Source organism: Triturus cristatus, chromosome 12 (genome assembly GCF_964204655.1).
Source record: "Triturus cristatus chromosome 12, aTriCri1.1, whole genome shotgun sequence".
In the NCBI taxonomy this organism is placed as follows: Eukaryota; Metazoa; Chordata; class Amphibia; order Caudata; family Salamandridae; genus Triturus; species Triturus cristatus.
In genome coordinates, this window is record NC_140595.1 from 337,951,264 (window position 1) to 338,023,352 (window position 72,089).

At 45.0% G+C, this 72,089-nt stretch overlaps 1 protein-coding gene across 1 annotated transcript; it reads left to right on the forward strand.

Moving 5' to 3' along the window:
* The first annotated feature begins 18,686 nt into the window (after positions 1-18,686).
* Positions 18,687-41,396, forward strand: LOC146775977 (uncharacterized). The gene is made up of 2 exons (XM_085638319.1): positions 18,687-18,807; positions 35,746-41,396. Exon 2 carries the CDS (start codon positions 36,599-36,601, stop codon positions 37,826-37,828), a length of 1,230 nt encoding a protein of 409 aa, XP_085494445.1. The 5' UTR covers positions 18,687-18,807; positions 35,746-36,598; the 3' UTR covers positions 37,829-41,396.
* Positions 41,397-72,089: the final 30,693 nt, after the last annotated feature.

Below are 72,089 nucleotides of genomic sequence, written 5' to 3' on the forward strand. Positions count from 1 at the left end.
CTTGAAGGAGTGTAAAGCAGCTTAGTTTACCAGATTATAACCTCTTGAATTAATAAATGAAAGGAGAACCACACAAGGTATATATATAAAATATAAGCATTTATTTCTAAACACTCTCTACTAGCCTCTTTATGAAGTTAGAGAGCAAGGCACACAATAATACAGTTCTAAAACGACAGTACAGTAAATAGCACAATACACAATAGGCCCTAGGGGCGGACCAAACCATATATTAAGAAAGTGGTATAAGAACCACGACTTGACTAGACACAGTGCCTGGAGCACTTAGAATCACTGGGAACCCAAGGAACCACCCAAGGTAGTGACATAGGAGACCCACGGGGGACGTGTGCAGTGTAAGAACACAGGCGCGAGCCCCGTATTATTCTATGGGAAAGTCGCGGTTGGAATTTTAGAAGTTAAGGACACTTAGGCGAGGACTTTGAGCAAACCCCTTTAGACTTAGGGGGTTCTAGGGCCAGCACCCACAGGAGTACCGGAGTACTCGAGTTACCTCACCCAGGGAAGCTGGGTGCATAGGTGTCGAATGGTGTCGGGAATCGTCATTGATTTCATTGTCGATCTCCTGCAAAGTGCTGCTGCCGGTAAGGAGAGAAGTGTCCAGTGTGGTCCAAGCCTGGATCAAAGATCAAAAGAACCTGAAAGCAGAGGGGACAGATTCTGTGTCACTTGCCAGTGACCAGGGGCACGATAGACGAATGCCCACCAAAGTCGGGTGTTTCAGGTGCGAAGAGATGAAGCTTGACTCTGCAGCCACGAGGACCAGGAAGCGTAGACAACAACCAGGAGCTGGATTCGAGCTGTCCCACAAAGGATGTTGAGTGCTGCGGTGTCGGTGCCCGGATTGGACCCAACATACCTTGGCAACAGCAACCCACGCATTAAGAGAAAAGATGCTTCGGTGTGGACCAGCAAGGTCCTGGGTCTCCTCAAGTGATGGAGAGTCAGGGCACGTCTGGAGCAACCAGGTAAGCCCAATTAGAAGTACAGTTGCCTTCACAGAGACCCACCAGTTGACGGACTAGGGATCGCAAAGGGACCTCGAGAGAGAACACAAAGGGCCAGCTCATGGAACACTCATGGAGTGTAAGTGGGCAATCTTCAGTGCAAATGCTGCTCGGGGTCAGGGCTACAAGTAACCCAAAGCTCAGCTGCAGGAGTTGCTGGAAAGCTGATGCTTCTGCAAATGGTTGCAGTGTCCAGGGGTTCGAGTTGCACGGTCTTCCACAAGGGATACAGGCCTCCGAATTGCTAAGTTCACAGATCGACCTCAGAGACCACGGAAACCCACCTCCTGTGTTGCAAAATTCTTCAGAGTCCGGCGGGAGCTTCGGAGATGCAAACCGGACAGATGCGTCTTTGGTGCCTGCCTTGCAGGGGAGTAACTCCTTTACTCCAAGGGAGATTCTTCAGTCATCTAGTTCAATGTAGATCGTCGAAGTTCCAGGATTCAGTATCAGAGTTTCGTCCAGGTGTGATATAAAGTTCTGTAGTCAGGGGTCCCTTCTTTATACCCAAGGAAGGGGTTGGACATGCTCTGGGGACCCCCTATGGGAGGGTCAGGAAAGAGAGGTGGCTACACTCATTTCCTTTCTCAAGTTTCGTACCAGTGCAGGGGCTGGTAACCCCTGCAACCGGTTTGAACTGGACTATGCACAGGGACACCAAATGTGCCCCCCGTGCTGAACTTCAAAGCACTCTTGGAGTGCACCCACCCAGCCCCAATACACTAAAGACTGTCTGAGAGGTGGTGACACCTCCCTGTGACAGGAAACCTATTGTCCCGGCCTCCCCTGCCGGTGTTTCGTCCAGCAGCAGGTGGGCAGACTCATGACTGTGGCTGGCAGCATCCATTTTGTGATGCCAGGGCTCTGTTAGCTGGTACCGGGTATACCGGTGCGGTCATGTCTCTCCCTCTAGAAGGGTGGGATCATACTCCCACACTAGTTACTGGTGTGGGGGTATGATTCCAAAGTGTTTGACACCAAACACAACATATTTTCGTGCAGCCATCCCAAAGTTAGCATTTACCGTTTGTTTAAAATGCACTTAAGAGTATATGGTTTGGCTGCATCACAAACAACCCCGGAATAAAGGTTCAGAAGGCTGCAGAGGGGCTCTACTTATGCATGGGCACCCTCTCACATAAAACCCAGCACCCTGCCTTCAGGATTAGTAAGGCCTACCATAGGGCTGACTGATAGGTTTATATGTGCAGTGATATGGAGAGATATAGTGAACCTATATCTCAGTAAGGGGTGTATGCACCACCTTACCCAGGCTGCAGTAGCAGTCCTGTGGTGTCATTTTGGAAGGCTTCCCAGGGGTGGCATAATACATGCTGCAGCCCCTGGTAGGCCTCTGGGGTACCTATGCCCTGGGTACATAGTATACCATATACTAGGGACGTATAAGGGTACCTCAGAATCAAGTCTGGAGTGTACCTAAAGTACTGGTAATCCTTTTAGAGAGGAAGCAGCTAGGCTGGGGTCCTGGTTAGCAGAGCCCCAGCCAGACTAAAGTTGAAAAACAGTGAAACATCAGCAAAAAGTGGGGGTAACTATAAGAAGCAGATCCTTATCTCCTACACTACCCATGTGTTCACTTGGCTAGTGCCATTTTGTCCTAACCCCAACTTTTCAGCTGATACATTTGTTCACAGCTTTATTTAAAAAACTAGCTTGCTTGTGTTCAGATGCCATAATTCACTGAAGCCAAGGTTCTCAATACTGTCCTGCAGATACTTTTTGAAGCAACCTTTCCCTCTTCGTAAGTTTAAACAAAAACCTTTTTGACTCTCCATAATGTGCCAAGGAATCTTTAGGGGTATTCCTCATTTTGTGACAACATTTAAAGAAGGCCCCATGTCTGGCTAAAGATTGTTTTACTAGGTAGAATTTGAGTCTGACTTGTGCTGGCAAATCTGACCTCATCAGCCTGAAAGATCATTTGTAAGCCTGAGTTCTAAGCTTATCCAAGAGGTTTTCATCATGGTGAAGCGTTATTTCGCCTCCATACGAAAATGTCGGGATCAGCTTTCACTTGATCACCATAAAAAGAGCTTGAGACTATGACCCCAGAGGCATTTGTTGCTAAGGTTAAGAAGACAAAATTTAGGTCAATCACTTTCCCTCCAATAGCTTCCTTTAGTGGTATGTAGGAGGGCCTTGAATCCAGCTTAGCGCCCATACAGGTGTTTGTGATTATTTCTTCGATCGGTGACCATTTGAGTAGACATTTGCCCTGCTTGGAGATGTGCCGGTTTAAGGAGATCAATTTTGTTTTCTTGAAATTTATTTCTATCTGGTTTTCGTCAATATATCCTACAAGCTGGTTGATTAATCTTTGTAGCCCTACTCACGTGTTACTTAATAGGTGAAGGCCATCTGCATAGAAGGATGTTAGACAAGGTTGGGTCACCGAGGCTCGGGCATAGGACACCAACTCATTGAGAGCAGGTGAAAGGTCTGAGATATACAGGTTAAACAGAAGCTGCGCAAGCACGCACCCCTGTGTCAGGCCAATTGATGTGCCCACTTCCCTGGACAGATAACTCCCGCCCCTAACCTTGCTCCTAACTGGGGGGCATGGCCAAGCCGGCGGCGAACATGGCCGCCAGCTAGAGAAGCTCTCCTTATCAGTTGGGCCCAGAGGCGATTTCCCCCAGATTGTGCACACCATTCCGCACCAAAGCCAGCGTCGAGGACAGCGGAGGCGGAGCTGATTCCAATGAGTCGGGCGCAACTAGCCGATTCCCGCCTGTGACAATGAAACACCGTGTCGGAGGGAGCCCGGGTCTGCCGGCGCTATCACATCGGGCGCCTAGGCAGGCCCGCACAACGCGACGTCCCGAGAGTGCATGGCGGCGCAATGGCCTGTCGGCAGTGAGAGACCGGGTGAGTTGGGGCCACGCTGGTGAAGATCTCCCCTCCCTGCCGCCAGCTCCCGCTACCGGCTGCTGGACCGGTTGCTCTGCCCCGCGACCCCAGCACGCTACATTCTGGCACACGTGAGGACAGGGCTCATGTGACATTGCAGTCGGGGGCTGGGGCGCTGGTCTGGGGCTGTGGCGGTCCCGGTGGGAGGGGGACGCGTGCTTGCCTGGCGCCCGACACAACGGCACTACTGCACACCTGCAAGGACCCCCGCAGGAGTCACAGAGCCTCAAAGTGAAGCACGAGCTATTCTAGAGGCAAACTGCAGATGTCATATGGGTTCTCCTGCATTGCCTGCATATCGTCAGAACTAAGGGGAAAACAGGGCTACTCGGCAACCGGGTGCCTGTAGAGGTTCACACAGGGCCCGCTTGTACCGAGGCCCACAAGACTTGCTCAGGAATGCGCACAACACCCTTGATAACCATAGCCAGTTGATTTCCTCTACTGCCAGGTCACTTATCTATCCCAGGCTGCGTGCTGCGGTGGGCTCAGGGTCCTGGGTATCCACAGTGTTCGGAGGGGCGGAAAGCTGGCTTTTGAGCCACGTAGTCCTTAAAGCGCACGGACCTAGTCTGATCCTCTTCACACCATCTTTGCGGCATGGGACGTAAGGATCCCAGGCAAAGAACCCTACCTTTTGAGAAAGTAACTGAGGGAACAACATCGCACTCCTCTATAATGGCGGACAAGGCGCCCGCTGTGGAAACGCCTGAACCCTCAGGTGCCTCTGTCACTTCACTGCTACTTGAGATGAAGGCAGGATTTAAGGTGCTGGCCTCCCATTTCGACACTCTGGACCAGACCATTGCATCACTGGGCGCCAAAATACAGGTCCATGATCGACGCTTAGACGTGGTGGAGGCTCGTGTCTCGGACTTGGAGGACGGGACAGCCCAGTCCTTGAAAAGGCTGGAACGGACGGAACGCCTGCTCAAAGAGGTAGCCATCAAGAACAAGGACCTGGAAGCACGCGGGCGCCGCAACAACGTTTGTATTATGGGAGTCCCGGAGACGACATCTACAGGTCGGATGGACCTCTTTGTAGAGAAGCTCCTCATAGAACTGTTTGGCAGCGAAGCTTTCACGCCTGGCTTTGTTGTAGAGAGAGCCCACCGATCCCTCGGCCCCAGGCCTAACCCTGGCCTCCCCCCGTGACTCATCATAGTGAGACTCCTGAACTTTAGGGACCGCGACACCATGCTAAGACTAGCACGAGAACGTGGTGTAATTGAATGGCAGGGTTCAAAACTGTCCTTCTACTCAGATTTCACTCCAATGGTCCAGGAGGCACAATGAAAATTCCAGGGGGTGAAGGCAACACTGCGTAACCTAGGGCTCAAATACGGAATGTTATATCCAGCGAGACTTAAAGTTGACTTTGGCGGTAGGTCCAGAATATTCGACACTCCGGCAGAGGCCCAGGAATTCTGCCACACGCACAAGATGAGGAACACGCAAAACTTAGCGGAGGGTGCGCTCGCCTCTCCACCTCAGAGCGGATCGGATGCATGTGCGGAACTCTTCTCGAACTCGGGAACTGGGTGATGTATTGATTGCTTGCGCAGTATCAACAATTCACAATGGGGAAATTGTGTGGTTTAGTGTTGTTTATTGATACGTCACTTGACCGGTCTGATTTCTGACTGCCACCCCACTTTGGTATATCCACAGTGTTTGGTTCATTACCATATTGGGGTCCATTCTTGGTCCTCAATTGCTAGCCTGGTGGTCCCTATGACACCCGGGCGGGAGAAGTTACTGGGGGTTGGCCACCTTGGGGTTTCAAGGCGGCTGGGTGGGGGGAAGGGGGCAGGGGGAAGGACCGCACATTATACTTGTTGTTATTCACACTTTATTTTAACATTGCTTGCTAAGTTGCCATTGTATAAATGTACTGACAAGCAAAAGATTTCACAATGTTAAATGTCACGGTTAGGTAACATACAGGGACCCTCGGCCATCACCTTCATGTCCTGTAATGTTAGAGGCCTCAACAACACCCGTAAGAGGAGGCAGGTGATCCATTATCTTATCCGACACAAGGTCGACATTGCATATTTACAAGAGACACACCTCCCTCCCACAGACTCGGCTCACTTTGCCGCTAGCTCGGGCACACACAGATTCTTCGCTAATTATATTAACTACGCTAGGGGCACAGCTATATTAATTCACAGGAGACTCCCTTTCACACTTATAGATGTGACCCGGGACCCGTTAGGCAGAGCGTAATAGTCACAGGCAATCTATATGGCCATAAACTCACCTTAGTAAATGTGAATGCTCCCAATGTAGACTCACCTGAGTTTTTTCATGACCTGAATGCCCGGATCACGAAACACGACCCTCACGCGCTGCTTTCGGGAGGGGACCTCAATCTATTAATGCACCCCACACTGGAAGGCACTTCAAATGCACCGGACGCTAAACCACGTTCGAGGCGCACCCTGAGGTACCTCTGTGATCATCATACATTGATGGACATCTGGCGACAGCATAATCCCACCCTCCCCAAGTATACCCATCATTCTGGCCCACACGGCACCTGGTCTAGGATAGACTATTGGCTGATCTCGCCCATAGTCACGGATTGGTTTAGCTCCCACACTACGCTCCCTTGCACATATTCTGACCACTCCCCGATTATTTTACATTTGATGCTCCCACGACGGGAAGGTTATGAGAGACAATGGCGTTTGCCCAGTAAAGCCCTCCAAGACGACTTGTTCAAGGCTGAAGTTCGGGAGGCAATAGAGGACTATTTTGAACTCAACACAGGCTCGGTAGATTCCATGGCGGTACTTTGGGAGGGCTTCAAGACCGTTGTTCGAGGGGTATGCATCTCCAAGCAGGCGGGGGTACTCAGAGACCTCCGACAGACAATGACCCGCATCGAACAAAAACTAGCCACATTGGACTCCCAACTCGCAACCCTCCATGACCCAGCTGCTCAGGCTGAGAGACTCGCCCTATTGGCTGAACATAGGGACATGGCCGAGCGTGAGATACTATATCTGGGAAAGCATCACACGGCACAAAGATACGGTGAAGGCGAGCGGCCTGGCAGGGTTCTGGCGTACATGTTAAGGCCACCTTACAGTAAAAATTACATCACTGAACTACACTCAGCTACCGGTACCACTCTCACCTCCACAGCGGCTATCCGGGACGAGTTCCTAGACTATTATGCCACACTGTACTCGTCCAGGGCAGAACCCGATGGCACGGCCCAGACTGCATACCTAGATGAAGTCGCATTGATGTTTTGGGAAAAATACATGCTAGACTTTATGGCGGAACCAATATCTGTCGTCGATGTCACACTAGCCATAGACACCCTGCGGGGTTCTTCAGCCCCGGGGTTGGATGGCTTCACCGGGGACTTTTATAAAGAGTTCAAGGACATTTTGGCCCCCCCAGTTAATTGAGGTCTATGCAGAAGCGTTAGAGAAGCAATGTCTCCCCCCCCCACAATGCGTGAAGCCGTGATAATACTTCTCCCGAAACCGGGCAAGGATCACAAGCAATGCGGCTCGTATCAGCCACTGTCCCTATTGAATCTGGACTATAAAATGTTGGCGAAAGTGCTTGCAAACAAGCTTTCACAGCTGATGGTGTTCATCATTTCTCCATTGCAATCGGGCTTCGTCTCCAGACACTTGATATCCCTAAATCTCCGAACGCTGTTTGCTGTGCTACACAGAATACAGCCTGAAGTACCGGCAGTGGCGGTATTACTAGACGCAGAGAAAGCGTTTGATTCCTTGGAGTGGCCCTTCCTCGTAGAAGTGATGCAGCGTATGGGACTGCCTTATGGCTTCATTGCCACAGCCTCCTTGTTATACAGTAGTCCCTCGGCACGACTTCACCTGAACGGTACTCTGTCCAGACCATTTCGACTATATTGGGGGACAAGACAGGGTTGCCCCCTGTCCCCGCTATTATTCATTCTAGCTATGAACCCTCTAATTAGACATTTTCAAGAGCGCCACCTACATGGGGGGCTGCAGTTTCGCACGGGCCCTCTCCTAGCTTCCCTATACGCGGACGACACCATCCTGTATGTCCGGGAACCACACCTCAACCTGTCGCCTCTTATCCGGGAAATCATCCATTTCGGTAGATTCTCGGGCCTGGGAATCAATTGGCATAAATCCATCATATTCCCGCTAACAGCACAGTCAAATGGGACTGCGAATACCCTCTTGAATGGTGCCAAGATTCGGTGAAATATCTTGGTATACATATTCACCTGGACACCACTCAAATTATACGCTTAAATTATGGGCAGACTATCCAAAACTAGAAGAGCAGGTTGACAGATGGCTGAGGTTGCCCTTGTCGCTAGCGGGCAGGGTGGCCATATTGAAAATGGAGGTCCTTCCCAAATTTCTATATCTCTTTAATAATATTACAATACCCCTATCGGACGGCTTCTTTCGCACTCTGCAAACACTCATGTCCTGCCTGGTCTGGGGCGGAAAACGGCCACGCGTTCGCTGGTCCATATTGACCCTGCCGTATAACAGAGGCGGTTTCAACGTCCCGGACTTCCAACTGTACTATTTGCTAGCGCAATGCCACTACGTGTACGGCTGGTTTCACCTAGATGCACGCAACCCGTTCCTACAGCCAGAGGCGGACCTGGTTCTCCCGGATAGGTTGAGTGAGGTACTACCAGGGGGTTTCCCACGGGACAGACGTGATATCCAGACGTTATCCACAGCCGCCTGGGCGTGGGGCAAGTTGAGGAAACGTTCAGGTGCTGCACTTCTATACTCCTCCACCCTGCCGATACCCAACGCCAGATGGTTCCCAATCACTGGGGAAGGGATAGTACAGCGTACATTGTCTGTATTAGACATCGTGAAGATGGGTGATCTCTTCCCGGGGGGTCACATTTTTTCCATAGACGAGGACGCCAGGTTTACTGACTGCAGCTTCATGACCCGCTTCCTAATGAGCAGAGTGAAACACGCGCTACACGCTGCGCTCCCCACATACCCGGTTGAACCCGACTCGTTTCCCCCACTCACTTTGGTGTTAGAGAACCCAAGTGGCGCACGCCTCATTTCTAAAATGTACAAAACCTGCGCCCGAATGCTCCCGGTGAACGACTCAAAACTCAGACAGGCCTGGGAGGCGGACACAGGAGGGTCTATATCAGACGAACAATGGGTAAAATGTTGTGAGGCCACTAAGGACATATCACTCAACAGCCCCCATAAACGGCTGCATTTTAAATTCCACCGCCGCGCTTACTTTACACCAGCCATGGCGCATAAGATAGATGCCACTAGACCCCACACTTCTTTAAAGTGCGCTTCCCCACACGCTAACTTTCTGCATATGGCGTGGACCTGTCCCCGCTTGCAGACCTACTGGACAGCGGTGCACGTGACACTAGGGAGGATAATTGGGCTTCCACTTGCTCCTCTTCCCGAAATTGCACTTTTAGGATACACAGTTCAGATACAGAAAAAAAGTAAGAAGACTAGCGTCACTGGGGCTACTGCTGGCTAAAAGGGAAGTTGCCATCCACTGGGGCAGAAAAACCGCCCCCAAACTACAAGATTGGCTGGGAAGTCTGGTGTACTGCAATACCAATGCAGAGATATATGCTGATGGGAAATTCTGATGACATGGTCCCTCTGTACAGTACAGCAAGACCCTGGGGAAATGCAGTTGTTCGGCTCTACTAGCAATGCATTGTTAGTCTCAACGTATTACACCTTGGATTGGGACTGTGGGAGGGGGCGGGGGGGGACGTGTCAGGGACAGGTTGAAATTTTATACGTTACCACTGTAAAGGCTGGCATCATAACCACTATCGTACTGAACATGTCAGGCACAAATTGCTTTGATTGAAAAGTATTATATGCAATGCACTGTGATTTCTCTCCTTTATTTGAAAAATAAACTGTTTAAAAAAAAAAAAAACCTTGATCCTAACCCAAATCTTCATGTATAATAACCTTATTACCCTCAGTAGGTTTTGTCGGTTCCCCCCAGTGCTGCCAGTTTCCCACAGTTTATCATGAGGGGCGCAGTCGAAGGCCGCTTTGAGATTCACAAACCACATGAACAAAGGCGTGCTGGTGTCACTTCCTCTTTTCATAATCAAAACCACAGCCATCAGGTTGGGTAGGGTCCCTTGGTTTTCTGTGAACCCTTTCTGGTTCAAGGGCAGTTTCCCAACTTCTAATGCCCTCTCAGGCCGATCTTATAACAGCAGGTTTGAAAAGTATTTTAGGTCCATATCTAACAGTGGTATCAAGTGATAACTGCTTGGGGACGATGCTATCTCTCCTTTAAAAATAGGGTGAATGATTGATCCTATCCAACTGTTTGGTATACTCCTAGAAGCCAGTATGGTATTAAACATTACGGCCAGGAACGTTGCCCAAGTTGGCATATTTTGTTTTAGAAGTGCGTTAGGTATACCATTTGGGTCAAGCACACAGTTGGAACGTGAATTCTCAATGATCTTAAATACAGACGATGTAGAATATTCCAATGGGGCAGAGTCAGCAGAGGTATCACTTACCATGTGAGATTCCTCTAAAGATGAAGAAAGAGAGATTGGACTGTCTGTGCGCCCTGAGAAGTGTGACTTTAAAAGCTCAACCCAGTTACCCACTCTTATATTTGCCTTTATTTGCCACCCTTGGGCCTTTTTCAATCTCATTGATTAGTATCCAAAACTTCTTCAGATCATTTTGCTTTCATGAATTTAGGAGCTTGGCCCATAGCACTTCATGCCTGTTTTTCTTCAAAGCCCAAACCTCTCCATTAAGCTTTCTGCAATCATCACATCGTGTTTTTGGGACAGCAGAGTTCTGCTGACAATGCCTCAATTGCCTATGATCTGCTAATCCTTGATCTTAACAGTCTGATCACTCTCGATACATAGGATTTCCTTTTAAAATGAACCTTAGTGAGATCCTTATGCTGGGAATTTTGCCACCAAACACTCTGATTTGACTTATTAGTTGTGGCTGTTTCATGGAGCTCTACTGTGACAACTGCCAGGTCATGGACAGTGTCTGCATTCCAGTTGAGACTATTTAGAGTTTTTGTGTGAGCGTCTTCTTGTAGGATTCTAGATGGACTGAGTCTGTTCATATTGGCTCTGATCCAGATAGTTTGCAGATGGTGATCACTCTGGGTGAGGTGATCAATTTGAAAGTCTATGACTCGACCATATAGACTATAGTTTGCCATGAAATAGTCAAGGTAAGAAACAGTTTTATCCGATGACCTGCCTCATGTTTGTGGGGCGTCTCCTGGGAGGTGGCCAATCAGAACTATTAATCCAGCCAGTTCAATGTCTCTGAGCATGTTTTTCGTGGCCCTAGCTTGATGACTGTAATGTGGATAGCTCTGATATGGCACGGCACTAAGCACATCATTGTGATCCTCATCTGGGGGCTGAAGTAGGTTTGAATTGAAATCTCTGGTGATTAACAGGTTAGCTGCTATATATTACATTTTCAGCTCCTGTAGATGGTTGATCAGCTTACTCACTATCATAGATTTTTCTCTTGAGTTATTGTAGACATTGACTAGGATCAAAGGGTCTACTAGCTTCTAGGACAAGCAATCCAAACGTAAAGCCTGTAGTGAAGGTTCTTGTGTGTCCATCACTGTAACCTTTGCAGTTAGATTGGATCTCATGTAAACTGCCATTTCGCCTTTTGCTCTCCCAAAGGTGCTGCTTTTGTGAGAAAACCTGCTGTATTCCACAAACCCTATTAAGATTGTAGTAGATAGTGCCCACGTAACATGGACATGTTATTATATAAAACAAAATCAGATATTCCAACAGGGGGGCGTCCTCGGTTTTTGCTAATAGTCCTCCCAGATTCTGAGAACATATGCTTATGTTGCCCTGCTCTGTTGTGCATATCATAAATTGCTTCACTATTCAATCCTGAGGGGTAATCCACTGTCAGGGCTAATGGAAGCCATCTTCAGCTATCCATATCACTTTGCTTTATTACAGTTCAGGGGTAATGATTAATTTTCACAGCAAAGGTTGAGTACTGTTACTGTTAGGTTTTGATTGTAAGTCCCTGAAACTGTGGCCATGTGACAACCTGCTCCTCTTTTTAGCATTCTTGCTGATACTCTTTTGTTGTGCAGGAAAACCATATCAATAGTCTTCTGACAAGTGCACTGAATGATTTTCACTTGGTGCTTACATACACAGTGCTAGACTCTATTTCATGATAGAGCTACGCACTTATGATTTCCTTTCCATCAGGGGTTTTGGTTGGTAGCAGCCGCCTGGCAAAAATGTATTCTGGAACTCAAAGTACATCTGAGAAGGAAAGCTCCCCTGTTTCTGGTTGCAACAGAGCAGTGGCTATCAGAGGGAAAATACTCGTCACCATCTTTGGTTCCCTTCTAAAGTTTGGGTCTAACTTTGATTCTGGGTGGAATATTTTGTTTAGCCATTTTTCACCTTATACTTCAAGGAGATCTGCACACAGGAAAGCTAGAACTGGAGGTATATTCTTTGGCTGCCTCCCTATAAGGAGGTAGTCCCTATAACTGAGAAGCATAATTTGCTGTTCCTGCTCTTCAAGGAAAAGAGGAGATGGACTACCATGTCTTTAGAGATTTTTACTTGTTAAAGTAGCACTTAAGTCCCGGGTCCCAGGATTCCTTCCACAAGGAAGATCTTAGCTTGCCTGCCAAGATTGAAAGCCTTTGCACACTGACCAGCCTAACATTCTGTGAGGTCAATGTGCATTAGCTCACATACACTGAGTAGCCTCCTGTGTCTAGGGTCTTAAGCACCCACACTCTTCTCACTGTTGAGCATGGCATTACAAGTATGCCATTGTACAAATGATGCAGGTCAAAAGGGGGTGGTGATGGACGGAGCATCAGAACGAATCAAACACTCACACCCAGTCAACAGATCTGGGTTTGATCCATCACCGTTCTTTAGCCCACTCTGCCACCCCAGTTCAGACATGGCCATATGCAAATCAGTCTGACCCTGTGCCTCATGGGAACAGTCCAGCCCAATCTGCCAAGCCATGCCTTCCCTGGACCGGAAACAAGCTTCCTAGGACCGGTTTCTGGCATTCCAGCCGTCTTCAGCAGGCTTGCTTGAATCCAGTGGCAAAGTGAGCAAGGGACTCATGTCTGAGCATACCCTGCCAACTTATGGCGAACAAAGCGGTACAAAAGGGGGTGGTGATGGACGGAGCATCAGAACCAATCAAACACTCACACCCAGTCAACAGATCTGGGTTTAATCCATCACCGTTCTTTAGCCCACTCTGCCACCCCAGTTCAGACATGGCCATATGCAAATCAGTCTGACCCTGTGCCTCATGGGAACAGTCCAGCCCGATCTGCCAAGCCATGCCTTCCCTGGACCGGAAACAAGCTTCCTAGGACCGGTTTGTGGCATTTCAGCCGTCTTCAGCCAGGCTTGCTTGAATCCAGTGGCAAAGTGAGCAAGGGACTCACGTCTGAGCATACCCTGCCAACTTATGGCGAACAAAGCGGTACAAAAGGGGGTGGTGATGGACGGAGCATCAGAACCAATCAAACACTCACACCCAGTCAACAGATCTGGGTTTGATCCATCACCGTTCTTTAGCCCACTCTGCCACCCCAGTTCAGACATGGCCATATGCAAATCAGTCTGACCCTGTGCCTCATGGGAACAGTCCAGCCCGATCTGCCAAACCGGTCCTAGGAAGCTTGTTTCCGGTCCAGCGAAGGCATGGCTTGGTAGTTCGGGCTGGACTGTTCCCATCAATTATTGTGCAACAAAATAGCTGACTTCTTCCTTTCAAAAGTTAATGATATATTCTGGAGTTCACTGCTCTGTTAGCAAACTCGGATACTTCCTCAAGGAAAGAGACATTAGAGGAAGCAATCGCCCCCAATCCAGAGCAAGTCCTGTTAACCTTCACTTCCTGAACCCTCTCACAGAAGACAAGATGGCAAAGCTCATTAAAACTTCCAATCAGGTGCCCCATCGGATCCTTGCTCTCTGCAGGTCCTCCACTCTGTATCAAAAATTGCCTCAGCCCATCTCACAGCGCTTCTTAATCAAATCTCAAACTCTGGACACTTTCCATCAACCTGGAAGAAAGCATCCATGCTGCCACCCCTAAAAAAAACTCTTTCTAGATCCTCAAAAGATAAAAAGCTACAGTCTGATTTCCTGCCTTCCCATTCCAGCTAAAATTCAATAGAAAACAATTAACCAAGAAATTAGGGCCTCCCTTGAAATACCAACTTCCATGTTCCATCGTAACCTGGGTTCAGACCCAACCACTGGACAGAGTCAGCCCTTGTGGCAGCCACATAAGAAATTAGAGCCACTGTAGATAATGGTTGTAAGGCGGCCGTGATCCTACTGGATCTTTTGGCCACATTCGATACTGCTAATCGCTCTCTTCTGATCAACCGGCTTGAAAGTATCGGCATTAAGGGCTTGGCACTAGAGCTGCTCAGCTCTTTTCTGTCCGGTAGAGAGCAAGTAGTCACTCTGGAGGACTTTACATCAGACGCCTTCACGTTTCCCTGTGGGGTCTCCCTGGGATCCTCGTTAAGTCCCACCCTTTTTAATGTGTATATCACCCCTCTGATTGAACTTATTCGATCATTTGGCTTCTCAGTCTTTTCATATGCAAACAACTACCAGATAGTGTTGTCAGTCTCCACTAATCCGGAAAAAGTAGCCAAACAATTTAACATCTGCATGAGTAACATCGTTAATTAGATGCAGAAAAACTGTTTAAAATTAAACTCTGAGAAGGCCGAGGTGCTGCTTTTTGGCAGTAACCCCCACCTTTTAGAGTACTGCCTGGTGCCCCCCCAATCTAGGGTTGCTCCAGCCTCCGGTCCAAAAAGCAAAACATTTAGGAGTAATTTTTGACACCAAACTCGCATTCGCTGATCACATCAATCAGGTAACATCCTCTTGCTTCCTCAATTTAAAAATCCTAAAAAAAAATCCTTCCTTTCATTCCCACAAAGCTTCAGAAAACTGTTATATTAGCTATGGTAATCTAAAAAGTAGATTACTGCAATGCGTTGTATGTTGCATCCAGCAGCGCCTACAAAACAAACTGCAAAATCCAAAATATGGCAGCCCGGGTGTTGATGAAACTCCCCAAATTTAGTTTAATCTGACAAACCATCGACCTGCATTGGCTTCCAGTCAGAGAGCGGATCCAGTTCAAAGCCTTGTGCTGGGCCACTAAGGCCCTACACAAGGTGGGCCGTCTCTTCTTCTAAAAGATCTTTAAATTGTATGTACTCACTCATAACCTGCAGTCTAGTGTGGCGAGAAAGGTGGTTATCCTTAGAATGAAAAAGACTCACTGGAGAATATCCGTATCCCACTTCACATGCACATGATGGAATGCGCTGCCTGACCATCTCAGGACCCAGACACATTTCTTAAAATATAGAAAACTTCTGAAAACCTGGCTTTTTCGTCCCCACTGCTAATTAGGATTTCTGTTGCTCTTCTCCCTAGGACTCTGTTTGAACACTTGCGCCAAGACGCCAATTGTCATTCGTGTTCTCTCTAAATTATTAACATAATATAGTGTGAACACTGGAAGGAGATGCTGAACTTGATTATTAAAAGATTGTATTTTAATGTAAACAAAGATCTTATGCCATTTATTTTAAAGCATAATGCTGCTTGAACACTATGGCCTAGGTTTACTAATGCTTTGCACTGGTACTGCCATGATGCAAAGTACCACATAGAGGCATCAGTGATTTGCTTTCCAGCACAAGAGTATTTTCGCACTGGAACGGTGCCCCGTTCACAGCACAAACAACTTTTTCCACTGATATGTATCAAGGGTTGTACAGCTGAAATATCTATAATTCTTAAAGCAAAACGCAGTGGAATGTCTTAATATCCCCGAATTTTTAAATCACTTTTATTAACTCATTGAAGATGCAAAGGACCTAAAAATATAAAGTACTGTACGTCACTGCTGGGCAATAATGACATAATTCAAGATGTATGAAATTCCACCAGAAATGTGTGTATATGTTAATTAGCTTGCTCAATTTCATCATCATGTATTTTACAGATTGTCTTAAACGTTTCAAAAAATAAACTATGTGAGTGAATCCAGTGCTTGAATGTCTGAATCCTATCAAGCTTTATTATACCTTATTATAAAAAAGGAGATTCCTTTGATTTCCACTTCAATGTTATTCGGGAACATGCAAGAGCAGCATATTCTTGCTCTCAGAACTTCCAGAGACACTAATTGGTGAGGAAAATTAAAAATCTGTTTCCAATCAACAGTCAACCCCGTGCATGAGGCCAGGTGTCCAGGAACACTTCTGAACATCTTGGACATAAAATTGAGATGTTTTTATTGTATCAATGCTAATCTGGTATTTAATACAAAAGCCTCATACTGAAAAACTGTATTCTACTTGAGTCTAAGCTGTATTAGGAAAGCAAAATGTACGTCATTCAGGTAGAGTTAGTTTTATGAGCAGGCAAAATCTCATTTTTTTTCTCATAAAAACGTCCCAAAACTACTCCTTTAAGGTGAAATAGTTTTTTCCCCACAAGAGTCCGCACTTTGGGTAAAGCAGTCTCAGGAGTTACCGGCTGGAAACCAGTTTGAGCAAAAAATGTTGCTTGGTGAGATATTACAGCATGAACAACTCTCATGCAAAAAATATGTGAAACTACGTAAAGTGAAATTTAAGGTAATGTTGCATACCACAAAATTAGTGAATTACGCCAATTTTGCCAGGTCAATCAAAAGTTTTCCCAAGCATAATTTCGATGCTGCATTCATTCATCTTTCCCTTTCATGGCTCATTTTATGCTCTTGCAGAAAGCTAAGTCAATTCACTAGGCTTAACTTGCTTTAGTCCATAATATGGAGCTTTTCACCAATATTGGCTCTACAGGAAACATTTGCAGAGGATAAAGTAGTTAAACACTTTTAGGCTGGTTAAAATGGAACAAAAAACTGCTTTCCTCCCCCTGATCCGCTATTGGATGTTGAGTGGCATGCAGTAACAAAACCTGAATAAATAAGGTTTCCCACTTTACCTAGAGACAAAGAGATCCAGTGATGCAACAGGAAGTTGTTGATAAATATTCAAAGAATCCTGCAATGAAAAATCTGTATGAATATTTGAGGTGTTGAACTGAACAGTCAAGAAAAGGGCATCCTTGCTTGTTACAGGCATTATTAGTCTCTGCAAGCTGAGGTAATCTTTTTACCCAAAGAAAACGTTTTAGCCAACTTTCCTCAGGTGGTGAATAGCAAGGCAGGATTGTCATCTTAATGAGAACAATTAAGATGGCAATCCATCCACTTTTTCCCTTTTTCTGCCCTATGCTTTGCTATTCAGCATACAGTTCAGAGATTCAGCCTATTATTGATTTTGTGCAGGGTAGTATAATTCAGGGGTGGGCGGCAAACTCCGCCCTGCCAGCGGACTTCACAGAGTTTTGCTACTCCGTGCTCCATTTGGAGAGCGGAGTTTAGCAAAAAACTCTGCCTCCACTGCGTAGCGGAGTTTTTTACTGGTGCCCTACCCACCCCTTGTTTCTATAGAAGCGTAGGTTCTGTACAAGCTGCAGGGTACTGTCAGATGCACTGTTACATGGTCCTGGTGTTCAAAGGCAGAGCTCCACATTAGCGGGCAGGGTATGCAGCCACTCTGTATCTGTGGTTTTGCAGACTGCTTTTAAGTAGGAGTTAAAAATGGATCAAGAGGGAGCACAAGGAAATTAATGAATGCAGGCAGCCCTGCAGTAGGACTTCACACAGAAGAATTGGGCTGGTACAGCTTTAGTGCTGCGATATGCATGTCAATTTGCACAATAAAAAAGCTGATTTGCCTCCTTTTCCCAGGCTCTTCAAGGACACGCATCACGTGGATCAGTGCATTTATTTTTAAAATGTAGGTGACATTTTCCTTTCAACTTAAGCCCCCACCTCCACCACAACAACACCAAGTACCCCTTCAATCCCTTGTTCAGAACTTCTATGAAGTACTGTGCATCCACTTGTCAATGGCCTGGCTACAGAAATGCTGCTCTGCTAAGTGACAATGATGCTGAGGCTTCAGACACATCAAATGCAATGTCCTGCGCAGCTGGGAACACCTATATTTATGGCTACTTGTGACTAGTGTGCAGTGAAACACACAAGTGCCTCTAAATGCTGGAGTGTGAAGCATTTCGGCAGGGTGAAATTTTAAATACGCAAATTTCCCATAATTTATCCCTCAGCTGGTTAATTTATTTGGTGAGATTTTCAGGCTGCAGAGGCCTGTTTTGAGCAGAAAATGTCTTGTAGAAACTTTGTACAGTGGCCTTGAGACAGCTCTCTACTTGAGGCAGCTTGCTGTGGGTATCTCGAGTGACGTTTTTGAGTCCTGTCCAGAGCAGCAGCAGTGCAGTTAGGGACAGGATGTCACCACTTTGTCAGTGACAAATTCACCCCAGATGAAGTTTAAAATCCCACTTACTCCAAGCTGGGAGGCAACTGCTTACTTGAGACTGCAGATAGGACGAAACCACGTGTGAGCTTTACAACCAATCAGCACTTCCTTGCTGCAACGCTGCAATCTTATGTCACCTTACACAGTACTGTCCACTTCCATATGATTCCCAGAATATGTTCAGCCATGGGATTGGTTGTTGGTACTATGTGACTGAAACTTCTAAAATTATTGGACAAATGGCAGCAGTGAAAATATCGACAACGGACGACGAACATGAGCTTCAGTCTATGGACGGTCCTTGTAGCTGACAGGTTCTCGCTCAGGTGCAGGAGTTGGGAAGTGCAGAGGTGGAAGAGAGAAGGTGAGGTATGGTGGAAGAGAACAGGAGGGCTGGGTTGTCGGGGACCACAGATGGCCAGAGAAAAGGATGGAAGAGTGAATTGATGCAGGAGCTGCTAGGTGCAGGGCAGTTATTTCAATAACTTTGGGAAGGATGCAGCAGTGTCGGGACTCTGCAGGTCAGTGCTGGCAGTGTGCTGTTGCAGGGGATCAGTGGATCACATGCAGGGGGAAGCATTGTTGACTGCCTGGTGAATGGTAGCAGGAACTAAGAGTACCTCTGTAGTGCATCTTGCACTCCAAGGAGCTGTGAAATGACGTAGCATGTGACTGCGGACAGATATCCCGCTCGATCAGTGACAATTTGCCAGTGACACGTACATGTGCCAAGACCTGTGCGGACAACACCCCCTATCACAGTCAGAAATGGGTTGCTCCCTAGCTTCCAAACCTGCCATCAATCATATCGATCATCAGAGAAGTGTCATGATTTATGTGCAAATTAATGCAGCCTTGAAGGGTGAGCATGCGCCTTAATAACCGCAGCTGAGTAGAGAGACACCCACAACTCCATAAGCGTGCAATCGGCCATGCCTGTGGCGTGCTTCACAGGATCACATATGGCACCCCCTTCACCTGGGCAAGGCATTGGCTTCTCGGCTTGTTTATACATTTGGCTAGGGGTGGGCAAGCAATACTCTGTCACACGTGGAACTCTGCAAAATTTCACGGAGTTTGTCAGTAACTCATCGTAATTCTACGGAGTGAAACTCCATGAGCTCCACCGAGGCCTTGTATAATTCAGGAGATACAGATCATCTAACATTTTCAGAAAATGTACTTCCAGATGTCTTTTAGATTTTTAACCATAATTCATTTCTAGACATAAAGATAGGCAGCATTTTCCTGTTGAACAACATAGTCTGTTTCATTTTGATTAACTTTATATCTCCATATTTAGTTAACTGTTCAGTGCTATCAAATGATGCTTGAATAATTTGACTTGCATCCTTTAAAAAAAGTGCAATCGCATCTGCATACAATCTTATAGTATAGATGCTAATTAATGGATGTACAATTCTTTTCACCAAGTTGTGGATCACAGCCGCAGGAGCCCTTTAAATAATTCAAATAATATCAGTGACTTAATGCAGATTTCACAAGTCCATCTAATCATGCCAATTTGAATATTATTTATACAAATATTTTCTCCAGAGTCTTATTCTAAAGAAGCGATCATCCTTCTGATTATTGAAGGAAATGTAAAATCCGAAAGCACCAAGATTAGAAATCTCAAACTTGCAAGTTAAAATGCTTTTTTGGCACTAAGAAGAATATTTGCCTCTGGTTTCTTCAGGACTGTAAATAAATCAATAGCTACTACCATGAAGGTGTCTGGAACATGGAACGCTGTACCTGCGCTGTACAACTTATGTTCCATGTTCCAGAGTTGACAGTTATCTTCTTATCCTGATGCACTAAGACGTACTGTGCCTCTGTCTACTTGAGTTTTAAATAAATACCTGGAATTTACTCGTTTCCTGGAGATCATTATCTTACAAATTGGCGACGAGTTACTGAAGACCTCATCAGCTACGTTTCCAGACGAGGCACAGGTGCTGTGATGTCTTCTTCCGGACCCAGCTTTGGAGTTGATGATTCGGGACCTGTATGAGTGTCCCGCGTATTGTCGACCTCCCGCTGGTGCTGCTTGGCGAAATTTCGAGGATCTACGAGTTTCCTGACATAGGTTACGAATTTTATACATTATTCGCATTTGGTGAAGCTGACCTGCGCACAAGCGTCATTCGTCCGGTTGCCTAGATACGGGCTGTGACGCTGAATGCCTGATCAGCGCTCACCGGAGAAACACGTTTGACAACGTGTTCTCATTGGTTGCGCATTTCGTCATCACGCCGGCAGTCATCTTGGTAAAGGTTTAACTTCACAAACCTTCAACGGTAGGATTTTATAACGGAGATTCGATATTATTAACGTTACCTCGTCAAAGATAAAGATTACAAGCGGCAAACTTGTATTTCAACTAATTCTGCGGCCTTTAAATACCTCAAGTGGCATTTTGATAATTTTTCCTGCGATGTACAAGGTAAAACTACAGTGACCTTCATATTTTATACGGCAGACTATCTACCTGTGCTACGCCATCTGGTACATTCTGTGTTGGTATTGGATTCAAGTCATATTTATCAATACTGCATATTTCAACTATCGGAGCATGCTGTGAGGTGCACACCTGGCTAAATGATTTCTGTTTGTTGATTTGACAGTTAGAAAACTGTTTTCTTATTAACAGGCACACCGTTAACTTTACATTTTAAAATATCATACTGCATATTATTGTTTTTAGTGAATTTAATTATTTAATTTACATTTTAAAATATCATACTGTACCTTAGTGTTTTTAGTGAATTTAATTCTGTTGATACAATTGCATGTCTCCAGTTGTGTGCAATTAGTCTCTTATATTTCTCTGAGCCAACATTTAACTACATCGTAAATATGCAATTTGACCCACCTTCGAAATTCCTACAATCAAAAGGAGAACCACCTATTCCTTGGACAAGATGGAAGAAGGAGTTTTTCACTTTTCTAAAAGCCATTGATGGATTACGCATGTCAGCTGAAAGGAAGAAAAAATGTTTTCTCCACTCTCTAGGTTCTTAAGGACAATTAGTTTACAGAAATCTTCCTCCTGTCAGGTCTGGTGGGGGATTACAATGTATATGATGAAGCTGTTTTGCGTATAGAAGGTAGATTTAAACCAACAACCAGTGTGGCAATTAATAGTTTTAAATTTTATACTAGGGCTCAAGATGAAGATGAAAGTTTTGATGAATTTCTCACCGCTCTCCGTGGGTTGTCTTTGCAACTTTGGTTTGATGACTGATGAGATGATCAGGGATCAAATCATCGTGCATGTTAAAAGTAAAAGGGTTCAAGAACAACTATGGATATTAGGTGATCCCAATTTGGAGACTGCAATTAGTACAGCCAAAGCTTTAGAACAATCTGATAAATGGATCAAGTCTCTTGACAAAGAAACTAAATCCACCACTCCTAATGAGGTCAACATTGTCAACCCTAGTACTTCGAAAGGGTATTCCAACTACAAAGGAGAGAATAAATCCAGACAGTTTTATTGTTATAGATGCGGTAATCCAGACCACTTAGCCTCATTTCCACAATGTCCCGCTATAGGCAAAGAGTGTAACAAATGTGGACGTTCAGAACATTTCTAAAAAATGTGTAAAAATGTGTCTAAATCTAAACTTGGTTCCAAAAAAGTCTCATCTTCATCTTCCAATGTAGGAAGAGGAAAAGTTTCTTATGTTGCTTGTGATATTTCTGCTAATGATCACTCTTGTGGAGATGTAGAGTCTTGGGTTGTGGTTTCTATTCAAGATTCATTTGATGTATCCGAGGCAGACAAAATTTGTTCTCCAAAATGCATTGTACACATCTTGGGAAAAGGATTGGAGCTCATGGCAGACTTAGGTTCTCCTTGGACTATTATTACCAAAGAGTATTGTTCACAATGCCTGGGAGAACTTGTTGATATCAATTTGCTGTGTGAACCTGGCATTGTTGCTTTCAATTTTGAGGGTTCTAAAATTGATTTTATAGGTTTCAAAGAAGTACCTATTGAGTTTAAAGGTAATTTTGCCACCATCAAATTGAATGTGGCATTCAAAGGAGTCAATGTGTTAGGCTGGCGGGACCAAGCCAGGTTAGGCATTCTGTTGAATCCCAGGAACAAAGAACCTCTTTCAATACTTGCTTTATCTCCACCTAGTACAAAGTTTACAGATTTATTCCCTCATGTTTTTTCTGCCAATTTGGGGAAACTTAGAGGTTTCAGTCACAGAATGAAAGTCAAGGTAGGTGCAGTCCCTGTAAAACAAAAATTAAGAGGAGTTCCTATTAGCATTAGAACGGAATTAAAGGACATGTTGGATGCCATGGTTAAGGATGATATTATTGAGGAGATTGAGTCATCTGAGTGGGTTTCTCCCATTGTTTTAGCACTTAAACCTTAAGGGCATTGAATACCAATTTGGTTACTGATTGTCACCCTCTCCCTAACATTAATGAAATGGTATGCATGTTAGATGGTGCTTGTATTTTTTCCACTCTTGACCTTCGGTCAGCCTATCATCAGATTGAAGTTACCGATGATTCGAAACACTACACTGCCTTTATAACACCCCATGGTCTTTTCCAATTTAAAGGGATGCCTTTCGGCCTAGCTTCGGCCGCATCTGTATTTCAAAGGGCTATGTATCACATTTTCAAAGATCTGAGCACATTTGTTAAGTGCTTCCAAGATGATATTCTTATCTTTTCTAAAAACGAGGCTGAACACACTCATCACCTTAAAGAAGTTTGTTCCAGATTGGGAGAATGTGGTTCAACACAAGGCTGGCAAATGTTAATTTTTTTATAAATCTGTAGAGTATCTAGGCCATACCCTTTCTGGTGAGGGTGTGGTACCTAAGAAAGCTTTGGTGGATGCTATCATCAATGCACCAGCTCCTGACAGTAAGCAAAAACTTCTCTCTTTTGCAGGTCTATTCGAGTTCTATAGTAAATTCAAACAGAACTTTGCCACCAAAATGGAACCCCTCAGAATTGACAAGAAAACCTTATGAGTTTATCTGGACAGATAAACAAGACGCAGCCTTTAGACAGATAAAAGAGGATAATATAAATGCCCCCACCCTTAAATCCTTTTGTCTCAATGAAAAGTGTATTATTACAGTGGATGCTAGTCTTTATGGACTGGGAGGAGTCCTTAGCCAGTTTTCTGGTAGAGATGAATGGTGTGTAGCCTTTGCATCAAGGACTCTCTCTGAGACTGAAAGGAGATATGCTGTAATTGAAAGGGAGTTGTTGGCATGTATCTGGGCCATCGAACATTTTCGTAACTATGTGTGGGGAAGTAGATTCATACTTAGAACTGACCATAAGCCCTTAGTTGGTATATTATCTCCAGGGGGAGGTTGGAATTCTACTGCTCGCATAGCCCGACTCACTTCTCGCCTACAGGAATATGACTTTGAAGTAGTATACGTTCCGGGCAGGAACAATGTCACTGCTGACTTTCTTTCAAGGTTATCCTGCAATGACGTGTCTGTTTCTTCTATTGAACAAGATGTAGATGTAATTGCCTCTATAAAAGATTTTGTTTCTCATGAATTTGTGAATTTATCTGAAAATGACTGGACAATGGAAATGACTAGTGATAATTTGTGTCAGCAGATTTCTGAGTGTGGGAAAAATGGATGGCCCAAAGAAAGACATGCTTCTGCTGATCTTGCTCCTTTTTGTCGTGTGTCTGCTGAGATAGAAGAAAGTGGAGGTTTGCTTTTCAAGGGAGGTAAGATTATTCCTCCAGTCTCCATGCAGAACAAAATTTTGTTACTTACTCATCAAGGACATTTAGGTATGTCCTCTATGAAACGGCTTATCAGAGCCAATTTTGGGTGGCCTGGCCTTGACAAAATGGTTGATAGGACTGTTAGAGAGTGTCCAGAATGTATAAGCAGTGATAAAATGCTTCGTGTTTCCTCTGCCCCTCTTAAACCTGTATCTTGGCCTGATTATCCTTGGCAAAAGGTGGCTTTTGATGTTTCTGGGCCCTTTAAACATCTGCCTTTGAATGCTCGTTTTGCTTTAGTCATTGTGGACTACCACTCTAAATGGCCAGAAGTTTAGTTTGTGGCTAATGCTTTTTCCCAAGTGATTATCACTTTCTTAAAAGAAGTTTTTGCACATGAGGGGTCCCCTGAGATTATTGTAACTGATAATGGGATACAGCTCACGTCACATGAAATGGAGGATTTTTTTAATATGTGCAATATCAAACATTTGAATACATCTTTATATGAACCAAGAGAAAATGGCCAAGTAGAACGCTTTAATCGGGTTCTTAAGGATGGCATTCAATCAGCTAGCATGTCCAGTGAACCTTGGATGGATGTTGTGAGAAAGAGGTTGGGGATGTATCGCATTACTCCACATTCAGTAACTGGTGTAAGTCCTTTTAGATTATTGAAGGGAAGAGAACCTTCCTCAGAAATTTGTCCATGGTGGATACATTTTTTTTTTAAAAACGATGAAATTGTTGAAATCAATCTTGTTGCCAAACGTGTCGAAAATACAAGACAAAATGAAAATGTTGTTCAACTCTAAAATGAATGTCAAAATTCCTCGGTAGGAGAATGGGTCAGGATCAAGAAGCCTGTTTTTTTGGCTAAGGGTTATTCCAAATTTTACCATCCCATTAAGATTGTGAAAGTTTGCAAGAACAGCGTCATTACCCAGGATGGTAGGATTTGGAATGTAAGAAGAGTTGCAAAATGTAAAACTTTGCATGGTGGTAAACCTTTTATGTTACATGAACCTCCTAATATTTCTGGTGATGTTTCTCACTCTACACAGTCAATAGCGCCTAGAGTTAAGAGTAATATTCGACAAAAAAAATTACCCGGAAGGTATTTGACTTAATTATTTTGTTTTTTTTTTATTTTTGATAGGGGTGGGATGTGTTACATTCTTCCTTATTCTTCATGTCCCCTTTGTAATATCATTTCTCCCTTGATTTCCCTGTCTGGAACATGGAACGCTGTACCTGCGTTGTACAACTTATGTTCCATGTTCCAGAGTTGACAGTTATCTTCTTATCCTGATGTACTAAGACGTACTGTGCCTCTGTCTACTTGAGTTTTAAATAAATACCCGAAATTTACTCGTTTCCTGGAGATCATCATCTTACAAATGTGTTACTAGGTTAGCTCTTTCAGAAAAATCTGAATATATACCTGAATAGTGATCTCTGAATATCTGATTTATCCTATTTGAATCACTAGTGTCTACTCTTCTTTCTGGATCATAAATATTGGCAATCATATTTCTTGTTATCTTTCTCTAGTGGCCTGTGCTGGAAAATGATCACACATTTCATTTTCCTCCATAAATATTCTGCCCAATTATATTGGGGTTTATCACTGCAGAGATAAAATGCCTTAATGCAGGGTGGGTTGAGATAGGACTATAGTTTTCAATTGATGTTTTTTTACAAAATACATGGTTCTGATTAACACAAATTTTTCTGAAGGTGATATCTATGCTGTTTTGTGATCTTTTAACTTAGATTAGGTAACTAATGGTCTGTCCTCTCACTAGTGCCATGAATGCATCCCATACAAATGCTAACAGCGGTCTCCAGAGCCGAAGCCCGGACTGCTTCCTGTGTATGCCGGTAACCTGATTCTGCTGACTTACTCCCTAATTTTTCTTGCTGGACACTGCTGCATGTTGCAGAGTGCTCAGTGGTGCCTTCTTTATGGGGGTATACCTGCGCTTTCTATGACCTGATTTTTATGCTTTTAGCCTGGCTGTGCACTGCTGCGTGTTGCAGGGTGCACAGCTCCTTGTTTTTAATAGTTGGCAGCAGCCTTAAAAATACATTTTAGACTTGTGGGCACTTACTGTATCCTCCTTATTCTCCTCTTGAGACACAGTGGGGCATGAAGAGGTCCCGCCTGAGCGCCATCTTGACTCGCGCCGTTGGTGACATCTTCTGCCGCCATCTTTTAGGAGTTAGCAGTTCAGTTCTTTTACTGGCTGCTATGTAATCACCACGGCGACACAGACACGCAGCGGACGCGCCTAAGGTAAGCACGTCTGTGCCCATCCACGTCCGGACCACGACCAGCGCCAGTTATGCTGCCCAAATTTCGGCAGACTGCACGTTAGCTTGGGGCAGAGATGAGCTGCTAGCGCTTAGGCCTGGCTCTGCATGTGCCGTACTAGGAGAGGGGTCTAAGACAGAAACAATGGTTCCTGTGGTGTAATATAACAATTTCTGATAATGTATGCACAATCGCAATAAAGAGGGTTACGTGGATATCAAAAGGAGAAAAAAACATATACACCTCTAGTTCTGATTCAATCGTTATTTATGAATGAAGAAGTATATAGTACTTTACAAAAGTAAAACAATAGTGTGTGGTGTCCACTGTGTACATGGAACCTAGAACATTAGTGACATTTTTGTGTTATATACATTTGGTTTCCAATATTGTCTTAAGTCGACCATCACTGATAATAACAAATTAGGAACAGCGTAAAATATTTGGTGCTGGTTGATGGTTCGCTTAAATTTCTGTCTACGGTGTTTCGACCCCTTATGCAGTGTAGGGTCTCTTCAGGACCTAGTGATGTAGGGACATCTAAAATTGAGAAACAAGGACACTATCAATGTGTGGCCACGATAGTGGCAACATTACTGGAATTGGAGCGCATGGAGAGTGGCCTGTACCTGAGGATTTTGTTGTACAGTGCGTGTGGAGCGTGAAACCTAGGAAGTGAGAGGAAAAAGAGATATACTCACATGGGATCTATCAGGTACTGTGCATGTGAGAAGGGAAAAGAAGAGATAAAGTTATAGAGTAATTATTGAAGCGGGTAAATTGTGTACATAATTCATGGCACAAAGTTGTGGGAGAGGTTACTTAGATACAGAAACTTACCCCAACGTAAGGGGAAGGAGGCTGACAACGAGAATAATGGCACCAAGTATGGTGATGTGTGGCTTGTATATTACGTGGGTACACAATGATCCGTGTACTCCTTGATGATCTCTGTGAAAGAGTAATAGTTGTAAACGGTATGCAATATCATTGTGGTGCCTATCAAGGGGTGTGTATAAAAGGATTCTTACCCGAATTGACAATAATAACACACAAAGTATAATTGCTTCGAATGACTGCGAGTTGAATGAATCAACCTGAGTGAGTGACCTGAAGGTCTAAAATGAAAGACATATGGAAAAGAGGGTAAGTCATGCATGACAAGCGAAAGTGGCCTGTTATCTCTATGAAAAAGAAACTGCCTCTTACTTTTGTTCAGAGTGTGTCAGAGATCAGGGCGCATGCGGCTGCTACGCGCATGTGTACAACCACGTCTGTCCGTCTACACTGGTAGAATGGCAGTGCGCTAGGGATCACGTTGCCGTTGAGTACTCTACTTTTTTGACGTAACGATTGAACGTGGCAGGCATCACTGTGGATCTAATCCGGTTGTCTGCCATCGATAAGGAAAGAGAGGAAAGACCAGTGGAGGAACAGGATAGAAAGAGTAGAGAGAGAAAGGAATGAGGAAAAGATGAAACAGGGGAGTGTATTCGAAGGCATATAATTAATACTTGATGATGTAGCAAGGCGCTGCAGGAATCTCAATGTTTGTTAAAAGATGCGTACTGTGTACTCAAAGCGGAAGGTGTATATAATTCAACACGGGTACATATTACTCAGCGTCAGACGCTAGGTTTCTGCATATGTAAAGCTATTGCTTGGAGAAGCAACTGACACACTTATGAAAATACTATGTAAGAGATAATATACATCACATTGTAACTTTTTCAATTATATTGTTTGATATACCCATAGCGAGTAGTGGTTGTGCATAGTATATGAATAAGTATTGATATAGCTTAGTGGTAGGAACCATCTATACATAACCGGTGAGCAATCAGATACTAGGAGAGGGGGGCAGGCCCTTGTTGTAACTTCACCCTCAGTTCCAGTCCTGCTATTAGGGAGGCTAAAGAAATGGGTCATGCCCCTCCTAGGTCCTAAAGGGCCGCTGATTTAAAAGCCTGTCTCATCAATTGTAGATCCCTGCCCAAACACGCTCTCGATATACACCAATCCCTTGTTGACAATGATTGGGACCTAATGTTTCTCACCGAGACTTAGTTGCGCGAAGATGCCAACCTGGCAGTGGACCTAGCCGTCCCCCAGGGCTACAGCATACTCTGTGCTAACAGGAGGGACAACAGACCAGGGTGTGGTGTGGCGATTATCCATAAAGACACTCTCGAGACGGCCACAACCAATTTTGGTCAGATAGGAAGTATCGAAGGACTCTGTATAACATTTTCCCCCCCTGCCTCCTTCACGGGGCTCCTCCTCTACAGGCCCCCCTGCTGCTGCCACAGCTCCACTCCTATTTTGGCAGACTATATCACTCAGACCTGCACCTGTTTCTCAAACTTCACGGTCCTAGGTGTTCTCAATGTGCATGCTGACGACCCATCCTGTTCGCATAGTGCGAACCTCATCACGTCACTTGCCGGTTTTAAGCTGACCCAACTGGTTTCTGCCCCAACTCAGAAAGCAGGCCACACACTTGACCTCATTTGCTCTAATCTGCAGGAGATTAAAGTGGAAAAACCTACACAGGTGATCTGGTCGGACCATTACTTGGTCCCCTTCCAGCTGCATCTGAAGACCACAGCTAGGGTGACTACTCCCCCTAAGGAAACGAGGAGGAACTGGAGCAGGGTCTCATCGGAGTCTTTAGGCCCTCTCCTAAAGGACACTTACCCCCCCTTTCAAATAACCCTGATGACGGCATTGCGAAGGTGAATGCTTGGGTTACGGAGGCCCTCGACAAAATCGCTCCACAGACACCTGTCAGCTCTTCCAGAGCTACCCCCTCCGCTCTTTGGTTCTCCGAGGACATCAGAGTTAAATGAATTGACTGAAAAAACTGGAGCACAAGTGGAGAAAGTCATACACACTTGAGTACAAAATTACTTACAGAGTAGCTCTGAAAGAATATCACAAACTACTCAACAACAAAAGAAGATATTTCCTGGCTGCCCCCAATGCTGGTGCTAGTAACTCCTCTAGGGAAGTATTTAAGATTATTAAATCCTTTACTAACCCCATGGCACTTATGCATCCAACTATTCCTTCTGAGGAACTGTGCAACAGACTTTCAAAATGTTTTGAGGATAAAATCTCACAGATCTATGCATCCTTCCCTGCATCTCCCTGCCTCAATGCGGAGGACAACTCTGGCGGCCTTGCCCAGAACTAGCCAGTATTCACCAAATTTGCCATGGTCCCCGTCGATGCTTCACTCGCGGAACTTTGGAAGTGCAAACCTGGGTCACCGGGAGATCCCTGGCCAGCTCAAAAATATAGTTTATTAGCAGAGTGGCTCAACCCAACCCACAACCCCATCTGGAATTCCTCACTGAGGTTAGGGATTTTTCCCTCCACCTGGAAACATGCTCTTCTACTTCCTATTCTGAAGAAGCCTAATGTCGACCCTGAAGTTGCCAGTAATTTTAAGCCCATCCCTCTACTCCCAGCCCCCGCTAAAATCCAGAAGAAAGTGGCCCATCAGCAGTTGGCTGCCTTTATAGAAACCAATGAGCTGCTGCATGACTCGCAGTCCGGCTTCCACACTTGCTACAGCACTGAATCAGCACTGATTCAAGTCACTGATTCCATCCACTGGGCGGATGACGGGGGCTCCGTGGCCATGCTGGTACTCCTAGACTTGTCAGCAGAATTTGACACGGTGTCTCACCCCATTCTGCTTGAGAGACTTGAGCAGATAGGCATCCGTGGGACGGCGCTGGATTGGATCGTTTCCTACCTCCACGGCCAAGACCAACAAGTCTTTCTCCACCATTTCACCTCCACAGCGAAACCACTCAGATGGAGGATGACTCAGGGCTCGGCTCTAAGCCCACTACTCTTTAACATCTATCTGACACCACTGGCGGATCTCATCATGAAAACGGGGGTCAAAGTGATATCCTACGTGGATGACACCCAACTGATGTTTTACTTTAGAGATGTGTCGTCGTCAGTCTTTGACTCCTTCAGAGACTGTCTTAAAAGCATTGCCGTTTGGATGAACAATAACTTTTTAATGCTCAATGCTGATAAAACGGAGATCTTATTTTTCAACCAAGCTGCGCCACTCCAGGCAGTCCTGTGGTGGCCTGCTGAACTTGGGTCTCCTCCTGTGCCTAAGGACTGTTAATAATCTTGGTGTCCATTGGGACAAAGACCTGTCCCTTTCAGCCCATTTCCTGCAAGTGTTTGCGACCTGCTTTGGTTAGATGAAAACTATTAGAAAATTCATTGACTTTCTGCCAGAGGAATCCCGTAGAACTGTTGTGCATGCATTGGTCACCTCGCATCTCGACTATGCCAATGGACTATATCTGCAAAAACAACAATTGATGGACAGAATGCAGAACAATGTCATACATTCACCCCAGTACAGAGATCTGGGCCTAAATCCATCGTTTTTTTGCTCACCATGCCATTCCAGTTTGAACCCAGCCATATGCAAATCAGTCTTGACCCTGTGCCTCATGGGAACAGTCCAGCCCGAACTGCCAAGCCAGGTTCTCCCTGGACTGGAAACAAGCATCCTAGGACCGGTTTCGGGGTTTCACCCCTCTTCAGCCAGGATAGCTTGATTCCAGTGGCATGGAGAGCACGGGACTCACGTCTGAGCATACCCGTACCACTCGGGGTGACAAATGCAAAAACAACAATTGATGGACGCGTTTCGCCCTAAGTGGGATTGGTATTCCCAGACGTGGGACCCGTGCTCACTATGCCACTGGAGTCAAGCTATCCTGGCTGATGACGGCTGATAGCCAGAAACCGGTCCTAGGATGCTTGATTCCGGTCCAGGGAAGACATGGCTTGGCAGTTCGGGCTGGACTGTTCCCATGAGGCACAGGGTCAAGACTGATTTGCATATGGCCATGTCTGAACTGGGGTGGTGTAGTGGGCAAAAGAACGATGGATTTAACCCAGATCTCTTGACTGGGGGAGAATGTATGCATTGTCAGCATTCCGTCCATCATTTGTTTGTTGTAACGCTTTTCGCCCTAAGTGGGATTGGTATTCCCAGACGTGGGACCCGTGCTCACTATGCCACTGGAGTCAAGCTATCCTGGCTGATGACGGCTGATAGCCAGAAACCGGTCCTAGGATGCTTGATTCCGGTCCAGGGAAGACATGGCTTGGCAGTTCGGGCTGGACTGTTCCCATGAGGCACAGGGTCAAGACTGATTTGCATATGGCCATGTCTGAACTGGGGTGGTGTAGTGGGCAAAAGAACGATGGATTTAACCCAGATCTCTTGACTGGGGGAGAATGTATGCATTGTCAGCATTCCGTCCATCATTTGTTTGTTGTAACAATGGACTATATCTGGGCCTGCCTAGTGGCTTGACCAGCAGACTGCAGATAGTGTAGAACGCTGCCGCAAGGATGGTCTGTAAGGTTCCACTCTGCCTGCATATTGAAGGACTGGGCTATTCTAAGGCCCAGCGGTGCCAGGGGACAACACCTGAAACCTTCGTGGGTTACCTGTTCCGGCGTACAAAACACAGAGACACGGGACACTTCCTGCGGCGTCAAAGATCAGCATTTATTCACTGCAGGGATACAGAAATCGCAAGAAGTACACAACGTGTAGGTTCTGAGAGACTGCTTCGAATTGCACAAGTGGATCGCTCCTTATATACACATTTTCGTCATTGCTCAGCATGGCGAACAAAAGGTTACAGCTTAGCTCCCATAATAAACTTCAAAAAGGTCGCATTCATGTTTTCAGAAACCCGAAACATAATTACAGCAGCATTGCCGGTTCCCAACTGTAAAAGCACATTAAGCACATTCCATTCTGACCGTAACGAATTAGAGGAAGGGACAGAAACAGATGCAAAGGAAAAAGATAAGGATGTACAACAGTTTAGAAAACAGTGTAGAGAGCAATAACGGAAACTTGATTGCAGGATCAAAGGACTCGTGCCCAATGTATGCACGACTGAAACAATAAACGGCATGGCAAGATGAGCCTTAAGCGGGGCCATCTGCCTTTGCCGTGTCAGCCCCCTCACCATAAAAGATACCTTCAAAGGAACATGTGTCCTCCACGAAAGCTTGGGAATCCCAGGGTCACGAAGCGGACAGTGTCCGTTCGCTGGCTACTTGAGGGCAAGAGACAAAATGGACGTCGTATCTAAAATGGAACCCAAGAGTTCAGATGGACATACCCAAGAATGAGACGAACCATACATAGTAGCGTAGCGAAAACGCGTACACCCACTAAACTCGTCATTTGCGGTTCGTAGATACCAAACTCATCCATATTCGAACATACCCAAAATGTCAGTCAGATTCTCACGGAACCTCAATATCTCTCCTCACCTCAGAGAACTACATTGGCTCACAGTCGCCAAGAGAATTGAATTCAAGGCCCTCACATTCGTGTTTTGGGCCTACCAGGGCAGAGGCCCTAACTATCTGAGGAAGAGACATTGCCGATACCAGCAGGATATATCCCTGAGGTCCAACAATAAACACTACCTTTCCATCCCTCGTTTTGCCAAAACAAGGCTAGGGGACAGAACGTTTGAGGTGGGAGACGCCAAACACTGGAATGACTTGCGTTTTCATCTACATGTGCTGAACTTTGAACTCGAGTTCAGAAAGACTAGAAGACCTGTCTGTTCAGACATAGGGATTAGCACTCTGCTCGCTCTGCTCTATTGTTTTCCCCTCTAACGCCGGAGCACCTCAGCTGAGGTATAAATGTCTTTACTATTATTATTATTATTATTAACACCACAGAGGACCCCTATATTTTATTGAAAATAAATAGTGTTTGATAATCAATTTTGATTAAGAGCTATGAATTAAGTAATGAATTTCAAGAAAGATGGCTAATAAAAGAGACTGATAATATTTGGTAAGAACAGCAGCTGCTGAATGGTTTTGAAAGCAACCAGTAAAATGCTCAATGTTATTGAAAAGGCTTTTAGATATCAAAAAAGAATTCTATTTAGATCTTGATTTATAGTGACCCATTCTACAAGTGAAGTATTTCTTTGTTGAATGATCTTGTCTCCAAGAACTATTAATACCTAGCTAGATGCTAATTGTCATTAAGGCATCAGCCATGCATGCTTAGTTTTGTAGCTTTTTCAAATTTCTAATGAAAATTAAAATCTCCCATTATAATCATGGTTTATATGGCAAATGGAAAGTTGGCTGGCAATATCATATTTAGAATTGAGCCAAATATCCAGCTGCCTGATAAAATTCAGTGTTTTTTGACACATTAATATTATCAACCTTCCTTCTTGAGATGTCTCAGTAGACAGGAAATTAAATCAGATATCTTTGCCAATTACAATTGCTTCCCCTCTATGTGAAGCTAAAGTTGAGAAGAAAGATCATTCTCTAATCCAATTTCATTTTAGAATAAGTGTTTTCCTTTCTGCCAGTGGACTTCTCGAAAATATAATATTTTATTGTCTATATTGTATTAACCAAGCCATCATTGCATTTTGCTTAGAACCTTTCAAGTAAACATTCACATTAGGGCTTGCTATTTTGAGCTGACTTCCTTAGCCTTTTCTACAGTACCTAGATTCACGGTATAGCCAACAATTATTTTATCTTCTTATATTTAAGAATCTTATAGAATTATTTGCCACCCACAAAACTCTCTACCTACCCTTTTTACCACCCTATGAATACCCCAATCCCTTCCTCAAATTCCCCTTGTTAGGGTTACCATCTGCTCCTGTATGCATATGAACAACAACCCTCTTGTGCGCACTGATAGCCCAACCTTGGTGATGCCCCATCGGGGGTAAAGTCTTGTGTCCACCAGAGAAAAGAAGAGTGAAAGAAATAAGCAAACAGCAATCAGATTAGGTTAGTTTTCTTAAATTGGATCAAACTTGGGTTGTGTTTGCATTTCCTAATTTATTAATCCATGCTTTTTACCCTTGGTTTCCTTTAAGAAGGTAGTTGATGATTCTACCATGGAAAATCTATTAACCACGCCAGAAAGTATAACCTTCACTTTTGAATATTTGTTTATTTTTTTCTGGACCTTGAGTTGCTGAAACTGAGGAAGTTTTAGCTCACAGTGATATTTGAAAGCCATATAAATCATGTCTGAAGATCCTTAAATCAACTTGAATCAAACTCATTATCAACCCTCACTACTTTTGTTTCAGTAGCTTTCGATAAACATTCTCTTTAATGTTGTAGTAGGTGAAATTTAACAAATAATTTCTAGGGTGGACAATTTCTATAAGGGGAGAAAACTGAACAAAAGATCTTTTTGAAAGTCATACAAAATATTATTATTATTATGAATCAGGCCACCAACCGAAGATCTGATATTGCCCTTTTGTCCTCTGACGTCACACAGTTCTGGGATACCTTAAAATCGAAGGTTGTAAAACCATGGCTGCTTTTCCAGTTCTTCCTATCTTTACGGTGTCAATTTCTTTGGAAATTTAGCAATTTTGATTCCTTCACGTGTTCAATGTCAGAGAGGAGATGTTCCTATTCCCCACTCTCCTCAAGACACCTTCCAGGTTTAAATCTATAAAAGCAATCCAATCAACAGGAGAAGTAATTAGCCCATCATTTTAGGCTTTTATTCATGAATCTCAGCCAAAATGTGTTTAAGAACCACCATAAATCCTCCTTCCTGTGGGGAATAAATGCCAGGTAAAGTAATGAGTCCCGAAAAAACTTGCTTACAGAGAAAGCCAGTGCTCCTCTCTCTTGCTCTAATCCTTGCGCATCTGTTAATGCAGTGATCAAGGGAGGGGCAGGATGCTTGTTTGGTCCTGGATACGTTTGAGTTCTCTTGGCAGCACACTAGACTTTTCTCCATTCCCAAACACTACAAAAAACAAATTTTGAGTTGAGCTAAAGTGGACCAATTTTAACAGCAATGCTATGACTGAATAGAGGAAATATTGGAGAATGCCGATCCCTGCATCGCATTCACAGACTACTCATAGGAGTGTCCAATGGAATGTGTTTTACATGCTTTGGTCTTCTTAAGGCACTTCAGAGCAGTGCTATTAAACACAATTCTAGAGTCTATTGCTGTTGCACTCTTGACAGGAAACTTTGAAAAGTCACAGGTAGAGGATGTAGACACTAACACAATGTCCACTTCTAGTTAAGCATTTTCCTTCTGCAGAACTTCAGACTAGTCGAGTGCCATACTATGAGAAGTTGGCCTGTGTTATTTACCCATTGTAATTGGCTCCTCTATTCTCTTTCAACAGAATCTGCAGAAGAACACTATTTGACTGCTGAGCTCGCAGGCTTGTCACTGCTTCTTACTCGCCTGGGCTATTTCCTTGGATCCTTTTGGGCTGTGGCAGAGGACGCTACGCTGCTTAGGGGGGGTCGCTGTTTTTACCTGGACTATACCAAATCAGGACTGCGAGGACCAGGCTACTCGGTGGTGATCTCAGCTGTTTCCTCTTCCCGACTCCTCCCCCAGCAGGTACTTGACGCCTCGCGGCCCCCGCTTCGCGGGAGCCGCTCGCAGGCTTGTCACTGCTTCTTACTCGCCTGGGCTATTTCCTTGGATCCTTTTGGGCTGTGGCAGAGGACGCTACGCTGCTTAGGGGGGGACACTGTTTTTACCTGGACTATACCAAATCAGGACTGCGAGGACCAGGCTGCTCGGTGGTGATCTCAGCTGTTTCCTCTTCCCGACTCCTCCTCATCCGGCCCCCTCTCTTAATAGTGCAGTCCCGCCTCTACGCGCCAGCGGGACGCGCGCGGGACGAAGACCGGGCAAAGAGCGGGCCGTTTGAGGCCGTTCGAGTACGGGAGAGGCAGGGACTGGGCTAACCTTCTGTCCTCCTGAGAGTCCCCAGGTAAGGATTGCGGAATAGACTATCCACCATGTTCGTCAGAGAAACCCGGAGTAAAACGGCGCAGTGCGCTGCAAAGCCTACAGGTACTTTGGATTTATATTTTGCAAAGGCTGGCTCCCTGCTGATTGATGATATTACAACGCTATAGAGGCGTATTTCTTTGGAAATAGACTGGGTCAGAAGATCGTCATTGGGACCCCTTAAAAATGCTACCTCTCCAGCACAACTCCTTGATTCTGATATTCCCGATATGGGGGGGAAATCTGGAACTTTGGCATCTGTGGATTCAAACATTTCGACTTTATCCATTGTAGACTGCGATATTTCTATCCCAGTAGACTCTAGCATATTACCCCTCCCACTTCCCAGGCTCCCTACTGCCCAAGCCACTCGTAAACCAGTTGTTGCAAGGGAGGCACTTACTATTGATAGTACCGACCCTATCACACAGCCATCGCAAGGGGACCGGGAGGGAGCAATCCCAAAAGGAAAAAGAAGGGCTCAAACTTTAGGAGGGCGCAGGCCAAAGATTCCAAAGCTCAACCCCAGGGGGGGAACAACCCACCAGGGCGTGGCTTCCATGGGGCGGGATATACCTCCAACTCAGACCATTAAATCGTCTAGTCTAAATACTACATCACGGGTGGAGGGTTTCTCGCTCTCTGACATAAAATCTCTCATGAATGAAATGCTCTCCCCTTTAATAGATCGCCTAGCAAAATTGGAATCATGCATAACTAATCTCCAAAAGGGAATTGACCAGCTAGTGGATGCTCCCAAAGTTGCTAGTGCAAATATGAATTCTATGTCAGTACCCTTACCCAGGGAAGGCTGCGATTTACAAAAGTCTGTTCATCCTCACCTTCCCAGACTACCCTCTTCCCAAACATCTAGGTCCATGAATCCATCTTGCAATTCCATCTCCAGCCCTCGTGACATGCTAGCACTGTCCCCAACACGGATGCAGGGCCAAGATACCAGACACAGGCCAGTTAATCTGCCCCCCGAGTCAGCTCCATACACAGTTATTCTAGCGGGTGTTCCCGAACTAAAAATACCCAATAGTGAGCCAGCAGTGGCCCTGAAAAACAAAGTAATTTACTGGCTCTCAAAAAATAGGCCTCTCCCTTTGGGTATTAAGAGTGAGGTGCTCATGGTGAGGAGACTCCCGTGGCTTGGAAAAACCAAAAAAACAATAAAGGGTGACTGTGTATTGATAAATTTCAGAGACCCCCGCACAGTTTCGCATATATGCAGCTGGCCGCACATCACACCAGGGTCTTCTATTCAACCCCTTCCCCTTCCTTTCTTTTATCCCCCTAAAACTAATGATCATGTTGAGGAAGGGTGGGATTTTGTACCGAGAAGAAATGGGAGTAGGGGTCAAGGGACAAGCAGAGAATACCTGTCTACAGGTTGCCCCTGGCAAGACTACCCTTTAACCCACAACCGTTATACTATTCTAGACATAGTGGATTGACCGATGGTGCCAGAGGGTGGTGGTGCGATGACCAAAAAAAAGAATAAAGTACCTACCAGCAAATTAGTACCTCTCAAACAGAAGGAGCACTCTCTGCACAGCCAAACTAGTCGAGTGGGGGGCTTAGGGATTACTCATCTTACCTCTTCTATACCATCTGAGCGGACTATTTATACCACCGATCATGGTTTAATCCATTTTCGGAGGATGGACTTGAAAGAAATGATACACTCTAGCCCACCCGCCACAGAAAAAAATACTTCCCCCCTCAGGATTTTATCCTGGAATGTGGCGGGTTTAGCTAATAAATTGAATGACCCGTTGTGGAGTTCTTTTATTGAGCAGAAAGACATCTGTCTGCTTCAAGAGACGTGGGCAAGAGAAGACATTACCCACACGGGTTTTGCAACATTTTCATCACATGCATCCTGGAAGGGAAGAGGGCGCCCTTCGGGCGGCCTTTCAACATGGGTAGCTACCGACCTGGGCTGCAGGGCTGATGTATTTCCTACTAACACGGCAGACATTCTTGCTGTATTGCTGGAATGGCCTAATGCCCAAAGCCTTCTGTTGATTAATATTTATTCCAGGCCAACTAATATTACCCAGGAGTCACCTACTATTGCGGAGCTTGCTGTGGTTTTGAATGCCATACCAGAGAGCACCCCCTATCTCATAGGAGGTGACTTTAATTGCCACTATGAGCCTCTCATAGGCACCATGGAAGGCTTGGCTACAGAGGACGACCTTTTGTGGCATATACCACCTCCACAGGCTCCGGCCCAAAAAATCTGGACCCCCCTGGCCCTACAAATTACCTCCTTAACTTTGAAATATGGCCTGCGGGCCTGCAATGGTAGGTTTAATTCTGACATTCCGGCAAGGTGCACTTTCAACAGGATTGGCAGTGAGTCAAGGTTGGACTATGTTATGGTCCCTTTGTCTTCCTGGACATACATCAAAGATTTTTGGGTCACTAACAGGGACGATAGTGATCATAACGCCCTTGAATTAAATTATGGTCATCATGGTCTTGTGGATAGGGAGAAACTAAGGAAGACAGCTCAGGAGAACTTGGTCCTTGAGAATAACCGGCGTAGAGTGAAGTGGGAGCAAATATCTTCCCACCCGGATAAGCTAATCAGCATATATGCACAGGTAGCTCCCGTATTTGAAAAGGTTGATGCGCTTATGACAAAAGGCTATACTCCGGACACCTATTTCCAACTGGGGCAGTTACATGTGGCCCTTGTTAAAACCCTTTCCGAATTTTTAACCAAAAAAATGATCAGGCACAACGGAAAAACACCCGGCCCTCCCTGGTACAATGGTGCTTGCCGTAAGGCAAAAACTGATCTTTTGAGATCAATAAAAGAAGGTAAGGGCAGTGCAGACATTAGGGCAAGGCGATCAGATTATAAGTATCTGACCGCTAATGCCAAAAGTGAGTGGGAATTCGATAAATAGACCAAACTCACCAACTTCTTGGCCTCTGCGGACTCACGCAAATTTTGGCGCTGTGTCAACACAGGGTCAGAGGAATTGATGTCTGCCATAGAACCTAATATTTCAGCTAAGGCATGGCAGGATCATTTCCAATCCCTTTACAAACTACCTGAGAATGCCAGGGTAAATACTATTCAATCTAACTGCCCTGTTGAGACTGGTGAACCATTCACACTTAAGGAGGTACGTGCTGCTGTTTTGGGACTCGCATCAGGAAAGGCCCCAGGCCTAGATGGCCTGCCGGGTGATCTGTTCAAGCAGGAACTGGATGTGTGGTCCCCCTTTCTTATGATCCTCTTTAATGCCATTCTGGGAGGCATAGCTATGCCAGGTACTTGGCTGGGCACAGAGATTGTCCCGATTTTTAAAAAGGGTTCGCCTCTGCTCCCAGCCAACTACAGACGTATTAGTCTTATAGATGTGCAACAGAAGATCTTTGGCAGATTAGTCCTAAATCGCCTCCAGGAATGGATTGATGACACGGCGATTATGAGTCCCTACCAAGCGGGCTTCCGAAAAGGTATTTCCACCACCGACCAAATTTTCCGCTTAAATCTTCTATACTGGAAGACGATGCTGATCGAGGGCGGCAGTCTTTACACAGTCTTTGTGGACCTTTGTGCCGCCTTTGACCTGGTGCCCAGGGATAAATTAATGGGCGGTGTTAATGGACCTGGGGGTCCCCGATGGCATTCTCTCAATTTTGAGAAGATTGCATCGGGGAAATTTTGCCAGGGTAAGATGTGGAAGAGGAGGGACATTATCGGACACTTTCCCCGTCGACAGGGGGGTTAGACAAGGATGCGTCCTTGCTCGACCCTTTTTTGTTTATTTGTCAACGGGGTCATAAATCACCTTAGCGCCCTGAACAACATCGATGCCCCAAAACTGGACGGCAGCAGGGTTCCCGCAATCATGTTTGCGGATGATACCCTGCTGCTCTCCAAATCCCCTATGGGTCTACAACGGGTCCTGGATGGGTTCGCGTGCTTTTGTGTGGATCACGGTTTGGAGATCAATGCTGCTAAAACCAAATACATGATCTTCAACCGGCCCCCCACTACGTGCGCGAGCCCTACCATAGGGTCTTCCAGACTAGAGAGGGTCTATACCTTTGAATATCTGGGGATAGTCATTAACCAGACCATGACTTGGGAACCACACAAAACAAGGGCAAATATGAAACTGACCCAGCTGGTGGGCGGAATTGCCAGGATGACCAAAGGATTGACCTATAGGCCCTTAGGCCCACGTATACACATATATAAAGTGCAGGCCAGGGGGGCTGTCACCTATGGAGCAGAAATTTGGGGACACACGCCAATGCAAAAGCTTCAGATAACGGAGAATACTTTTCTCAGGCAGTTGGCAGCTCTGCCTGTAAGCACACCTCTTTTGCCTCTTAGACTAGATTTGGGCCTAAGACCAATCTCAGAGGAGCTGGGTCTAAAACCCTTAACATTCTGGTGTAAAATTTGGTCTTCACCGGAACTATCCAAATACAGAGCGGAGTTGATAGACATTCTTCGTCTTTATAAGAATATAGAAATACCATGGCTAAGCTACATAAAACACATTTGTGAGCTATTAGATAGACCTGATTTGTGGCATGACCCCGAGAATGCATGCCCCGGGGTCTCACGCAAACTCATTTCAAAGGCTTATTATGAGTACTGCCTACGAAAGGCCACAATGAACGAGCGGGAGGGGTCGCAAACCGCTAAATTTCTGGCTTTTAAAGATTTTTACCATCTAGAACTGACTTTAAATGATATGGACCCGCCGCTTACAAGGAAGCTCTATCTGCAATGGCGCTATAATACCCTCCCTCTCAGGGCGTACACAGCACTCTGGGCACACTCGGACCATACAGCCTTATGCCCTTTCTGCAAACATACTCAGGAGACGGATTTGCATGCCATATTTTTCTGTCCAATGTACTGAAGAGCAAGGATTTATTGGCTCCGCCCTCTTCTCAAAAATCTGGCCTTTAGACAGTACCTCCCTGCATTTAGAAAATTGAAGACAGATCTTACGGCTTCAACCGCCTTTGCTGTATCTAAATTTCTGACTTCTATGTGGTTTACTCGTATGCGCCACCTCAAACTGTTACAGGAGACGAACTAATGTGATGTTTTATTTTAATTTTGCAAAAGTTCAAATTTTACCTGAAAAATGGTTTTATTATTGTTATGATTATATTTTACTCTGTACTCTTTTATGGTCTGAGTGACCGAAATAAAGATAAATGAAATGAAATGACTGCTGAGCTAAAGGGTCTTCTTGAATTGAATAGTCACAGAGTTAAGAAGGAATATGTTTGAGGATGTCCCTCGTACAACAGATTGAATACGTTCCTTCTGTGGCTTTTCTGCCTTTGAAGAGTTTTTCTTATTACCTGAAGAATTTTTATTTGATCAGGTCCTAGTGCCTGGGATCTCTGAATCAGAAACTGTGGCTTAGTGCTCAAAAGTGCCTAAAATGGCAATGAGAGGCCCTAAAGTTTGTATGATAACCAGAATCTGAAAAAAACACGATCTACTGAAGTATGAGAAACTTGAAATCCAAGGTTTCTGACCCACACAGAAGTAAAAGCTATACAAATGCAACGTGCAACAAACTATGAAGGAGACAATGGCTCATCGGACTACTGCTGCTTTTATTGCTAGGCTGGGATCGAAGGTAATTTAGTATCTTAATCATCAAATACCAATAATCAGTTAGCATTTTTAATCACTGGACACCTTGGTGATCAGCTCAGTGTTCACTTTTTTGTTGATTCTTCACCAGACTCCAGTATCCTCAAATATATAACACTGATGTTCATTCAAAATTTCAGATATATTTTTTACCAATAGCTCCTTGTATTTTAATCCAGTCCCCTTACAAGAGTGAGTCGATCCTACAGCTAATCAACTAAATCAGCAACAATGAAACATTTACTTACGGGCTCACACTTGCATGGGTTTGCTACTAGCAATGCTGCATTCAGTTTCCTTAATAAAGTAGCAGGGGCCATGCAGTCAGCTGTTAAGAGGGCAGATCACACTGGAGGGTGGACATGAGCAAACTGGTGCCATAGGTGCTGGAAAAAGGGATGCAGGGGTGCCTCAGCACCCTAAAATAACCATTCTGGAGTTCAGAAAGTTAATGAGCAATAAAGATGTCTTTACATTTTGTTTCTATCTTATCAAATCTGCTGTGCATTCAAAGTGAGGCATCAAATGTCATGCTATATCTTCTGACAAATTGCTGCTTATTCTTTGAAAAGTAATGTTGATGTTTATTTTGTTTCTCTGATGGTAAAGTTAGCACATTTTGCAGAGTGAACATGTGGCAATCTTACTGGGTACAGTGAGCACGAAAGGAAAGGCTGTAGGATGTCACTTTGTTTTTTAACACACAACATAATTTAAATATCTGCAAAAGCCCTGTGCAAATATTTCAGAATATGCCAGCAGTTAGGAAAGCATAAATAAAGCAATTTTTTTTGGTAACTCTGAAGTGTGATGGACACAAATATTTAAGTAGAATCAAAACAAATCAATAGACATGGTGATGTGTAAATTAAATATTATTTGATGAAACCCCATTTCACCACATTATCATTTGTACGCTGTGTAGTTTTAACAGTAAAACTGTGTGTATGTGCACAGTTTGTGGCCATTTCAATTGAAAATTTGATCTTGTTAGTAGACGAAAGTGTGCTACCACACCATGCTTTAGTGATATATTTGCAACAGTGTGCTCCAAAGTGCATCACCAGCTACATACTACACAGTTTATCACTCTCCAGCTCAATACATTTATGGCGTTTGTTCTCGCTGTGACACTTGGATTTTACACAATCCCTATGACTTCAGTGATGTAATATTGATGGCAGCACCCCCAGTCTGAACAGTGTTACAGCACCACTGGCTGATGCTGCCACTTCTGCAACGTCAGTGAGCAGCTTCCCTTCTCCAGTGCCTCAGCCCCTCACTCCAGTACCATAGTGAAGACCAAATTGGAGTTATTTTCAGCAGATCACTCGGTCCAAGATTTACTTTGCTACTCAGGAATTCATAATCGCAAATGAATCCATAAGCAGTGCACCGTGCACTTTTGAATTTCTATACAACAAATGTAAGTGCAGGGTAACAAATGGTGGACACAGGATGACAAATATTGTCAGTCAGTCATGTCTCAGAGAGGGGCGGAGCCTTCTCTAACTCTGTCTCAAGTGGACAAGATGCATGGGCTAATGCGGTCAGCCTGATTTGAGCCCACATCCCTTGAAACCGGTGACCTGCATCTGTGTTGCAGTACAAAGCACACATCCAATGTGTCTTATCATTCTATGGTTGCACTTGGTGTATATCACCAATACGTATTCAACTTTGGACCGTGCACATTCAGGTCTGTGCCATGGTGCAAGGCAGTACATCATGCAGGAAAACCTGTTTGTGTTCCATTGCAGAAGATGGCAGCAGACCACTCTTTCTAAATTTGCCTGCTGTGCTGTGTTGCATAAAATCTAAGTAAATCTGGCCCCTAATGTAATAGGAGTATTACAAGTGCTGCCTGAACTTTAACTTCTCAGTATAGTTAACAAGGGGACCCGATCAGGTAGCTTCGGACCTCGGGTGATTACTTATTACAAAGAACAAAGGTCCTTAGCTTAAGGTAGATAATAATAGCATTTCAACATAGGCTGCAATGAGAACTATGGATAGTTTTCCAATGTCCAGCCGGACAAAGGAGCGTTTATTTAGAATAGATGTCACAAGAATTAAACAAATTGAAAACAAGGAAGAAGAATAAGGTAAGGGCACAATCCTGTGTCGAGTTTAGAAAGAGAGAAAGTACAGAAATACGTAGACAAAGTATCAGGCAGAAACTTTGGAGCAATTGGTGGCTTAAAATATAATACAATCTTCAAAAAGCTCAAAACCACAATAACCAGAACAAAGTTTACACAATGGGTACATTGCGGAACTGTTTGGAAAGTCGACGTTTCGATCCCTAGCTCCTAATACAATGGGATCATCTTCAGGACTAAACAATAAGCAGTTGCCTGATTTAATGCCTGTGGAATACAATCATGAGAAGGGGGGAAAAAAAGGGGGAAAACAATAAGGACCAACAATTAGAATTGGCGAAAACATGTCAAAATCAGTTGCAAGTTGAGTGGATCATATAAGGGCTGCGTGATTAAGTGAATAAATACTCAAGCGGTAACCAGGATCATGCAAATGATTTGCGGAAGTGTCCAAGGAAGCTGTGGTGAGAGTCTTGGGACCTAAAAGGAAGAATTCTTTCATTCGTTCAAGTGCTGTGAATCGGTGAATGAATAAAGGTGAAAAAGGAAAAGCGATGCAATGAGAAGTAAGGCAGACTCAGACTCAGGCATATCAAGTGCATGTTCTAAGTGCTGGTGGCTTGGAACGGCATGCCGCGAGGAGTAGCGGTGTGCGGCCAAGTAGGCGGGTGCTTGAGACGATAATCAAGAACACGGATGGCGCGTTGTGTCAACTTTCAAGTGGCGGCGCACAGGTAGCGGTCACAGGGGAAGTGTTTGCGTATTAAAGGGGTGGATGACGATGTGAAAGATGTAAACTCACTTGGAGCAACCGAGGGGTCTTGAACGGTAACTCGTGGTATGACCAGTAATGTGGGCAGTCACGTAGTGGTATGATTGCACCTGGGGAGGAAGGGAAGTGGTGAGTGGCTAGGGAGTTAAAAAGGCAGGACAAGTAGTTTAAAGACAAGGCGGCATTGCCCAATTACCTTGGCCTGGAGTCTCGAGTGGAGGGACTCCGTGATAGAAGTACCCGGCTGGGTAAGGCGTCAGTAGGGACACAGTGGGAATCAAGGCAGCCTGCTGGGGCTGCTGAGCAATGAGGAACTGGAAAAACGGAAAAGGGCATTAATTTTAAATTAATCTAGGGCAAGAGTCATTCCCGGGCCAGCGGAAGCATTATCGGTGATTTACCACAAAAGAAGTCTCTTGGGTGCAGCGACCGGTCGTATTTAGTTTAAAACACGGTGGCTGTAGCTCGGTCCCAGCAGCAACAATGGCTGATGTATAGTTATGGAGCTGTAAAAGCGGAAAGGAACATGTGGTATAATATTATAAAAGGGGGGGAAAAAGAGAGAGAGAGCGATTCCCGATATGTCAGAAACAGTCTCGGTAGTTTACCTCATGCGAGTCTCGTTGTGACTGTGTCCGGTCTTCCTTAGTTTACAGCATGATGGCTGTAACACGGAGTAGATCTGAGCCGGCTGTATTTGTGCGGGACTCATGGAGCTTTAAAAAAAATGGAAATGGATAGGGGACTGTGCCACCAGTGTTGGAGCTAGTGCTTGTGTGGCGGCCATTTTAGGTTGGGCTGGTGGTCTGGCAGACATCTTGGAATGGTGAATGGGAGACTATAGTGATGGCGCCGAGTGCAAAATTAGAAAGAAACAATTTGTGGGTGCCGTGATGCTAGAATATTCGATTCTTTAAGGACAATTAACTGTTTAGATCTATGCTCTTTTTATATACATATTTACAGTGCTGTTACAAAGAAAAAGCAGTAAATACAGTTAACAATGCATCCAAATTAGGACGGTGTCAGTAGAACTAGGCCTGCTTTTAGTAAGTCTTTGTGAGGTACAACAACCTGGTGTTTAAATTAGAACCGAAGATTGGACAACTCTAATTTAAACACCACTTCCGCAAATCATTAATCACGCAGCCCTTATATGATCCGCTGAACTTGCAACTGATTTTGACATGTTTTCGCCAATTCTAATTGTTGGTCCTTATTGTTTTCCCCCCTTTTTTTGCTCCCCCTTCTCATGATTGTATTCCACAGGCATTAAATCAGGCAACTGCTTATTGTTTAGTCCTGAAGATGATCCCATTGTATTAGGGGCTAGGGATCGAAACGTCGACTTTCCAAACAGTACCGCAATGTACCCATTGTGTAAACTTTATTGTGGTTACTGTGGTTTTGAGCTTTTTGAAGATTGTATTATATTTTAAGCCACCAATTGCTCCAAAGTTTCTGCCTGATACTTTTTCTACGTATTTCTGTACTTTCTCTCTTTCTAAACTCGACACAGGATTGTGCCCTTACTTTATTCTTCTTCCTTGTTTTCAATTTGTTTAATTCTTGTGACATCTATTCTAAATAAACGCTCCTTTGTCCGGCTGGGCATTGGAAAACTATCCATAGTTCTCATTGCAGCCTATGTTGAAATGCTATTATTATCTACCTTAAGCTAAGGACCTTTGTTCTTTGTAATGAACTTTAACTTCTATCACACCCCAACCTTCATGAGTAAGTCATGAGTGTTTGACCTTGCTACCCCCTGAAACTCAAAATGTTAAAATGAGGCATTTGGAAATTAGTGAGCTCTCAGAAGTGCCTAGATCAATTCTTCGCAAGGACAGAGACAATACTTGTCACAAGGATTGCCTAACAGCACTCGAGGCACACAGTCCTGAAAAATAGTGGAGGAAATTCAGTAACATATTAGAAAATGTTTATTGTAAAACAGGGCTATTCTTATATACAGCAGCTATGAAATGCAAAAACAACCTATCGCTCACGTTGGAGTCGGAAAGCAACCTCATTCTCAAAAGGAAATCCTCTCATAGCAGAGATTCCCGTGATCACTTATGGAAATTCCAATATCTTTTGAATTATGTACTAAAATGTAAGACTATATGATGGTGCTTTTGCATGTTGATCCCAATTTCATGACTTCATCTTCTAGCACACCCATTGCCAAACCTCACCAGTTAAATAAAACTTCATCCTGTACAATTGTATGAAGACCTATTGTTTAACAACTTCCTATTTTTTTTTCATTTAAATACATGTGGAAACATACCAGTGACATATGGATGCCGCGCAGCGGTAGAGAGAGCGACCTCTGACCCTGTTTACCAGGCAGGTCGCTCCCCTCACCGCCACGCAGCCCCCTGTGTGACCACTGACCACTGCTGCATTGTGTCTGCCTGCGTTAGAGTGACTGTGCCCTCCTTCTCTTCTGTACCCATGATTCTCCCCCACTGTACCTGTGTATTTTGCTGCCTTGATTGTCCCCCTCTCCTTTGGTGCCCAGATTGTGTCCCTTTTTTCTTCTGTCTTTCCCCGCGTCTCCCCCTCGCCGCCCGTTTCCCGCCGCCGCGTCCCGTAGCTCCACCCCCCTCGCACCCTATTGGCTGCCGCGTCCCATAGCTCTGCCCCCTCGCACCCTATTGGCCGCCGCGTCCCATAGCTCCACCCCCCTCGCACCCTATTGGCTGCCCCGCTCCCACCTCCCAGCTGCTCCTCCCTCCCTCTCCCACTCATATGGAGGCCGCGCAGCGGGCGCGCCGCTGGTGCGCCGAAGGCACGCCTAAGACAAGCCCGTCTGCGCCCGTCCGCGCCTGGCCTGCGCCAGACCTCCTGGCCCCCGCAGATGCCAGCCCACCCGCAAGACCTACAACGCCGCCACTCTCATCGCACTCAACACCGGCCGGAGCCCCGGCTGCTGCAGAGCCACCCCAAGATGCACCCACGGACCCTTCACCTGCCAATCCTGCAAGTTCTCCTAGTGCACCAACAGCAACCACCTGAAGCACCTGAAGTGCATCCTGCTCAACACCCGCTCCGTCCACAGGCACGCAGTGGAACTCTGGAACCTGCTCGACGCCACATGCCCAGACGTCGCCTTCCTCACGGAAACCTGGATGAACGCCTCCTCAGCACCGGACATCGCCATCGCCATCCCGGACGGATACAAGATCACCCGAAGGGACCGCGCCAACCAGAATGGAGGAGGCATCGCCATCGTCCACAAGAACACCATCCGCATCACAACCAACTCCGAAGACACCCTCACAGCCGCCGAACACCTGCACTTCCAGATCCACACCGACCCCAAGACCACCCTCAGAGGCACCCTCATCTACAGACCCCCGGGACCTCGCACACAATTCAGCGAAGACATCGCCGACTTCATCAGCCCGCACGCCCTCCCCTCCGCTGACTACATCCTCCTCGGGGACCTCAACTTCCACCTGGAGAACAACAACGACCGCAACACCACCACCCTGCTGGACAACCTCGCCAACCTCGGACTCAAGCAACTGGTGACCACCCCCACCCACTACGCCGGCCACACGCTCGACCCCGTCTTCTCCTCCAGCAAGGACATCACCTTCAGCCACGCCACCGGACTCCACTGGACAGACCACAGCTGCGTCCACTTCAGCTTCAGAAGGACCACGACTCACCACCACCCGCAACTGGTCCCCCGCAGAAGCTGGAAAAAGATCACTGCCGACCAGCTCACCACATCCCTGAGCCAGAACCCCCCCCCAGATCAGCGAACCCCAACCAAGCCACCAATAACCTCACGAAATGGATCAGCAACTGCGCAGACGACCTCGCTCCACTGAAGACCCCCCCCACCAGACCCGGCACCAAGAAAGCATCTTGGTTTACCGACGAACTCAAGAGCTCCAAGAAGAACTGCCGGGCCCTCGAGAAAGCCTGGTGCAGAGACCCAACTACAGACAACATGACCACCCTCAGGCTCGCCACTCGAAGACATCACCAGCTGATCCACGCCACCAAGAAATCCGCATTCAAGGAACGACTGGACAACAACGCCCGCAACAGCAAGGAACTCTTCAACATCGTCAAAGAGCTCTCGAACCCCAGCGCCAGAAACAACGACATCACGCCCTCGCAAGACCTCTGCAACTCGCTCGCCTCGTTCTTCCACAGCAAGATCGCAGACATACACAACAGTTTCAGCACACAGCCAACGCACCCTACGACCGGAACAATGCCCCCCACCACCACCCTCCGCGCCTGGACCCCAGTCAACACCGAAGACACCATCCGCACGATGAACTCCATCCACTCAGGATCTCCAACCGACCCCTGCCTTCACCACATCTTCAACAAGGCCGACTCCGTCATCGCACCCCACCTGCGGGACATCATCAACGCCTCCTTCAACACCGCCACCTTCCCAGAGAGCTGGAAGCACGCCGAACTCAGCGCCCTACTGAAGAAACCATCAGCGGACCCCACCGACCTCAAAAACTACCGCCCCATCTCGCTCCTTCCTTTTCCGGCCAAAGTCATCGAGAAAACCGTCAACAGACAACTGGCCGCCTTCCTCGAGACGAACGGATCCCTCGACCACCCGCAGTCCGGCTTCCGGGCCAACCACAGCACCAAGATCGCCCTCATCGCAGCCACCAACGACATCCGAGCTTTGCTCGACAACGGGGAAACAACGGCCCTCATCCTCCTGGACCTCTCCGCGGCGTTCGACACGGTCTGCCACCGCACCCTAGTGCAGCGCCTCACCAACATCGGTATCCAGGAGAAGGCACTGGAATGGATCATCTCCTTCCTCGCTGGAAGAACACAGAGAGTCCGCCTCCCCCGTTCAGATCCGAGGCCACCGAAGTCATCTGCGGCGTACCACAAGGATCATCACTCAGCCCCACCCTCTTCAACGTCTACATGAGCCCCCTCGCAGCCATCGCACGCCAACACAACCTCAACATCATCTCCTATGCCGACGACACCCAGCTGATCCTCTCCCTCACCAACGACCCCGCCACCGCCAGAACCAACCTACACGAAGGGATGAAAGACGTAGCCGAGTGGATGACGAACAGCCGCCTGAAACTGAACTCAGATAAGACGGAAGTCCTCATCCTGGGATCATCACCCTCCGCCTGGGACGACTCCTGGTGGCCCCCTGCCCTTGGCAGCGCACCCAAACCAACAGACCACGCACGCAACCTGGGCTTCGTCCTGGACTCCTCCCTCTCCATGACCAGACAAGTCAACGCCGTCTCTGCATCATGCTTCAACATCCTACGCATGCTACGTAAGATCTTCCGGTGGATCCCCACCGAAACCAGGAAGACGGTCACCCAGGCCCTCGTCACCAGCCGACTGGACTACGGCAACTCCCTCTACGCCGGAACCACAGCCAAACTCCAGAAACGACTCCAGCGCATCCAGAACGCCTCAGCACGCCTCATCCTGGACATTCCCCGACACAGCCACATCTCCGTACACCGGAGAAACCTGCACTGGCTCCCCGTCAGCAAGAGAATCACATTCCGACTCCTCACCCACGCACACAAAGCTCTCCACAACCAAGGCCCAAGATACCTCAACGACCTTCTACACTCCCACCCGCCAGCTTCGATCAACCAGCCACGCCCTCGCCGCCGTCCCCCGCATCCGAAGAGCCACAACAGGAGGAAGATCCTTCTCCTATCTGGCTGTCAAGACGTGGAACTCCCTCCCCATCCACCTCCGCCTGACCCAAGACCACCTCTCCTTCAGGAAGCAACTCAAGACCTGGCTGTTCGAGCAGTAGCGGACCCCCCTCCCCCAAGCGCCTTGAGACCCTCCGGGTGAGTAGCGCGCTATACAAATGCTTGATTGATTTTGTCACTGACCAAAAAATAAAGAGGGGTAAATACCAATATATGAGACAAATAAACTTGAATATTTAGAGGCTAAATAAACAACAACAAAAAGTTCCATACATCTTGGAGCCCTAGTATTAATGTATATATACTACTGTTTTATGGATCCTTGCTTCCGAAATAAACATTTTATACCCACTATATATACATACACACATATATATATATTCACAGAAAAAAACATAGGTTTCAGGGGTGTTATAGTTAGCTGGCAATTTCACTCATACAAAACCATAGAAATTCCTCCGTTATAGTTAGTTCTGCTAACTATAACTCACGCGCCCGCAATGCACTGCTGATGATGTCACATATTGCATCATTCATGACATGGTCAGTGACATCACTGATGACATCACTGATGACATCTCAAATGACATCACTGATGACATCACTGATGACATCATCCACTGAATGTGGTTTAGTTTGAAATTTAAATATGTATTATATATATACCAATCTGTATTGAATATTGAGTGGATATATAACTGTCTGGATGGAGGATTTAGTAGCTGTCTGACTGTCTTTTTAGGTGAGTAATTAAAAGTGTCTTGCTTAATACATGGACTAGTAACTAAACTATGTGAATGTGTGCAGCACTGTCTCTGTTGTTGTATAACATGCTGCATCAGTTGGTCACTAACTACATGTGTGTATATTAGTTATTGATTAGTTGGGTGAGTGTTTGTATGGGACACTGAGTTTGTGTGTGGTTGATTGGGGTGTGTGTAACTCTATGCATATATGTGTGAATGGTTGATTGACTAGGTGCATGGGTTTAAGAGTGCATGTGGAAACAGTTGTTTGGGTGACTTAGTGTATTTATTTGTGTGTTGGTGAGCGAATATATGTTTTAGTTGTACATCTTCAACAAAGTAAAAAAATAAAAGGCATTGTATGTGAGAGTTAGTGTATATAAATAAGTATGTGTAAGAGTCAGTGATTGTGAGAGTAACTATATGAATGAGTGTATAATTGTAATGGTGCTTTTTTAACATATTAACGATGAGTTACTATGTGTTTGAATAAATGAGGTGTTGTTGGATAATTGTGTAAGTGAGTAAATTTAAGTGCAATACATTTTTTTCATGAGTGAGTAGGATGACTGCATAACCGCCTAAGATGACTGCTGATGTGTCAATGTCTATATATGTGTATAAGTGCATTTGATAGTGTTCTATTAAATAATGACTGCATGTATAGATGATTCTGTTGTTGAATGGGTAGTTGTGTGTGTAGACTTAGGAATCAGTGAGTGGGTATGTAGTAACTGGTATTGGTGTGTCAATGGTTTCAAATATGGTACTCTGTATTTTACAGTGAGTGATGAAAGGTTATACTAGTGTATGATGAGGTGTATCAGATTGTCAAGTGGATGATGTCATCAGTGATGTCATTTGAGAAGTCATCAGTGATGTCATCAGTGGTCACTGACCATGTCATGAATGATGCAATATGTGACATCATCAGCAGTGCATTGCGGGCGCGTGAGTTATAGTTAGCAGAACTAACTATAACGGAGGAATTTCTATGGTTTTGTATCAATGGAGTGGGCAGCTAACTATAACGCCCCTGAAACCTATGTTTTTTTCTGTGAATTTCTAAGGTTTTTTAAATGCTAATTTCTAACTAAAACGTCTCTGAAGCCTATGTTTTTTTTCAGTGAATTTCAAAGGTTTTCTTAAATGCTAACTTTTAAGTGTTATATCTAGTTTTTTGTACTGATTTTCTACAGTTTTTTAACTGTTTATAAATATTTTATTCATTAAATAACATTATATATTTTTCTGAAAACTGCAACAATTTTTTTTTTTAATTAAAACTGAAATATTGATAAATTTTCTTGTTTTCATTTTTTATTTTAATATATTTATATTATTTTCTATAAAAAAAAATTCCAATTTTTTTCGGAGCCGCGCACTCAAAGTGTACACATCACGGTGGGTGCGTGCATTCTAGCCGCCATTTCAGAAAAGTCATGAAGGATCCGCGTATGGTGTGCGATGGCTGTGTGTTTTCCAGTTACATCATATACATTTAATATCACGTGATATGCGCGATTGGTATGCGACCAGTCTGCGACTCCTGCTCCCACGCATTCGCGATACATGCGCATTACGGTACGAGATGTTTGCGCGGTTGCAGGTCTCGTGACATCATATACGTGCTGGGGCGCGCTGGGTGCGCGACTCCCGCAAAAAAAATTTATGTTCCAAAATGATATGTATGTGTCTTTAATATACATATTAAGGCAAGAGATTATGTAAGATATTCATCAAAATTATATATTTGTACTTATAATAAACTTATATTATTTTTAAATATATTTTCACAAAGTCGGGTGCGTGCATCGTGAGTGCAGAAAATCAGGTCAGCAGAGCTGCTGTAGAGCCAGAGAACCAGGTCAGCAGAGCTGCTCTAGAGCCTAAGAATTAGGTCAGGAGAGCTGCTCTAGAGCCAGAGAACCAGGTCAGCAGAGCTGCTGTAGAGCCAGAGACACCAGATCAGCAGAGCTGCTTTAGAGGGAGAGAACCAGGTCAGTAGAGCTGCTTTAGAGCCAGAGAACCAGGCCATCAGAGCTGCCTTAGAACCAGAGAACCAGGTTAGCAGAGCTGCTTTAGAGCCAGAGAACCAGGTCAGCAGAGCTACTCTAGAGCCAGAGAACCAAATCAGCAGAGCTGCTTTAGAGCCATAGAACCAGGTCAGCAGAGCTGCTTTAGAGCCAGAGAACCAGGTTAGCAGAGCTGCTTTAGAGCCAGAGAACCAGGTCAGCAGAGCTACTCCAGAGCCAGAGAACCAAATCAGCAGAGCTGCTTTAGAGCCATAGAACCAGGTCAGCAGAGCTGCTTTAGAGCCAGAGAACCAGGTCAGTAGAGCTGCTTTAGAGCCAGAGAACCAGGTCTGCAGAGCTGCTGCAGAGCCAGAGAAACCGGGTCAGTAGAGCTGCTTTAGAGGGAGAGAACCAGGTCAGCAGAGCTGCTCTAGAGCCAGAGAACCATGTCAGCAGAACTGCTTCAGAACCATAGAACTGGGTCAACGGAGCTGCTTTAGAGCCAGAGAACCAGGTCAGCAGAGCTGTTGTAGAGCCAGAGAACTAGATAAGCAGAGCTGCTCTGTAGCATAAGAACTAGATCAGCAGAGCTGCTCTAGAGCCAGAGAACCAGGTCAGCAGACCTGCTGTAGAGCCAGAGAAACCAGGTCAGCAGAGCTGCTTTAGAGAGAGAGAACCAGGTCAGCAGAGCTGCTTTAGAGCCAGAGAACCAGGTCAGCAGAGCTGCTCTAGCTGACACTGACTGACTGACACTGACTGACTGACACTGACTGATTGACACTGACTGACACAGATTGACTGACACTGACACTGACTGACACTGATTGACACTGACTGACACTGATTGACTGATACTGACTGACTGATACTGACTGACTGACACTGATTGACTGACACTGACTGACACTGATTGACTGACACTGACTGACTGACACTGACTGACTGACACTGACTGACACTGACTACTCTCTACTACTCTACTACTCTCTCTCTACTACTCACTCTACTACTCTACTACTACTCTCTACTACTCACTCTCTACTACTAACTCTCAACTACTCACTCTCTATTATTCACTCGCTACTACTCTCTACTACTCACTCTCTACTACTCATGCTCTACTACTCTCCACTACTCACTGTCTACTAATACTCTCTCTACTACTCACTCTCTACTATTCACTCTCTACTACTCACTCTACTACATTCTACTACTTTCTACCACTCACTCTCTACTATTCTACTACTCACTCTCTACTACTCACTCACTACTACTCTCTACTACTCACTCTCTACTACACTCTCTACTACTCTCTCTCTACTACTCTCTACTACTACTCTCTACTATTCACTCTCTATTACTCACTCTACTACTCTCTGCTGCTCTCTACCACTCACTCTCTACTACTCTCTCTCTACTACTCACTCTGTACTACTCTCTCTACTACTCTCTACTCAAGTCAAGTCAAGTCAAAAAGGCTTTATTTCGATAAAAACATATCATAAAAGCTTCACAGTTAAAAAGAATTTGATTTCATTTAACCTTAAAATCAAATTTTTACAATAAAAAGAAGAGGCACATCATAAATAAGTGTTAAGAACAAATAAACAATTTCTTTAAGCCTTTTGCTTCTAATGGACCATGCCCATGATAAAAATTTTGAAAGGGCACAAGCATACAAAGGGCGAGAGTCCGACATTAAAATACGTAGCGCCTCAGTGTGATGCCTGGTTCCTAACGAGCGACATAATTGCTTGAGCCATCTTCTTCTTGGGTGTACATACTCCTTGCATTCAAATAAAAAATGCGCCACAGACTCTTGTCTGGATATGCAAGAAGGGCAAAATTCTGTGGTCTGGGCTGGGGGTTTCCACCGAGATGTGAAAGCATGAAGTGGAAGAGTCCCGGACCTGAATTTAAAATAAAGGGTCCTGTCAAAAGGTCTCTCTATAATATCTAGATATAATGCCCGGATCGGCAAGTCCTTGAATTTCAGAAAGTCCTCCGTCAGCCTGCCCAATGTGCAGTTAGTGTTCCGTTGGGTCGCAATCCAGTTCCAGTATAAAATCTTAAGTGTTGCTTTCGGGGGGGAAGACCTATTTTCCCATGCTGTACTTAGCCCCAGATTGCACAGGAGGGCTTTCGTATCTCTCAACCATTTTATCCTATGACACCCGGGAAGTGACATAACTTCGGAGAGGCCTTTAGCATATTTAGCTAACTCCGGGACTCGCCACAACCGAGCCCATAACAGTAGGGGACGAAATTTCGCCAGATCACCAATGGGACGACAACCTAAATCAAGCATCAATGGAATCATAGGGGTACTCTCCACTACGCACTCTCTACTACTCGCTCTCTACTACTTACTCTCCACTACTCACTCTCTACTACTCACTCTCTACTACTCTCTATTACTCACTCTCTACTACTCTCTACTACTCTCTCTGCTACTCACTCTCTACTACTCACTCTCTACTACTCTACTACTCGCTCTCCACTACTCATTCTCCACTACTCATTCTCTACTACTCGCTCTCAACTACTCTCTACTACTCACTCTCTACTACTCACTCTCTACTACTCACTCTCTACTACTCACTCGCTACTACACACTCTCTACTACTTGCTCTCTGCTACTCGCTCTCTACTACTCTCTAGTACTCACTCTACTACTCACTCTCCACTACTCCCTACTACTCACTCTCTACTACTCCACTACTCTCTACTACTCACTCTCTTACTACTCTACTACTCTCTCTCTACTACTCACTCTCTACTACTCATCTCTACTACTCTCTACTGCTCACTCTCTACCACTCTCTCTCTACTACTCACTCTCTACTACTCACTCTCTACTACTCTCTCTCTACTACTCTCTCTCTACTACTCACTCTGCTACTCACTCTCTACTATTCTCTAATACTCTCTCTCTGCTACTCACTCTCTCCTACTCTCTACTACTCCCTCTCTACTACTGTCTACTACTCACTCTCTAATGCTCTCTAATACTCACTCTCTACTACTCACTCTCTACTACTCACTCTCTACTACTCACTCTACTACTCTCTACTACTCACTATCTGATACTTTCTCTACTACTCTCTACTACTCACTCTCTACTCTCTATTACTTGCTCTCTACTCTCTACCTCTCTCTCTACTACTCTCTACCTCTACCTCTCTACCTCTCTGTACATGCACACATATGCACATATATATATATATATATATATATATATATATATATGCATATATATGCATATGCATTTATATATATATGTATGTGTGTATATATATACATATATAAACATATCAATATAATCTGCATATCTATATAAATATAAATGCATGCAAACATATACCTATACATATATGCATACATATGCATGGTATTCACATGAAAGTTTGAAAAACTCTAATACACGCAAAGCTAAAAAGCCACCTAATTACAAACAGAATTGCTTTAACTTAAACGAGGGCGAGACCTATTGCATTTTCAATGCTTGTTTACTTTGATTCTATCAAGAAGGCATTCAGATGTGTCACACATTGTCCATAAATTCTGAATGGTAGCACTCTAGTTGCTCATTAGATCACTGTAGTAAAGCTACTGCTCACCAGGGAAGTCTGCTGCTGGTATTCAAAGTGCATGTTTCAGTCTGCATGTCAGAATTTTTTAATGAAATGGAAGAGGATTTGAGATGTCAAAATGTGCCCTAATCTTTCTTTCTGCAGCACTAATCATAATTTCTATGGCAAAATAAACCCCCTCATTTTGTTCCTTTGCAAATTAAATGTTTTAAGTGGTACCACTTTATTCCAATCAAGATGGCATCAGGTGTGCCATACTTTTGTCATAAGTAAGACTGTTAGTGCTCTAGTTGATCTTTAAAACACTCTGGGACATTCTGTCATCGGGCTATACTTGGGCTACATCTCGGTGATATTTGTGCTACATTTGGGCTCTTTTGTCTCTGGTGGCCATCTTGGGAGACTTATTTGTTTTGAAGTTTCCTAATTTCCTCATTTACAAGTCTCCTCAGTAGGAAATACTTTCAGGTGTTTTACTTTCATTCCATCAAGAAGGCGTTCAGGTGTGTCACACATTTGCCATGAATTCGGAATGTTAGCACTCTAGTTGCTTATTAGATCACTGTAGTAAAGCTACTGCTCTCCAGGGAAGTCTGCTGCTGGTATTGAAAGTGCATGTTTCAGTCTGCATGTCAGAATGTTTTAATGAAATAGAAGAGGATTTGAGAAGTCACTCAAAATGTGCCCTAATTTTCTTTTTTCCGCACTAATCATAATTTCTATGGCAAAATGAACCTCCTCATTGTGTTCCTTTTAAATTAAACTACTCACTCTCTACTACTCACTCGCTACTACTTTCTACTACTCACTCTCTACTACTCTCTCTCTACTACTCTCTACTACTCTCTACTTCTCTCTACTACTCTCTACTACTCTCTCTCTACTACTCACTCTACTACTCTCTCTCTACTACTCACTCTCTACTACTCTACTACTCACTCTCCACTACTCACTCTCCACTACAAACTCTCTACTACTCGCTCTCTATTACTCTCTACTACTCACTCTACTACTCACTCTCTACTACTCTTTACTACTCTCTCTGCTACTCACTCTTGACTACTCTCTACTACTCACTCTCTACTATTCACTCTCTACTATTCTCTACTGCTCTCTCTACTACTCACTCTCTGCTACTCACTCTACTACTCTCTACTACTCACTCTCTACTACTCACTCTACAACTCAACTACTCTCTACTACTCTCTCTACTACTCACTCTCTACTACTCACTCTCTACTACTCTCTACTACTCTCTCTCTACTACACACTCTTTACTACACACTCTCTACTACTCACTCTACTACTCACTCTACTACTCACTCTCTACTACTCCCTACTACTCACTCTACTACTCACTCTCTACTACTCCACTACTCTCTACTAATCACTCTCTACTACTCACTCTGTACTACTCTCTACTACTCACTCTCCACTACTCCCTACTACTAACTCTCTACTACTCCACTACTCTCTACTACTCACTCTCTTACTACTCTACTACTCTCTCTCTACTACTCACTCTCTATTACTCACTCTCTACTACTCTCTACTGCTCATTCTCTACTACTCTCTCTCTACTACTCACTCTCTACTACTAACTCTCTACTACTCTCTCTCTACTACTCTCTCTCTACTACTCACTCTCTACTACTCTCTACTACTCTCTCTCTGCTACTCACTCTCTACTACTCTCTACTACTCACTCTCTACTACTCTCTACTACTCACTCTCTACTACACCCTCTCTACTACTGTCTACTACTCACTCTCTAATACTCTCTACTACTCACTCTCTACTACTCACTCTCTACTACTCACTCTACTACTCTCTACTACTCACTACCTGATACTTTCTCTACTAATCTCTACTACTCACTCTCTACTCTCTATTACTAGCTCTATACTCTCTACCTCTCTCTACCTCTCTCTCTCTACCTCTCTGTACATGCACACATATGCACATATATATATGCATATATATGCATTTATATATATGTATGTGTGTATAAATATACATATATAAACATATAAATATAATCTGCATATCTATATAAATATAAATGCATGCAAACATATACATATATGTATACATATGCATGGTATGTACATGAAAGTTTGAAAAACTCTAATACAAGCAAAGCTAAAAAGCCACCTAATTACAAACAGAATTGCTTTAACTTAAACGAGGGCGAGACCTATTGCATTTTCAATGCTTGTTTACTTTGATTCAATCAAGAAGGCATTCAGATGTGTCACACATTGTCCATAAATTCTGAATGGTAGCACTCTAGTTGCTCATTAGATCACTGTAGTAAAGCTACTGCTCACCAGGGAAGTCTGCTGCTGGTATTCAAAGTGCATGTTTCAGTCTGCATGTCAGAATTTTTTAATGGAATGGAAGAGGGTTTGAGAAGTCAAAATGTGCCCTAATCTTTCTTTCTGCACCACTAATCATAATTTCTATGGCAAAATAAACCCCCTCATTTTGTTCCTTTGCAAATTAAATGTTTTAAGTGGTACCACTTTATTCCAATCAAGATGGCATCAGGTGTGCCATACTTTTGTCATAAGTAAGACTGTTAGCGCTCTAATTGATCTTTAAAACACTCTGGGACATTCTGTCATCGGGCTATACTTGGGCTACATCTCGGTGATATTTGTGCTACATTTGGGCTCTTTTGTCTCTGGTGGCCATCTTGGGAGACTTATTTGTTTTGAAGTTTGCTAATTTCCTCATTTACAAGTCTCCACAGTAGGAAATACTTTCAGGTGTTTTACTTTCATTCCATCAAGAAGGCGTTCAGATGTGTCACACATTTGCCATAAATTCGGAATGTTAGCACTGTAGTTGCTTATTAGATCACTGTAGTAAAGCTACTGCTCTCCAGGGAAGTCTGCTGCTGGTATTGAAAGTGCATGTTTCAGTCTGCATGTCAGAATTTTTTAATGAAATAGAAGAGGATTTGAGAAGTCACTCAAAATGTGCCCTAATTTTCTTTTTTCCGCACTAATCATAATTTCTATAGGAAAATGAACCTCCTCATTGTATTCCTTTTAAATTAAGCTACTCACTCTCTACTACTCACTCGCTACTACTTTCTACTACTCACTCTCTACTACTCTCTCTCTACTACTCTCTACTTCTCTCTACTACTCACTCTCTACTACTCACTCTCTACTACTCTCTACTACTCACTCTACTGCTCTCTACTACTCTACTACTCACTCTCTACTACTCTCTACTACTCACTCTCTACTACTCTCTCTACTACTCTCTCTACTACTCACTCTACTACTCTCTACTACTCTCTACCACTCACTCTCTACTACTCACTCTCATACTACTCTCTACTACTCACTCTCAACTACTCACTCTACTACTCACTCTACTACTCTCTACTACTCTCTACCACTCACTCTCTACTACTCTACTACTCACTCTCTACTACTCTCTTCTACTCTCTCTCTACTACTCACTCCACTACTCTCTCTCTACTACTCACTCTCTACTACTCTACTACTCACTCTCCACTACTCACTCTCACTACTCACTCTCCACTACTCGCTCTCTACTACTCACTCTCTACTACTCTTTACTACTCTCTCTGCTACTCACTCTCGACTAATCTCTACTACTCACTCTCTACTATTCACTCTCTACTATTCTCTACTGCTCTCTCTACTACTCACTCTCTGCTACTCACTCTACTACTCTCTACTACTCACTCTCTACTACTCACTCTAGTACTCTCTCTACTACTCTCTCTACTACTCTCTCTACTACTCTCTCTCTACTACACACTCTCTACTACACACTCTCTACTACTCACTCTACTACTCACTCTCTACTACTCACTCTACTACTCACTCTCTACTACTCTCTACTAATCACTCTCTACTACTCACTCTGTACTACTCTCTACTACTCACTCTCTACTACTCACTCTCTACTACTCTCTCTCTACTACTCTCTCTCTTCTACTCACTCTCTACTACTCACTCTCTACTCTCTATTACTAGCTCTATACTCTCTACCTCTCTCTACCACTCTCTCTCTACCTCTCTGTACATGCACACATATGCACATATATATATGCATATATATGCATTTATATATATGTATGTGTGTATATATATACATATATAAACATATAAATATAATCTGCATATCTATATAAATATAAATGCATGCAAACATATACCTATACATATATGCATACATATGCATGGTATGTACATGAAAGTTTGAAAAACTCTAATACAAGCAAAGCTAAAAAGCCACCTAATTACAAACAGAATTGCTTTAACTTAAACGAGGGCGAGACCTATTGCATTTTCAATGCTTGTTTACTTTGATTCAATCAAGAAGGCATTCAGATGTGTCACAGATTGCCCATAAATTCTGAGTGGTAGCACTCTAGTTGCTCATTAGATCACTGTAGTAAAGCTACTGCTCACCAGGGAAGTCTGCTGCTGGTATTCAAAGTGCATGTTTCAGTCTGCATGTCAGAATTTTTTAATGAAATGGAAGAGGATTTGAGAAGTCAAAATGTGCCCTAATCTTTCTTTCTGCAGCACTAATCATAATTTCTATGGCAAAATAAACCCCCTCATTTTGTTCCTTTGCAAATTAAATGTTTTAAGTGGTACCACTTTATTCCAATCAAGATGGCATCAGGTGTGCCATACTTTTGTCATAAGTAAGACTGTTAGCGCTCTAGTTGATCTTTCAAACACTCTGGGACATTCTGTCATCGGGCTATACTTGGGCTACATCTCGGTGATATTTGTGCTACATTTGGGCTCTTTTGTCTCTGGTGGCCATCTTGGGAGACTTATTTGTTTTGAAGTTTGCTAATTTCCTCATTTACAAGTCTCCTCAGTAGGAAATACTTTCAGGTGTTTTACTTTCATTCCATCAAGAAGGTGTTCAGATGTGTCACACATTTGCCATAAATTCGGAATGTTAGCACTCTAGTTGCTTATTAGATCACTGTAGTAAAGCTACTGCTCTCCAGGGAAGTCTGCTGCTGGTATTGAAAGTGCATGTTTCAGTCTGCATGTCAGAATTTTTTAATGAAATAGAAGAGGATTTGAGAAGTCACTCAAAATGTGCCCTAATTTTCTTTTTTCCGCACTAATCATAATTTCTATGGCAAAATGAACCTCCTCATTGTGTTCCTTTTAAATTAAACTACTCACTCTCTACTACTCACTCGCTACTACTTTCTACTACTCACTCTCTACTACTCTCTCTCTCTACTACTCTCTACTTCTCTCTACTACTCACTCTCTACTACTCACTCTCTACTACTCTCTATTTCTCACTCTACTGCTCTCTACTACTCTCTACCACTCACTCTCTACTACTCTACTACTCACTCTCTACTACTCTCTACTACACACTCTCAACTACTCTCTCTACTACTCTCTCTACTACTCTCTCTACTACTCGCTCTACTACTCTCTACTACTCACTCTCTACTACTCACTCTCATACTACTCTCTACTACTCACTCTCAACTACTCACTCTACTACTCACTCTACTACTCTCTACCACTCACTCTCTACTACTCACTCTCTACTACTCTCTTCTACTCTCTCTCTACTACTCACTCTACTACTCTCTCTCTAGTACTCACTCTCCACTACTCTACTACTCACTCTCCACTACTCACTCTCCACTACTCACTCTACTACTCGCTCTCTACTACTCTCTACTACTCACTCTACTACTCACTCTCTACTACTCTTTACTACTCTCTCTGCTACTCACTCTCGACTACTCTCTACTACTCACTCTCTACTATTCACTCTCTACTATTCTCTACTGCTCTCTCTACTACTCACTCTCTGCTACTCACTCTACTACTCTCTACTACTCACTCTAGTACTCTCTCTACTACTCTCTCTACTACTCTCTACTACTCTCTCTCTACTACACACTCTCTACTACACACTCTCTACTACTCACTCTACTACTCACTCTACTACTCACTCTCTACTACTCACTCTACTATTCACTCTCTACTACTCTCTACTAATCACTCTCTACTACTCACTCTGTACTACTCTCTACTACTCACTCTCTACTACTCTCTACTACTCACTCTCTACTACTCTCTCTCTTCTACTCACTCTCTACTACTCACTCTCTACTACTCACTCTCTACTACTCTCTACTACTCTACTACTCTCTCTACTTCTCACTCTCTACTACTCTCTCTCTACTACTCACTCTCTACTACTCACTCTCTACTACTCTCTACTACTCACTCTCTACTACACACTCTCTACTACTTGCTCTCTGCTACTTGCTCTCTACTACTCTCCAGTACTCACTCTACTACTCACTCTCTACTACTCACTCTCTACTACTCCACTACTCTCTACTGCTCACTCTCTACTTCTCACTCTCTACTACTCTACCACTCTCTACTACTCTCTCTCTACTACTCACTCTCTACTACTCACTCTCTACTACTCACTCTCTACTACTCTCTACTACTCACTCTCTACTACTCTCTACTACTCACTCTCTACTACTCACTCTGCTACTCACTCTCTACTGCTCTCTACTCCTCACTCTCTACTACTCACTCTCTACTACTCTCTACTACTCTCTCTCTACTACTCTCTCTCTACTACTCACTCTCTACTACTCTACTACTCACTCTCCACTACTCACTCTCTACTACTCGCTCTCTACTACTCGCTCTCTACTACTCGCTCTCTACTGCTCTCTACTACTCTCTACTACTCACTCTACTACTCACTCTCTACTACTCTTTACTACTCTCTCTGCTACTCACTCTCGACTACTCTCTACTACTCACTCTCTGCTACTCACTCTCTGCCACTCTCTATTACTCACTCTCTACTACTCACTCTCTACTACTCACTCTACTACTCACTCTACTACTCTCTCTACTACTCACTCTCTACTACTCTTTACTACTCTCTCTCTACTACACACTCTCTACTACTTGCTCTCTACTACTCACTCTACTACTCACTCTACTACTCACTCTTTACTACTCCCTACTACTCACTCTACTACTCACTCTCTACTACTCCACTACTCTCTACTAATCACTCTCTACTACTCACTCTGTACTACTCTCTACTACTCACTCTCTACTACTCTCTACTACTCACTCTCTACTACTCTCTCTTCCACTCACTCTCTACTACTCACTACTACTCTACTACTCTCTCTACTTCTCACTCTCTACTACTCTCTCTCTACTACTCACTCTCTACTACTCACTCTACTACTCACTCTCTACTACTCTACTACTCTACTACTCTCTACTTCTCACTCTCTACTACTCTCTCTCTACTACTCACTCTCTACTACTCTCTACTACTCACTCTCTACTACTCCACTACTCTCTACTACTCACTCTCTACTTCTCACTCTCTACTACTCTACTACTCTCTACTACTCTCTCTCCACTACTCACTCTCTACTTCTCACTCTCTACTACTCTCTCTCTACTACTCTCTACTACTCACTCTCTACTACTCTCTGCTACTCACTCTCTACTACTCTCTACTCCTCACTCTCTACTACTCACTCTCTACTACTCACTCTCTACTACTCACTCTACTAGTCTCTACTACTCACTCTCTGATACTTTCCCTACTACTCTCTACTACTCTCTCCTACTCACTCTCTACTCTCTATTACTCGCTCTCTACTCTCTACCTCTCTCTACCTCACTCTCTACTACTCTCTACCTCTACCTCTCTACCTCTACACCTCTTTGTACATGCACACATATGCACATATATATATGGATATATATGCATATGCATTTATATATATGTATGTGTATATATATATATACATATATAAACATATAAATATCTGCATATCTATATAAATATAAATGCATGCAAACATATACATATACATATATGCATACATATGCATGGTATGTACATGAAAGTTTGAAAAACTCTAATACATGCAAAGCTAAAAAGAGAATTGCTTTAACTTAAACGAGGGTGAGACCTATTGCATTTTCAATGCTTGCTTACTTTGATTCCATCAAAAAGGCATTCAGATGTGTCACACATTTTCCATAAATTCTGAATGGTAGCACTCTAGTTGCTCATTAGATCACTGTAGTAAAGCCAGGGCCGGACTGGGAACTGAAATCCGCCCTGGCAAAATTTGGCAGACCAGCCACCCGTCAAATTTGGCAGACCAGCCCCCGTCCAGCGCGTAGCGAGCGAGCGCAGCGAGCGTGCCCGACCGCTACTATGGGGGTTTGGGTGGGTTCTCCCCCCAAGAAAATTTTGGAAAACAACCGACCAAAATGGTGAATTTTACAGCACATTTTTCATTACATATTCAATTGTATCAACTTTCAAACCACAGTAAATAGTAGATGATGACCTTCAAGAGCACCAGGTTACCCACCCAGTCATATGTACCCATAGACATTCTTTCAGAGAGCACCAAAAATAGGCACGAGTAGTAAATCAGAGAGAAATAAAAGTGAGACCAGCCCTCACATGGTGTGTAGCGAGCATGCGCAGTGAGCAACCACTATTAGGGGGAGTTTGGGGGGGTTGAACTTGTCCCCCCCCCACACAAGAAATTTGGGAGACAGAAAGGCCAAAAAAAAAAAAGTATTTTTCAACACATTTTTCATTACATATTGGATTGTATTAACTTTTAAAGCATAGTAAATGATTACCTTAAGGAGCACCAAGATACACAGTCATAAAACACAGACATTCTTACAGAGAACACTAAAAAATGAAATGTCGAGCACAAAACATGACTTTAAATATAACCAATTTATTCTTCATATAAAATAGCATAAAGACATTTAAAAACGCACTTAACTTCAAACAATTGTGCCAGAAACTATGGAAATAGCACACATAAGCACCCAGGCCAGAAAGCATGTAAACGTCACACATAACAACCCAGGCTGCCAGGAGGCATGGAAATGTCTCAAATGGCACCCTGGCCAGAAAGCATGAAAACTTAACCCAAAAGCCCTGTCCTTGACATGACACATGTGGCAGTTGAGACCCGGAGGTATCATAGCGCTTTACATGAGGAATATCACTTGAGTGGGTGGCACAATAAGTGTTGCAAGCCCACTAGCAGCATTTCATGTACAGTCCCTCCCTCGGTGTATGCAGAACCACATTTCTAGGGACTTACAAGTAAATTAAATTTGCCAATTCAGTGTCAGCCAATTTTACCATGTTTGAAAGGAAAGAGTGCAAGCACTTTAGTACTGGTTAGCGGATGGTGGTAAAGTGCACTGAGCCCTAAGAGCCAACAAAAATGGCCTTTTTTGATGTAATAAAGCAGATCGAACCGGATTTTAATTTGGAGGAATCTGAGGCCAACAAGGACTTAGCTAACCATGTCTCAGCAGTCAGTATGAACAATATGTATCTAAAAACATTTTACATGTGCTAATGGCGCTGGGACTTTCTGTAGCTTCTCATTTTCCGCCCAGCTGTTTCAACGTCTACAATGTGCGCATCTGTAATTCACATGCAAACAGTGAACGGTCATTGGGGTGTGGGCAACATGCCGGAAGATATCGACTGGCTTCACAAGCTGTACCACACCCTGATCATGGAGAAGATCTCAGCTACAGTAAACCACCAGCCACAACAGTTTGAGAAACAGTGGGGCCCCTGCTTGAATTTTCTCACAAATGCATTTTGAGAACTCTTGCCTGAAATATCTATGAGTGCTGCACCTCACATGCCTGGGTTACTGTGCAATGGACCTGCTCCTAAAGGGCAAAATGGATCCTTTATCAAGCTTATGAGTGAACAGAGGGAAGAAGTGGTAAAACCTTGCGTAGGCCTCTGATGATCATATGGCAGTTCGAGGCCACTTTATTAACATGTGACTCCAGACTCAGCTTCTCATTGAAGCTGACCCCCAAGTTACGCACTGTCTTCACAGGGACCAGAGGTGGGTCCAGGGGAAGAGACCAAAAATTAGAAGGCAGAGCCTGCGGCACTTTGCCCACTGCACAGTGCAGAATCTCAGTTTTAGCACTATTAAATTGCAAAGCATTATTTTTCAGCCAAGACACCATTTCTGTCATACATTTGTGAAAAATAGTTAAGGAGTCCGCATGATACCCCTCCAGGGAAACAATCAGTTGCGTGTCATCAGCATAGTTGACCGCCCTTATCTCTCCTTAGTCTTACAAGGTACAGTAAAACACACTCTCTTTCTAAATGTTATCACTCTAAAAAAGTGCTTTTCTTCCATGTAATGCGTTACAACAAACAAATGATGGACGGAATGCTGACAATGCAGACATTCTCCCCCAGTCAAGAGATCTGGGTTAAATCCATCGTTCTTTTGCCCACTACGCCACCCCAGTTTAGACATGGCCATATGCAAATCAGTCTTGACCCTGTGCCTCATGGGAACAGTCCAGCCCGAACTGCCAAGCCATGTCTTCCCTGGACCGGAATCAAGCATACTAGGACCGGTTTCTGGCTATCAGCCGTCATCAGCCAGGATAGCTAGACTCCAGTGGCGTAGTGAGCACGGGTCCCACGTCTGGGAATACCCATCCCACTTAGGGCGAAAAGCGTTACAACAAACAAATGATGGACGGAATGCTGACAATGCAGACATTCTCCCCCAGTCAAGAGATCTGGGTTAAATCCATCGTTCTTTTGCCCACTACGCCACCCCAGTTTAGACATGGCCATATGCAAATCAGTCTTGACCCTGTGCCTCATGGGAACAGTCCAGCCCGAACTGCCAAGCCATGTCTTCCCTGGACCGGAATCAAGCATCCTAGGACCGGTTTCTGGCTATCAGCCGTCATCAGCCAGGATAGCTAGACTCCAGTGGCGTAGTGAGCACGGGTCCCACGTCTGGGAATACCCATCCCACTTAGGGCGAAAAGCGTTACAACAAACAAATGATGGACGGAATGCTGACAATGCAGACATTCTCCCCCAGTCAAGAGATCTGGGTTAAATCCATCGTTCTTTTGCCCACTACGCCACCCCAGTTTAGACATGGCCATATGCAAATCAGTCTTGACCCTGTGCCTCATGGGAACAGTCCAGCCCGAACTGCCAAGCCATGTCTTCCCTGGACCGGAATCAAGCATCCTAGGACCGGTTTCTGGCTATCAGCCGTCATCAGCCAGGATAGCTAGACTCCAGTGGCGTAGTGAGCACGGGTCCCACGTCTGGGAATACCCATCCCACTTAGGGCGAAAAGCGTTACAACAAACAAATGATGGACGGAATGCTGACAATGCAGACATTCTCCCCCAGTCAAGAGATCTGGGTTAAATCCATCGTTCTTTTGCCCACTACGCCATCCCAGTTTAGACATGGCCATATGCAAATCAGTCTTGACCCTGTGCCTCATGGGAACAGTCCAGCCCGAACTGCCAAGCCATGTCTTCCCTGGACCGGAATCAAGCATCCTAGGACCGGTTTCTGGCTATCAGCCGTCATCAGCCAGGATAGCTAGACTCCAGTGGCGTAGTGAGCACGGGTCCCATGTCTGGGAATACCCATCCCACTTAGGGCGAAAAGCGTTACAACAAACAAATGATGGACGGAATGCTGACAATGCAGACATTCTCCCCCAGTCAAGAGATCTGGGTTAAATCCATCGTTCTTTTGCCCACTACGCCACCCAAGTTTAGACATGGCCATATGCAAATCAGTCTTGACCCTGTGCCTCATGGGAACAGTCCAGCCCGAACTGCCAAGCCATGTCTTCCCTGGACCGGAATCAAGCATCCTAGGACCGGTTTCTGGCTATCAGCCGTCATCAGCCAGGATAGCTAGACTCCAGTGGCGTAGTGAGCACGGGTCCCACGTCTGGGAATACCCATCCCACTTAGGGCGAAAAGCGTTACAACAAACAAATGATGGACGGAATGCTGACAATGCAGACATTCTCCCCCAGTCAAGAGATCTGGGTTAAATCCATCGTTCTTTTGCCCACTACGCCACCCCAGTTTAGACATGGCCATATGCAAATCAGTCTTGACCCTGTGCCTCATGGGAACAGTCCAGCCCGAACTGCCAAGCCATGTCTTCCCTGGACCGGAATCAAGCATCCTAGGACCGGTTTCTGGCTATCAGCCGTCATCAGCCAGGATAGCTAGACTCCAGTGGCGTAGTGAGCACGGGTCCCACGTCTGGGAATACCCATCCCACTTAGGGCGAAAAGCGTTACAACAAACAAATGATGGACGGAATGCTGACAATGCAGACATTCTCCCCCAGTCAAGAGATCTGGGTTAAATCCATCGTTCTTTTGCCCACTATGCCACCCCAGTTTAGACATGGCCATATGCAAATCAGTCTTGACCCTGTGCCTCATGGGAACAGTCCAGCCCGCACTGCCAAGCCATGTCTTCCCTGGACCGGAATCAAGCATCCTAGGACCGGTTTCTGGCTATCAGCCGTCATCAGCCAGGATAGCTAGACTCCAGTGGCGTAGTGAGCACGGGTCCCACGTCTGGGAATACCCATCCCACTTAGGGCGAAAAGCGTTAAAACAAACAAATGATGGACGGAATGCTGACAATGTAGACATTCTCCCCCAGTCAAGAGATCTGGGTTAAATCCATCGTTCTTTTGCCCACTACGCCACCCCAGTTTAGACATGGCCATATGCAAATCAGTCTTGACCCTGTGCCTCATGGGAACAGTCCAGCCCGAACTGCCAAGCCATGTCTTCCCTGGACCGGAATCAAGCATCCTAGGACCGGTTTCTGGCTATCAGCCGTCATCAGCCAGGATAGCTAGACTCCAGTGGCGTAGTGAGCACGGGTCCCACGTCCGGGAATACCCATCCCACCTAGGGCGAAAAGCGTTACAACAAACAAATGATGGACGGAATGCTGACAATGCAGACATTCTCCCCCAGTCAAGAGATCTGGGTTAAATCCATCGTTCTTTTGCCCACTATGCCACCCCAGTTTAGACATGGCCATATGCAAATCAGTCTTGACCCTGTGCCTCATGGGAACAGTCCAGCCCGCACTGCCAAGCCATGTCTTCCCTGGACCGGAATCAAGCATCCTAGGACCGGTTTCTGGCTATCAGCCGTCATCAGCCAGGATAGATAGACTCCAGTGGCGTAGTGAGCACGGGTCCCACGTCTGGGAATACCCATCCCACTTAGGGCGAAAAGCGTTACAACAAACAAATGATGGACGGAATGCTGACAATGCAGACATTCTCCCCCAGTCAAGAGATCTGGGTTAAATCCATCATTCTTTTGCCCACTACGCCACCCCAGTTTAGACATGGCCATATGCAAATCAGTCTTGACATGGCCATATGCAAATCAGTCTTGACCCTGTGCCTCATGGGAACAGTCCAGCCCGAACTGCCAAGCCATGTCTTCCCTGGACCGGAATCAAGCATCCTAGGACCGGTTTCTGGCTATCATGGAAGACATGGCTTGGCAGTTCGGGCTGGACTGTTCCCATGAGGCACAGGGTCAAGACTGATTTGCATATGGCCATGTCTAAACTGGGGTGGTGTAGTGGGCAAAAGAACGATGCATTTAACCCAGATCTCTTTACTGGGGGAGAATCTATGCATTGTCAGCATTCCGTCCATCATTTGTTTGTTGTAACGCTTTTCGCCCCAAGTGGGATGGGTATTCCCAGACGTGGGACCCGTGCTCACTACGCCACTGGAGTCAAGCTATCCTGGCTGATGACGGCTGATAGCCAGAAACCGGTCCTAGGATGTTTGATTCCGGTCCAGGGAAGACATGGCTTGGCAGTTCGGGCTGGACTGTTCCCATGAGGCACAGGGTCAAGACTGATTTGCATATGGCCATGTCTAAACTGGGGTGGTGTAGTGGGCAAAAGAACGATGGATTTAACCCAGATCTCTTGACTGGGGGAGAATGTATGCATTGTCAGCATTCCGTCCATCATTTGTTTGTTGTAACGCTTTTCTTCCATGTAATGTCCCTTTGATGGGAAGAGGAGGTTTCTAAGGTGAGAGTATCTAGCAAGTGACTCTACTCGGGCTCCCTCTATGCAAGCCTTCAGGGAGAAACCCTCTTCATTACTACCACCACCTGACCCCTGACTGTGCAGCGCACTCCCTTACAGACTTGATGATCCACTTTTCTACCACCCCTCTACATTACACCTTATCTCACAGATGACCTTGGGACCCAGCCCCATATCAGCCACCATTCAGTTCCACTTTCATTATTCCCAGTAAAAAACAAAAGTAAAATCACCTTCAAATTTGAAACATTGAATATAGCAGTAAATGTAATCAGCATGCATGTTAAAGTATGCTCTACAGTTGTCCTAATCACATGACTATTAATTAAATAAAAAAAAACAGAAAGGCCCTGACAGGGCCGGCTTTAGTGCTGGTACAAAAGTCTTTTTGACCTCTTTCTCTGTAGATAACTTACCAACCACCCTCCAACAGTGCTCTTCATCTCTCCGTAGCCACTGCCCCTCATGGCCACCTCCTCAGACTCCCTAACTACCACCCTCCACCAGTGCCCCTCCTCTCTCCGTAGCTCCCACACCCCATGACCTCCTCCTCAGATTCCCTCACTGCCAACCTTCACCAGCACCCCTCATCACTCCGTAGTTTCCCCCCACCCCATGACCCCCTCATCGGATTCCCTCACTGCCATCCTCCACTAGTGCCCCTCATTTCTCTGTAGCCCCCCCACCCCATGACCTCCTCCTCAGATTCCCTCAATGCCATCCTCCACTAGTGCCCCTCATTTCTCTGTAGCCCCCCACCCCATGACCTACTCAGATTCCCTCACCGCTCCCTCCACCAGCGCCCCTCATCTGTCTGTAGTTTCCCCTCCATCCTGTGACCACCTCCTCGGATTCCCCCACTGCTCCCTTCACTAGCGCCCCTCATCTCTCTGTAGTTCCCCCCTACCCCGTGACCTCCTCCTCGGATTCCCTCACTGCCACCCCCACCAGTGCCCCTCATCTCTCTGTAGTTCCCCCCCCCTACCCGTGACCTCCTCCTCGGATTCCCTCACTGCCACCCCCACCAGTGCCCCTCATCTCTCTGTAGTTCCCTTCCAGCCTGTGACCCACCTCCTCCTCAGATTCCCTCACTGCC

Bases quoted from the DNA above. Each gene is read 5' to 3' on its own strand.
- LOC146775977 (XM_085638319.1), top strand. From the start codon at position 36,599: ATGGGGGGGAAATCTGGAACTTTGGCATCTGTGGATTCAAACATTTCG.